This window comes from Camellia sinensis, chromosome 10 (assembly GCF_055761805.1).
Source record: "Camellia sinensis isolate YWXY chromosome 10, ASM5576180v1, whole genome shotgun sequence".
Classification (NCBI taxonomy): domain Eukaryota; kingdom Viridiplantae; phylum Streptophyta; class Magnoliopsida; order Ericales; family Theaceae; genus Camellia; species Camellia sinensis.
Genome location: NC_138970.1, coordinates 180,930,059 through 181,002,147, shown reverse-complemented (window position 1 = coordinate 181,002,147; position 72,089 = coordinate 180,930,059). Strand labels below are relative to the sequence as shown.

The 72,089-nt window shown below is 39.9% G+C and overlaps 3 protein-coding genes across 3 annotated transcripts; all 3 read right to left on the bottom strand.

Annotated features, from left to right (window-relative positions):
• Window positions 1-23,508: 23,508 nt before the first annotated feature.
• On the bottom strand, window positions 23,509-27,815 carry LOC114321239 (uncharacterized). Its single transcript, XM_028268422.2, has 4 exons — window positions 26,937-27,815; window positions 25,179-25,419; window positions 24,695-24,812; window positions 23,509-24,012 (listed from the first exon to the last, which is right to left on the bottom strand). Exons 1-4 carry the CDS (start codon window positions 27,491-27,493, stop codon window positions 23,921-23,923), a joined length of 1,008 nt encoding a protein of 335 aa, XP_028124223.2. The 5' UTR covers window positions 27,494-27,815; the 3' UTR covers window positions 23,509-23,920.
• Window positions 27,816-30,887: 3,072 nt separating this feature from the next.
• Window positions 30,888-31,995, bottom strand: LOC145801462 (uncharacterized). Its single transcript, XM_082893059.1, has 2 exons — window positions 31,195-31,995; window positions 30,888-30,942 (listed from the first exon to the last, which is right to left on the bottom strand). Exons 1-2 carry the CDS (start codon window positions 31,749-31,751, stop codon window positions 30,903-30,905), a joined length of 597 nt encoding a protein of 198 aa, XP_082749185.1. The 5' UTR covers window positions 31,752-31,995; the 3' UTR covers window positions 30,888-30,902.
• Window positions 31,996-54,690: 22,695 nt separating this feature from the next.
• Window positions 54,691-57,497, bottom strand: LOC114321231 (heavy metal-associated isoprenylated plant protein 8). Its single transcript, XM_028268415.2, has 4 exons — window positions 57,108-57,497; window positions 56,818-56,993; window positions 56,621-56,714; window positions 54,691-55,162 (listed from the first exon to the last, which is right to left on the bottom strand). Exons 1-4 carry the CDS (start codon window positions 57,160-57,162, stop codon window positions 54,864-54,866), a joined length of 624 nt encoding a protein of 207 aa, XP_028124216.1. The 5' UTR covers window positions 57,163-57,497; the 3' UTR covers window positions 54,691-54,863.
• Between the last annotated feature and the right edge of the window lie 14,592 nt (window positions 57,498-72,089).

Genomic DNA, 72,089 nt, shown 5'->3' with positions numbered 1-72,089 from the left:
AGTGCCGGCGAGTGCATGCATCGCGATGCGAGAAAGAAATGTGCGTGACAACGCATGCTCAAGCACAGAGGTATGGCAATATCAAGAAATGTGCATAATAATGCAAGTATGCTCATGAGAATGCAAGTTATGTGCATGATAGTGCAAAACGAGCATAAATCAAGGTGCCCGTTTGTTACGAAACAACGAGCAAGGAAATGCGTGTTTCGGCGAAGGCGACTCGATCACGGTCTCTGATTCACTTCCTGGAAAGGCTACAACACATTCAAAAAGGATACATCTTGATTTCGATGAATAATGATGAGACACATGTCAGAACTTGAAGCTGAAGTTTCGGCGGAGCAATTTCGCGACCGAAAGTGCACTTCTCTTGAACTTTTTCAGGTCCTGGGAACTCCAATCTTCCTCAAAATTTGCAGAGAGCTAGGTGAGCATGTGGGAGATACGGCCGGCCAGTTATTTTCCCAAGGGGAGGCCGCCGGCCACTTTTTCAAAAAGAGAATAGCCGGCCGGCTATAAAAGGTGGCCGGCCGGCCACCTGCCCAAATCCGCGGGTAATTTGGTCTTTTCACCTTCTTCTATATATATTCTCTCACCCAAACACTTTGAGCTCATAACATCAGCCACGAAATCTTCTCCTCTTGCTTCCCAAGCCATTTTCCCCCTCAGATCCGGGCTCTATACGCGTTTTCCAACGCCCCACGCAAGTTGTATTCGCGAAAACATTCAGTTTCAAGCACTTTGAACTGATTAAATTTTGATTTCGGGGCTTCTTTTCTCATTTTCGCCACTTGAGGTGAGTTTATCTCAATGTTTGGAAGATTTTCTCAGGAGTTGACTTTTGTTGCCTTTTTCATTTCCCGAGAGTTGACTTTTGTTGACTTTTTCCAATTTTGGCTCATTTTTGCCCCTTTTGCAGATTTTCCGAAATGACGGGTAATTTTCCTCATGGTGGAGGCTCTCCAGGTGCCGGGGATGATCTTGATGTCATGACTTTGCCTCCGAGGGTTCGACCCTTTATTCCCGAGAGGTATGCCCCGCCGGCACATGTTCTTCCCCGGGCCACTTTTCGTCACTTCACTGGGTTTGACGAGCGAGCACCCAGGGATCTCCTCCTGCGGGAGCCTGAGCTTCACCTCTCCTATGAGGCACGAGAGGTATTTACTTTATTTTCTGCATTTTTCGTGCATTTTGTGCTTTTGCCATGCTTGAACACACAGTTTAGCCTATGACATAGTACTTTGTTTGCATCCTGAACATGTGGCTTAAACACTTGAATTTCTGAACACTCGGCTCATTAATTGATTGTGAACGCACGACACACATTAGTTAAGAAGTGAACACACGGCTCAAACACTGATTTGTCGAACACACAGCCCGAATTTGAAGGTGAACACACAGCACACACTGACTAAGAGTAGAACACGCAGCCCAAACTCTGATTTTCTGAACACGCAGCCCAAATTGAAGGTGAACACACAGCCCACATTGATGGTGAACACACAGCCCACACTGATTGAGAGTAGAACACACAGCCCAAACTTTGATTTTCTGAACACGCAGCCTAAGTTGAAGGTGAACACACAGCCCACACTGATTGAGAGTAGAACACGCAGCCCAAACTCTGATTTTCTGAACACACAGCCCAAGTTGAAGGTGAACACACAGCCCACACTGATTGAGAGTAGAACACGCAGTCCAAACTCTGATTTTCTGAACACGCAGCCCAAGTTGAAGGTGAACACACAGCCCACACTGATTGAGAGTAGAACACGCAGCCCAAACTCTGATTTTCTGAACACGCAGCCCAAGTTGAAAGTGAACACACAGCCCACACTGATTGAGAGTAGAACACACAGTCCAAACTCTGATTTTCTGAACACGCAGCCTAAGTTGATGGTGAACGCACAGCCCACACTGATTGAGAGTAGAACACACAGCCCAAACTCTGATTTTCTGAACACGCAGCCCAAGTTGAAGGTGAACACACAGCCCGCACTGATTGAGAGTAGAACACACAGCCCAAACTCTGATTTTCTGAACACACAGCCCAAGTTGAAGGTGAACACACAGCCCACACTGATTGAGAGTAGAACACACAGCCCAAACTCTGATTTTCTGAACACACAGCCCATTTACTTGCACACAGCTTATTCATTTCATTGGCACACAACTCATTCATTTCATTGGCACACAGCTCATTCATTTCATTGACACACAGCTCATTCATTTCATTGGCACACAGCTCATTCATTTTATTGGCACACAACTCATTCATTTCATTGGCACACAGCTCATTCATTTTTATACTGATACATGCATTCATTCTGAATACAGGTTAGTTCTCGCAATGTGCGGGGATATGGATCCACCGCTGCGAGAGATTGATATACAGAGCTCCCGGAGGCTGTCCGGGATTTAGTAGACCTGGCGAGGTTCGGGGCCTTCTGCATGGGATTATCGCGTTGTCCTGCCAGGAGGACACTGATGGCAGCCTTGGTGGAGAGATGGTGGGACACCACCAACTCCTTTCATTTTTCCGCCACTGGGGATTTGACTATGACCCCGCTGGATTTCGCTGTATTGACCGGCCTGGACATAGGAGGTTGGTCCATTCCTTATGACGAGGATATGGGCGAATGGGAGGCCGCTTGGATACATTTACTGGGGGCCCGCCCGCCTGTTGACAGGGCTTCCGGGAGAGTCCGATACACTTGGTTCTCTTCCCATTTTCGGCGGGTGGAGATGGAGCCCGGGACTCCTGAGGAGACAGAGCAATATGCCCGCGGTTTCCTTATGTTCCTCTTCGGGACTACTCTGTTCGCCGATAGAGGGAACACGGTTGGGCTGTATCTGTTGAGCGCTCTAGTTGACCTATCACAGGTCAGTCGGTACGACTGGAGTGGCGCAGGCCTGGCTACCCTTCACTGCTACATGAGCGCCACCTCCCACGGGCAGGGAGACTTACTTGGCGGTTATTGGAGGGCTTGGGAGGTACTTTCTGTCTTCTTGATTTACATTTCTGCTCCTCATTACTTGCACATTGCACACAACGCACTTTACAGTCTGTATTTTGCCTTCAGCACTTTGTATTTACATTCTGCACTACTTTTCTCAGTTATGGGTTTACGTATATTTCTCGACGTTAGCCCCGGAGTTGGAGGTGGCAGGGCCCCTCATGACCCCATACTCACTGGTGTTCGAGGGCCAGCACCGGCCGAGACCCCGAGAGACTCTCCTTCATCTGCGGCAGTATTTTGACACTGTGCGCCCATCGGATGTACTTCAGAACTCTCAGTCCCTTTCATTTTCATCTTTGATTTGCCACGCATATTCTCGATTTCTGATTGGTTTACGCACTTGTTATCCGCAGATCACATGGCAGCCCTGGGCACCCTTGGGTGATGGTCTCCGATTTCAGTATGCCGGAGGATCGGGCACCTCCCAGTACAGGATACTGCTCGAAGGACCGGTTGGTAGAGCATGGTTTCTGGGGGAACGCTTTTTACGTCAGGTATGGGGGTACCTTTCTCAGGACCCTCCCGCAGCGCCCCCAGTCAGTATGCGGACTGCTGATAGGTTATCTTCCCAGGATGTAGTCAGTGCTATGCTGGATACTGATGCTTTGCTATATCTCGAGGAGGGGGACTACGCCACTTACCGTCATACATACCTGATGCCTCCATTGACGGGAGTTCGCACCCCGATGATGAGGTCTGCTGGTATGCCATCCTCGAGCCAAGCCCGGGCTCGGGCTGCAGACGCCCCTTCCACTAGTAGGGCTAGCACATCTAGAGGTGGGGGTAGACTGGTTCCCCCGATTCCTCCGACTCTTCCTCATCCTGGGTGGCCGGATATGCCGACTGAGCTGATGGGGTGGCAGTTTGGGGCTACCTCTCTGACTCCGATCCCGATTGAGCCTCCGATGCCCGGCCATCGATATGTCATTGATCCCGACTCACCGTTGGTATGTTCTACTGCTTTTCATCCATCATTCAAATGCTTTAGACACTCCCTTGTTCGTTGATGATTTGAGCTTGTATTTGCAGCCACCCAGAGAGTACATGGAGGAGGTGGTCGGATTGCTAGCCTCACTCGAGGGCATGGTCTTGCGGAGGGAGGCACAGTTGTCTATCATGGGCTTTCAGGTACCCTTCAGTTTTCTGGCATTTATCATACTTCTGATGACATGCTGATTTCTACTGCATTGATAGGCTATTTGTGTAGAGCACATCTGACACACACCCCACTTGTACACTGTGTTTTCACGCACCCACTTTGTGTAGTTTTTGCTTGCATCTGCATCTGATGTACATATTTGGACTGATGCATTTAATTTGAACTCTTTGCTCTCAGATGCCTCCGGTATATGCTCAGCCGCGGGCCGGGCCACCTGGGCCTTCTTGGGGAGCTGGGCCATCTGGGCCTTTTTAGGGAGCTGGGCCATCCAGGCCTTCTCACGGAGCTGGGCCATCCAGGCCTTTCCGAGGAGCTCGAGGAGGGTCCTCTCGCAGACGCAGGGCACATGTTGTAGAGGCGGAGCCTGAGGAGGAGGAGGAGGAGGAGGTTACCGACCGTCAGTTAGAGACATCTACTGAGGAGGGGGACTCCGGTCTTGGTTCCGGGAGCGGAGGCGAGGCTGAGGGGGATCCTGAGGACGACAGCTCCGACCCGGATGATGATGACGGTGCAGAGGTTGTCCCGCAGAAGAGGATGAGGAGGGCCTCTCATTCCTGCTCCCGAGGGCATTGATGCTGCTGTTTCTTGCTTTATTTTCCTTTTTGCTAGTAGTTTGTAGCACTTTGCATATTGTTAGGCAGTTTTATTTTTTTGTAAAACTTATGCCTTTGTTTGTTGTAAAACATGATGAAATGAAACAGCTTTTGAAAAGGTGTTTGTATTTTAAACTTTTAGCATCGTATCGCATCATTTTATTTTGCACAAAAATGAAATTGAATGGGAACGTGCATTGTGTAATCACCAAGTCAGGTAGTGAACCGACGCAACAAACTAAGCAACTCAACTTACTAAGATATAACAGAACCCTAGCAAGTTTACGACTCGATAAACAAAATGCAATAATGTTGACAATTCGATAAACAAGACTTAAACAAAAAGCTTAAACAAAGAGTAACAACTTAAAAACAAGAAATACGACAGCTCGACAAACAACTCGATAAGCAAAACGACAACTCGATAAACAAAACAACAACTCGATAAACAAGACTTAACAAAGCGAAGTGTGCTTCGGACGATCTGGGCACCGGAACGCATCCAAGACAGAGGGAAATAGAGGCTTTTGACACATCCGTTGCACGAAAATGCTTGAAACTTTCCCTCGGAGGGTAAAACAGGGCCAAAGGCATACCCTGAGCATGGCCGGCCACTTTTATTGTAGATAGGGGGGCCACCGGCCAATTTTTTGTATTGGAAAGGAGAAATGTGGCCGGCCAGCTAGAAAAGGTGGCCGGCCGGCCACTTATCCCTGCAGCTGTCCAATTTTCGACACGTGTCCTCCTGAATAATGTTTTTCCCTCTATAAAAGCCTCAACTTCGGGAACATTCATTTCATCACTGCTTTGCAACAAGAAAATGGAGGCGTTTCTTACAGAAAATCTCACATCTTGGATCTCTTCTCTAGATGGCTCGGAAAAGCTAAACTTCCGGGGTTTTGGCTTGAATGCACTATTCACGCTGAGCCGTACTCAGCTACATCTCCCTTTTCTCCATGCCGCGGCGAGGTTTTGGAACCCGGTGACGCACGTCTTTAGCTTCGGCGGTCAAGAGGTATGTCCAACTTTTGAAGATTTTCAGGTTTTGATGGAGTCTGAATGTCATGAAGAGATCTTGCCCCAGCTCCGCTTTGGCCATGCCCAGGCTTTAGGGCGGATGTGTGGACTCACCGCGCATGATGCTCAATCTCTGATCTGTAGCGGGGAACTGGATATCCTTGGCTTGATCCATCGCTTTTCTGACGCCGGTGACCGCAGCAACCATTATTGGCAAGGTTTTCGGCAACACGCCCTTTGCTTGTGCTTGCTGTCTCACTTTCTGCTTTCCTCGAGCTTCGGCGGAGCTAGCATTCGTCTGATTGAAGTTGCCTAAGGCTTGAGAGAAGTAAAGAGCTGCATCGCCATGACCTTGGCCGAGACGCTGATGGGCTTGGATTCTGTCTATCGCCGGGAGACGACTAGATTTGCTGGGAGTCCACTGCTGCTGCAGGTAATGTTTCCCACCCAACCTCACATATGTATTTGCTCACATCACTCGGCCCTCAGGCTCGGTTTTTCTCACAAAACCCTTGTCTTACTTTTCTCTCATCGTACACCTCTCTATTCTTTATTTTCTCATTTTTCATCCCTCCCCAGGTATGGTTAATGGACAAATTGCAGGTTGTGGACTCTTGCCCAGCCTACTCAGCTCGAGGCTATTTCTTTCGACAGCGCCTAGTCGATGCCCTTGACGAAGAGTAGTGGTTTGACTGGATGTGCAACTTGTCCGCAGATCGTATTGCTTGGCGTTGTCCTTGGCTCAATCTCCCGGCAATGAGCTATAGCATGTCCCGGCTGATCGGGATCCAGTTGATTGGTCTAACCCACTGTGTATTCTACTTTCCGTTCCGGTTCCTGCGCCAGTTCGGTCATGATCAGATCTGCCCACCAGAGGGGATTGAGTACCCAGCTGCTTTCCCGGTCCGAGGTGCACAGCTTGCCCGATATGCCACAGCATGGAGGACTAGAGAGCTCCTGGCTCCTACTCCTACTTTTAGTTGCACTTTGTCTAACGAGTGCTTGGACTGGCTTAACGAGGAGGCACAGGTTGGGCCTAGCTTGGCGTCAGATGCTTCGACCAGCTCTGGGAGGGGGCACAGGGATACTTGACTTGACTATGCCCCGAATTTATTGCTTTATTAGTACTTTCAAGTTTTCTTTATGAATGTAATAAAAAGCAACTTCGATTGTATGCAAGAGCAGGAGAACTCTGTTTTGAAATCAATGAAATTGAGGGTTGTGGTACTGAAAATTTTCCGCTTTGGTCCAAAAATGGTCTTAGTTGTAAAGAGATTAATTTGAACAAAGTCAACTTTTATTAAAACTTTTCAAAACCATTTTCGATGTGGATCAGAACTGGACAAGCCTAAGATCTGTCACTGAGATGCACAACCCCAGATCCCTGCAACTGGAAAGTTGCCCCTAGTTTGAAGAGTACCGCGACACTACATGGCAACGGGAAGTTGCCCCTAGTCTGGATAGCTTTTGCACCGTCGCGGCAACGGAAAGTTGCCCCTAGTCTGAATAGCACTGTACCGGAGATCGCGATAAATGCTGATGGACAAAGATGACCGAGGTGATCAAACTGGACAAAGTTGATCGGGGAAGAGTTTATGGCTGAACTTCAAGGTGAAGTTGCCTACGTATCCCAAAGATGGGAATCAAGCCTTACGTAGTTCAGGCTTAGGTTCACTCGAGTATTTTTACTCTCCTTTTACGCTCTAACTTTTGCCAAGGCCGCCCTTTGCGGGTTTTCAACCTTGCGAGCTCAGTTTTTATATTTTCCAATTTTTTTGTGCTCTAACTTTTGCCTAGGTCGCCCTTTCGGATTTTCGGTCTAGCGAGCCTCTCAAGGGTAATATTTCTTCAACTTGTCCATATTGATCGGTTGTGAAAACTCTAGGCCATCTAGATCCATCAGAACCACAGCTCCACCTGACCAGATAGCTTTGATGATGTAAGGACCAGTCCAATTGGGTTTGAACTTGCCCCTTGGGTCGTGGATGGGAGCTCGGTTGTCCTTGAGCACCAAATCTCCTTCCTTTAGATTCCTGGACTTAACCTTCTTGTTGAAAGCCCGGGCAATTCTGCATTGATAGCCTTGAATGTGGTACAGTGCTTTCAGTCTTCTTTCGTCAAAAAGCATGAGTTCCTCAAATCTGCTCTGCTGCCAATCTGCCTCGGCTATTTGACACTTAGCCAATACTCGTAATGACGGAACCTCAATCTCGATGGGTAGAACGGCCTCCATCCCATAAACTAATGAATACGGAGTCACTCAGGTAGAAGTTCTGATTGAAGTCCTGTAGCCCCATAGAGAAAACGGCAGCTTATCTGGCCAATCCCGATAGGTTTCCACCATCTTCTGCAGTATATGTTTGATATTCTTGTTGGCGGCTTCAACCGCTCCGTTGGTTTGCGGCCGGTATGTAGATGACTTATGGAAAGCCACGTTGTATTTCTCCAACAAGTCTATCACTTCCTTCTTGAAGTGGGAACCATTATTTGAAATTATCTCGTTTGGGACCCCATAGCGACAAATGATGTTGTTTCTGATAAACTTTGCAACGTGTGACGCCTTCAACACCGCATACGATTGGGCCTCGACCCACTTCGTGAAATAATCTATCGCAACCAGGATGAACTCATGCCCATTTGACCCCTTCGGAGTGACAGCCCCGATCACATCGATTCCCCAAACTGAAAATGGCCATGGCGAAGTCATGTTGTACAGCTTCGACAGCGGGATGTTCATGTGGTTTGCATGAATCTGACACTTGTGGCATCGCCGAACAAAACTAATACAATCCTCCTCCATGGTGGACCAGTAATAACCCTGTCTGAGGATCTTCCGTGCTAGCATTACTCCGTTCATATGCGCATCGCATTCTCCTCCATGGATGGCCTCCATCAGGCGCTTCGATTCCTCGGCTTCAACACACAGTTTATGCATTCCCAGATGACCTCTCTTATACAGTTTACCCCCACAGATGATGAACTGGACGGCCATTCTTCTGATTGCCCTTTTATCCTTGGCATTTACCCCTGGCGGGTACGCTTCCTTTTCCAAGAAATTCCAAATGTCATAATACCAGGGGTTCTCGTCCTGAACTTCATCTATAGCAGCAATCGACTCATAGGCTGGTGCAAATTTTTGGTCAATGACGACTAGACGCATCCGGATTCCAAATGGGATGTCTATCATGGAAGATAGAGTTGCTACAGAATCTGCGAACCTGTTGTTCTCTCTTGGAAGATGAGCAAAGTTTAGCTTTTCAAACCGAGGAATTAACAAGTCCAAGGTCTGGTGGTACATCATCATCTTTTCTTCTTTGACTTTCCAGTCTCCGTTTGCTTGAGATACAACGAGGTTTGAATCCCCGATGACGTCCAAACGTCTTACCCCTAGTTCCAAGGTCGCTTCTAGGCCGGCAATGCACGCCTCATATTCTGCTTCATTGTTCGAGACTTTGAACCGGAGTTTGAAGGCTAAAGGGATACGGGAATTGTCGGGTGCTATCAGCAACACTTCTATCCCATACCCGTATTGATTTGACGCTCTGTCAAAGTACATCGTCCAATATTCGTCGTCGATGTGCAAAATGGCTTCATCTGGGAATAGGTACTCAACCGCTTCATCCCCCTCAACCGGATGGTCGGCAAGGAACTCCGCTACTGCTTTTCCTTTGACTGACTTGCGTGTCACATACTTCAGATCAAATTCGGAGAGCAATAGCAGCCAGCGAGCTAGCCTACCCGTAAGTGCTGGTTTCTCGAAAAGGTATTTGATGGGATCCAGTCGCGAAACCAACATTACGGAGTGAGCTAACAAGTAGTGCCGCAGCTTCCTGGTAGCCCATACCAAAGCTAAGCAAGCCTTCTCGAGCGGAGTGTAGCGGGTCTCGTAGTCCAACATCTTCTTGCTCAGATAGTAGATGGCCCTTTCCACTTTATCCTCCGATTCTTGTGCGAGCATGCAGCCCATCGTAGTCTCAGTCACCGAAAGGTACAAAATCAACGGTTTCCCCGGCTCTAGCGGCGACAACACGGACGGGTTCTGTAGATATTCTTTGATCTGTTCAAAAGCAGCTTGGCATCGGCCGTCCCATTGGAACTTCTTGCCTTTCTTCAGGAGACCAAAAAGTGGTTCATAAGTCAAGGTTAATTTTGAGATAAACCGTCTTATGAATTGCACTTTACCTAGAAAGCCTCGCACCTCCTTTTCAGTCCTTGGTGGTGGCATTTCTAAGATGGCCTTGATCTTTGAAGGGTTGACCTCGATGCCCCTTTGTGTAATCAGAAACCCAAGCATTTTTCCCGCTGTAACACCGAAAGTACATTTCTGAGGATTTAGCCGCAACCGGAATTCCCTGATCCTTTGAAAGAACTTTTGCAAGGCGGTGTAGTGGCCCTCTCTTTCCTTGGACTTGACAATCATGTCGTCCACATACACCTCAACCTCTTTGTGGATCATGTCGTGTAATATCGTGGTTGCGACCCGTTGATAAGTAGCTCCGGCATTCTTCAACCCGAACGGCATTACCCTGTAGCAGTAAGTCCCCCACGGGGTAGTGAATGGAGTCTTTTCTTTGTCTTCTGGTGCCATTACTATCTGATTGTATCCTGAGAAGTCATCCATGAATGAGAGTAAAGCATGCTCTGCTGTGAAGTCCACCAACTCATCAATATGCGGTAAGGGAAAGTCGTCCTTCGGACTAGCTCTGTTCAAATTCCTGAAATCCACTCATACCCGGATCTTGCCATCCTTCTTCGGCACTGGAACGATATTGGCCAACCAAGTCGGGTATTCGGATACCAGCAGGAAGCCTGCGTCGATTTGCTTGGTGACCTCTTCTTTGATCTTGAGAGCCCAGTCGGGGCGGATCCTTTTGAGTTTTTGCTTAACAGGTCGGGCTTCGGGGTCAAGGGGGATCCGGTGCTGTACAATCTCAGGATCGATCCCAGGCATGTCTTCGTAGGACCACGCGAAAACATCTTTGAAATCTTTTAATAAAGCGACTAAGCGCTCGCGTTCCTCCGAAGACAGCGTGGACCCGATCTGGACCAGCCGCGGGTCCTCCTCAGTACCAATGTTCACGGTAATGATTTCATCTGTTAAGGGTTTGACAAATCTCTCTTGCTCCTGCTCAATTAGACGTTGCAAAACCGGAGGAATTTCGTCCTCGTCGTTTTCATCAAAATTTTAAAAGTCTGAATTTATGCAATAAATTAAGGGCACAGAAAAGTACTCAGAAACCACAGTCACTTGATTCTCATTAAGCTCATCCAAATCGTTCGAATTCTCGGTTACAACAGACTCAAATGAGAAAGAAAAAGACGACCTGGACATAACTGTGGTATCCGGGTTATCATCCCCAGGATTACCAGACTCAGACTCAGTCGAGCTGGAACCTGATTCCGACTCACAGGACTCGGTGGAATCAGATTCCGGCTCACTACCTGACCCGATGTTGCTGGACAAAAATCCCTCCTCGTACTGCCAAGTGAGAGAGGGTGCGATAGATGCATCTAAGATAGTCGCTGGAAAGCCCGCAGCTGTTTCATCTCCAATCATGGAAACCGAGGAGTTATCCCCCAAGCACTTTTGGCCGATCGAAGGATCTGAAAGTAGATACGCCAGCGCTACCCCTATCTCAAGTTCGGTGCTCTCAGAATCCACTGCTTTACACTGCTCAACCTTAGTTGGTGGGTCTGTCTGCGCTTCGGCAATGTCATCCCCAGGTAGTTGCAAGTCGAAGAAGATCTCGAAACCAGGCACGCGCTTCCTCTCCGCGTTCAGCCATGGTTCTGGAAAGCCGCAAAATGGAAAGTCTTCCCCCTCCCGGACGAAGCATCCGTTTAGGGTACCCCAAATGGGCCTATGCATTAACTCGAAAGGCTTCCCAGCCTTCTTTGCTCTGGCTCTTCCGGCCATCTCTTTCCCTTTCCTCACCCAGTCCTCTTTGGTGGGCAGATAACCCAATCCAAAGGTGTGAGGGTTGTGTGGCACTTCGGCCAATGCTGCGACGCCTTTCCGGCCGCTTCTTCCCAATCCCATTCCGGGGATGTGTTGGAGCTTGTTCATGAGGTAGACGGATTGAGCACTGACGTACACCCCCTCATTCACAGCCATAGCATTCTGTACCACTCGAGCCTCAGCCAAAGTGAATCCTGATAAAAACACATCCTCCGTGCCGTGCTCGATCTCCAAGACAGGTGTGGACACTTCCGGCGGCGGATGGATTGATGAATTCCCAAAAACAATCGCTACCCTCTTCCCGTGAGGGTACTTCAGCATCTGATGTAGAGTGGAAGAGACTGCCTTGACCTGGTGCAACCACGGTCGCCCCAAAAGTAGGTTAAAGGTTGCGGGAACGTCCAAGACATGCAATTCAATGTTGTGTTGTCCTGGACCAACCTTGGTTTGAATTCTGACAGTCCCCATCACTTCCCTGCTGGTATTATCGTATGCTCTGATTACTTGAGTAGTCGGGACGAAGTCCGCGGGCTTCAGCCCGATTGCATACGCTGTTCTGGTCGGGCAGACATTAATAGCAGACCCGGTATCAATAAGTACCACCGGTATCCACTTATCTCTACATTCCACGGAAATATAGAGAGGTTTGTTATGATTTGTGCCCTCAGGCGGTAGTTCCTTGTCTGAAAAGGTTAATGCCGGGGAACCTCCTCCCGGAAAAACCAGCCCGACCAGCTGTTCAGGCGTAGTATCTATGGAGAGTTTGGACTTGTCCATAGCAGATAGGACAGCTTGCCTATGTACCCGCGATGCCATAAGCAGTCCCCAGATGGAGTTGTCTGCTTGTATCTTCTTTAACTGTTTCAGCATAGCTTCCTCTTCAATCTGCTTCTCCTTCTGCTTCTCCGCCTCTCTATCCTTCTCGGATGCCTCGGGTTGGTCTAGGTGCGGGGGCTTGAAGTACCACCCGCTTATCGTCTTGTGATCCACCTCATCGAGGTACCAAGTGTCATCCGGTTGATTACTTCCCCAATCTTCATCCGTGTGGGCAAGACATAAGTCATCGTCTTCCCACCACATTCCGCTAGCGTTCAAAAGGCACCCGTCCGGTTCGGGTATGTTCGTGCTCACAGCACTTTCAATCTGTATGCCCACAGCATTCTCCGTTCTTGTGCCCGCAGCACTTTCGATTCCTTCTTGGATCTTAGCTTTCCCGGTTCTCTCAGAACCTTGTTGTTTTATCTGCACCGGTGCAGCTTGTTGTTCAGTCTTTCTTACATCCACAATGCTTCCGTCCAGAGCGAAATTCTTCGTACCGGCGCTCTCCGGCAATATAACTTGACTTCCGGCCCTTCCGGCCACAGCTGATTCTCTCGCCCCTGCCAGGCCCTGTTCTGGTTGGGATTCTCCCACTACATCTGGTTGATCATCGAGCCATCCAGTGGCCTCTGCCGATTCCTCATAGTCGAACCAGTTGATTGCCGCGTCTCCTGATTCTTGATCATCGAAAAATTACAGGTTGGCAAAGTCCTCATCTACAGCTGTCAGATCATCTGCCCCTAGCCCAGATCCAGCCCCCCCGATCATGCACAGCTCTCCTGTCTCTGGCAATTCTATACCCAGCCCAATCTGGCTTGTTGATAGGATGTACTTGCTTGGATCATAGGCTCCCCTGGCAAAACCCTGTTCAATCCCAGACTCGACAATCTCATTCTCTCCTGAAGTCTGCCCTTCCCCACCTTCGATGGCCGCCACCGTCGGCTCTGGTTGGGTTGTGGAGATGTCCAACATGCACAAGGAGTCAGTGCAGTCGGGGAGGAACACCTCCGGTTTGGGTAGGTGGGTGGGAGTAATATAGATGCTAGGATCGTAAGACACGACCCCAGTCTGGATAAAGTTGACTCTTTTGGGAGGTGGATTTTGGTTGTGTGTAGGGAGGGGGTTGGTTGTGACGTTGGGTTTTTCTGGCGGCAAAATCACATTTTTGTCAACGAAGTCTTGAATCTCATGACGCAGCCTATAACATTGGTCGGTATCATAGCCATGCTGCTGGTGATATGCGCATTACTTGGTCGGGTTGTGAGAGGGAGGGAATGGATTCGGCAATGGCCTCGGTTCTAAGGGCTTGAGATGTCCCTTTCTGATCAAGACCCCCAGAGCCTTAGACAAAGGCATGTATAATGGGGTAAAGGTTCTTTGGCCTCTGGGGGGTATTTGGAGGTTTGAGCATTGCTTCCGGATGCACCGGAGAAGGGTGTGGCAGCCATGGGCCTTGGAAAGGGAGGGGGAATGGTGGCGACCATACTGACTTCCGAGGCTCTTGTGTTTGCAGCGCCGCTCGGGCCTGCATTGTTGTTATGGTTGAAAGTCCTCCTCGGTTGCTCCCTATCCTGGTCAAACAGACCTTGCCTCATTGCATCTTCGATTTGTACCCCCATCTCGTGTAAATCTGAGAAAGTGGGAAAGGGGATTACAATCATTCTCTGCATCAACTTTGGTTGGAGATTGCGCACAATCATCCGGATTTGGTCCTTATCCGTGGGTCTCAAAGTCATCATTGACGCCTTTGCCCTCCACCGGGTTACAAAGTCTGAGAAAGCTTCCTTGGGTTCTTGCCTTGTCGTTTCGAGATCACGAGTTGTGATCTCGATCTGAGTGTTGTACGAGTATTGCGCGACGAAGGCCTCAGCCATTTCATCCCAACTCTTCTTCACTTCATCCTCTAACTTCGCGTACCAGTGGGCGGCCACCCCCGACAGGGTTCGGCCGAACAGTGAAAGCTTCTGCGGTCGGGTTAGGCCCATTGGCCGCAGGATGTCTGAGAATAGCCGAAGATGGACCATGGGGTCTCTAGATTCGTCGAAACGGTCAATTTACGGCATCTTGAACCTATCGGGCAATGTCACGGCCACATCGGTATATCCATCTTCGATATCCGGAATAGCCCTTACCCCTTGGGATTTCTTGAAGAGCTTCTCAAGCTTGCTCAATTTCAGAGCTGTATGATCAATCTCGAACTCGAAAGGAGAGTCCGGGTGATTAGGTGTATGGGTCTTGGACAATTGTGGCAGAAGCGGGGGCGGAGCTGGCCCCGTTGGGAGATTTGTGTCCTCTTGTAGGTTCTGGATATTTGGCACAGTGTTCTGGGTGTTAAGTAGAGCGTTCTGAACAGTGGGTGCCTGCTCGGGTAATGGAGCCCCTGGTGGAGGAGGGACTTGGTGTGAAGCAGATGCCGTATTCTGCTGTTGCAGTCTAGTGATTAATTCTGCCTACTGGGCCATGATCTCGGCCTGTTGTTTGGCAAACTCATCCCGGCGAATGGCGTCCTGTTGCATGGCTCTCATGGTTTCTTGCATCTGACGCATCATTTCCTCAACTCCTGTCGGTGTTGCCATACTGCCTTGGTTCGTCCAAACTATTGGCAAGTCTATTTCTATAGCAGTAATTGGGATCCCAATCTGACTGTCCACTGACGGGGTAGTCCTCTGCTCGGATGCACTGTGCTTCCTCGGTCTCTGCTTGATAACCGGGGGTAGAGAATGGAACACTGGCTGTCCGTCAATTAGATCCTTGGATCGATTGAGTCGACGACCTCGTGTCCAAAGTGCTTGGGGAATGTCTGCTGGGTTGGAAGCAATTGTGCTGGAACTGCCCTAGCAAAAGATAAATAAAGCGAAAAGGAAATAAATAAACAGATAAATGGACAGCATAACAGCTTAAAATAAATGCATGACACACGGCCGGGCATAACAACACACAGTTGACAAGCTGAATACACACTGTCCTCCAACACTGATTATTATCCCCAAATCACTGTCCTTAAATCTGAATCTGATACCCGCAGATAACTGATTCTCAAATACTAACTGATGCCCGCAGGCCTGATACCCACAATACTGAATTGACGCCCGCAGGCCTGATGCCCAAACCCTGTAAACTGATACATGCATTCGTATGGAGACGCACCCCAAAAGCACATAACAAGTAAGCGAGAGCCAAAACACCCCTATGTTGGGGTAGGGTTTCCCTGTCCTATTTTGTCAGGAACTAGGGTTTCACTACGCACACAGTGGTTTCAAACAACCTATAAACGGGTAAGCAACCTGTCCTAGTTTGGAATGGTCACTATGGATCCGAATATGCACTAGGTCGAATGGTCAAAAAGGGTGCCCCGGTAAAACCAGGGTTTGTGTTCCCATACTGGCAGAGCCCACAACCGGTCAGCCTTATGGTCATGCCTTGACAAGACAAGCCTCCGACAAACCGTTCAGGAATAGCAGATGGCAAACACGGTGTCCTAGGCGCACCAATGTAAATGCAATGCAAAGAAACACACAAGTGTAATCAAAACAAGATATCATGAGTTCGAGTCAAGTCCTCTAAATCCCCAGCGGAGTCGCCAGAAACTGTAGACGTCCCCGAACGCCCCGGGAGGGATGAGCTCCCGTTCTGTTCATTTGGGGTTACTACAGCTCAGGACTCTCAAATTTGTCACGGTTCTAAATCTGAACCAAAGAGTCCAAATCCGGCAAATCGTTTTGAGAAACAGATTTTTGAAAAGAAGTGCCAAACATGGACTGCTTTGCCAGATACAGAGTCGCCACCTAAATGTTTTTTTAATGGGAAATTTAGAAAACCCTGACTGGGTGCCAAAGGCCACGTGTCCGTCATCACCAAAGTTGCCTTGGCTCGGGAACTTGGGTACGATTGGGGAAGGTCACTTCGTGAGCACCCCCGCTCGCCCGATCAAAGATTGGCCTCTACTAACCATGATATCTATTTTTGAAAACTTTATGTATCCTTATTCCGGTTATTAGCCTAGGTTACTATGTGATGCACACAGCGTATAAATATAGACTGGGTCGCCCGAATTGGAACAAAACATTTCATGCTTGTTTATTTGAAAGATGGTTTGCTACTCGTAAGTAGGCTTAAAATGCAGATTTTGCCACCAGCAGGTGGGCTTAGAAAAGATGGTTTTGCCACTATCTAGTGGGCTTAAAACAAACAGTTGATGATTTATTCCAATCCAAGTAACCCAACCTTCACCCACAGGCATTCAGGCAGTTATGTCACATAAGCATATAGCCTTATGGTAAGCATGTTATTCATGGCAGTCACTCACACGCATGCAAGGATGCTAAAGCATAAAACTCACCGAGTACTCCAAGCCAAAACAAAAACTCATTAGAAATCATGCATGAATCCTAAGTATACAGAAATGCCTAATGCAATACATGCAAGAATGCAAACTATAGCAGGCTCGGCTATTGTAAACATGGCATATGGAATGCTACAGCTAACATGTATTCAACTTGGAATTGAAATACAAATGCAGTTAGTATGATGCGCCGAGCCCGGTGCATGCAAAACAGATAAATGATGCAAACATGCTGTCATACTGTATGCTAATTGAAATATGCCCTAATCTAACCATCATAAGCAGGTAAATAAAAGGGAAGAAAGACGTGGGGTTGGAAGACATACATCACACTCACGTACACTTATTACAATTATGCCCTCGCGCAGAGGGTCCGAATAAATAATACAGTCCCAAATGAAAGAATAGTACAGTCCAAATATTACAGTCCAAATAATGTACAAATTCCTAATTAATTTACAAATTAACTAAGAAAGCTGTAAACTGGCATGCAAGCCAGGGGCTGCCTTGACTCTGATGAATGATGCATGTCCGGGTTGCCTTTGCGCTGAAATCCATGACGATGCCCCGATTAGGCTCTGTTTGCACTTGTTCTTGAAATGCATGCCAAGCCTCGGAAGACCGCTGATTCTTGATTTGTTGCAACAGAGAGCAAGAAAGGGGCATAGCAATGTATTTTCACAGATATATGCATGCCTCGATCCTCGTACCACCAATCACACATATCGATGCATGATGGCCGAGGGATCGAATTATGCAATTCAATATAGAATGAATGCACATATAAACACAACTAAAGCCTAACTCCATCATGGACAATCCAGAGCGTCGGTGACTGGGGAATTGAGACACGTTCCGTCACTCGGAGTACGGAACGCACCTCGTTTCCCGTGCCCAGGCTAACTCCTATCCCGAACACGATGCAACATGCATGACATGCATGAAATGCAACTAAGATACAATCCTAACATACACAATGTTATGGAATGGCATACACGCTGCACGAGGTAATACACAACCGAGCATACACAATGCTATGGATGAAATGGCATACGCAATGCAATAATGGGCTTACACCAACATGAGAGAGCCTCAGCCACACTCACATAGGAGGCCATCAGATGAAATCAAGACAACTCGAAATGCGTGCATGCGTGCACGCAAACCGAGGACCGACCCTCAGGCACCGAAATGCCACTCTAATGAGACATGGCAAAGACATGGAATATGGCATACTATGATGCAAAAATCAGAGGTAAAATGAGATGCAAAATAGCCCCGAAACCCGGTAAAATGAAACCCGATGCATGGAACGAGCCCCGAAACATGGATTTTGGCGCATCAAATGGCCTATAGCTATGCAATGCATGCACAATTTGAACATGAGATGAAAAGACGGAAGCAAGGCAGCCCCTAGATAAGAATTTTTACAGTTCAAAGCATGGCCAAACAGCAAACGCAAATAGGGCAAAAATAGCATGCAAAAATGGCCCTAAATGTGAGATAATGAAACAACTCACAGCTGCTGACCCCAAACAGATTAGGGCCCTTCAACAAAGTTGAAGAAGGGCCCAAAATATGATCTTTTACAGTTTATGGCAAACCACAAAAACCAGCACAGGTATAGCTAAACTCTCATGCAAGAAATGGGCCAAAAGGTGACCAAAGAAGCAAGTGGTGGTTGCTGGCCTTAAACACAAAGGGGCCCTTCAACAATGTTGAAGAGGGGCCAAAAATAAAGCATTTTACAGTTGATGGCCGGACCCAAAACAGTATGAAAATATGTCCAAAATGATATGCAAAAATGAGGCCAAAAAAGGAGATATAACACAAAGTATATAAAATATGCCTCAAATCATAAAAGACCCTTAATGAAGCATGAAGAATGGGCCAAAATAAGACTGTTTTCAGTTCTAAAAAGAGCCTAAAAACAGAAGCATAATGGGCTAATAAATCATGCAAAAATGGGGACCAAAGAGGGATATAATGACAAGTGGCACATGGAGGTCCCAAACAGTGATGAGCCCTTCTTCAATGTTGAAGAAGGACTCAAAATAAGTCTATATACAGTTTACATCATACTCCAAAACAGATCACACATAGGCTAAAAATACTATGCAAGATAACGGTATATAAGAAGGATAATGAAGCAAGTGCAAGATAGAGACCTCAAATGCCAAAACTCCCTTAATGAAACATGAAATGGAGCTCAAATAAAGGGTACTTTCAGTTTTGGTCGGAGCTCAAAACAACAAGAAAAATAGCTAAAAAAAAGTTGCAAAATTAAGCTCAAAAAGAGGGAATTGGTACTTACCCTTGGAGACAAGTCTTTAGCAACTCTTGGCTTGAGTTTGCAGCACCCCTAAGCTCTGGAGAACACCCTCAAACTGCTGGAGTGGAGGATGGAAGGGTAGGGCTTGGTGGTGTAGTGTAAAATGGTGTAGGGTTTGAAGAATGGAAGCTTGGAGATGGAGAGGGAGAGAGATATAATGCAAAAGGGCTTGAAGGGAAATTTTCTAACCCTTTTTGACAGAGCTGGACAGCCAAGTATATGGACCAAAGAGGGGGAGAAATTGAGGGAAAAAGTGGGGGGAAAACAAGCCAAGTTTCCCCCCAAAAGTTGTCCCCCCGGATACAGGTTTTTGGGGGGAAAAAAGTGTACAGCTGTAATGTACACATTGCAAGGATCATGGCCGGCTAGTTTTTGGAGCTTCAGGTGGCCGGCCAGCCACCCCCCTTGGCCGGCCGGCCAAGGGTCAAAAGGGCCAAGAAGATTTAATGGCCGGCCACCACAAATTGCTGTCCTCCCAGGTGCCCTCAACACAACTCTGTGGTTCAAAATTGTCAACTGTAAAACAGAAGAGAGAATAGGCCATTTTTAGGAAGGGTTCAAAAGGGTCAGGTGGAATTACTGGCCGGCCACCAACTTTTGGTGTCCTCCCATGTGTGTACATCACAAATATGTGGTTAAAAGTTCAAGGAAATGGCCCAAGGGTGTTCAACATTGGCTCGGAAGTGAGAAAAACGGGCGTCGGAGGGCGCCGGAGGATATATAACTAGTTGCTGAAACAATTGCTGGCCTCCCACCTTTCTACGGCCTTCCTGGTGATGAAACAGAGGTACCTGCCAAAAATGAACGAAAATCGATGCAAAACGAATGTTCGGGGGCCAGAACACGCAGTTCGAGGCCCCGAAAATTGCCTGTTAAGCACCGAAAGTGGCACTCGACCACGAAGTGGGTCTCTCAGACCTCAGTGTCCCTCAAAAGGGAGCAAATAAGAAGTACGCCAAAAATCGAAGCAATAGGAGGTGGTTAAGCGGTCCCGAACCGAGGCACACGGCCCGACAGCTCCGAAAATCGGGAACCGGGCTCCGAAATGGGAAAAATGGCCTACAGCCACAAAATGTAGCCCACGGCCACTGAGAGATGGTCTACGGGACCTCTCTCTCCCCTCAGGAAAAGAAATAGAGAAAACCGAGTCTGGTTCGCAAACCGAGGCAAGGCATAGAAGAGGGTTCGGAAATCTGGAGGCAGGGCTCACGACCAAGACTCTGAAACTTCTGAACGAGCACATTATGCAATATCACCATGCGCTCAACTGGTGACGTCTGAGTCTCAAGGTCGGTCAAAAATGGGGTGGCTACAACCATGCTCTTTATTTTAGCTATTTATCCAAATACTATTAATTTTATAGAATGTCACGTCAATAACATAGGTGGAGGGAAATGATCATAATGATTGAATACATTTTGCCTAGCGTTGAAGGCTAGCTACATGTAGCTAGTGAATATGAGTTGAGCCAAAATGCCTGATCATATGCCTAGTGCATTGGAATTGAAAAAAGTGAATCACACTAGACATTTTAACTAACAAGTATTATATGCCTAGTGCATTGGAGATGCTCTTAGTTTGGGATTACACTGATTAGAGTATTACGTTTAGGAAAAATACATAAAAAAAAATAAATTGTGTGTTACATTAGAGCGTTACGTTTGGAAAAAGTACACTAAAGAGTTTTTTTAAGTGTTATGCTATTACGTTTGGAAAAATATATTTTTTAATATGTTATATTGAAGTGTTACATCAGAGTGTTAGGTTTTTGTTCGTAATGTGAGATTTATTTTAGAATGAGTGAAAATCCACAACTTCTATAGTATAAATTGTCCAAATGTGTAATTTTATATTTTGAGAAACTTACTTTTATATAATTTTCACTTTAATGAAATCGTTGAGTTCATAAAATAAAATAAAATAAATTTTTTTAAAAAAAAGTTAAACAATTCATAAGATCATATTTTAAAATTTATTAATGTTTCACCCTTAAATTAATTGATTGTAGAAAAAGCATACTCCATGGATATTCCATTAGACCTAAACTATTTTCTTTTTTAAATAAAAATATATAAATTGAAATTAATTTTTGTTTGAATCAAGAATTTGAATTGAGATTTGCCAAAATATAATGAATAAAAACAAATTTAAATTAATTTGTATGTCTGTCACTTTTTCTTATTTTTTATTTTCTTTCCGCAAATTCTTCTCAATTCAAAAAAAGTCCTAAAAATAGCAAAAAAATAAGGAATTTTTGTCCAATCCAATCTATACTAATCAAAAAGCATAAACTAAAAGTGTAATTCTTTCAACTTCTTGATAATCAATTTTTTTAACTTATTAAATCATTTATGTTTTTACCAAATAATTATAAATAACAATTATATCAAACAAATTAACATAACAACAATGCTAGAGGGCCACAATTTTTATGGTCACAATGGGTCAAAACTGCCAAAACGATGTCGTTTTTGGTGCAAAACATACCAAAACGACGTCGTTTTGACAGTTTTGAGCCATTGTGACCACAAAAATTGTGACCCTCAAACAATTTCCTTAACATAAATTCTCAAAATAAAACAACCCAAACAGCACACCAAAATTCGGTGTCATAATGGCAAAGGCATTTGCTTTTATAAGAGTAAAAACAGTTACAGTGGCCCTCTTTGGTGAAATTTTTTTTAAGATAAAGGTTGATAATCAAAAAATAAAAATTAAAAGTACTCTTACTATAACTTTTAAATAATCATTTTTTTTAAAATTTATTTAAACTATTTTGACCTAATAAATTATAAATAAAATCTGTACCATACAATCTAGCACACCTAAAAACTGTAACGAACTGTCACAGTATAAGAGTTAACTCTTGTGAGCTTCTCTTTAAATTATTTGTTTTCCTTTTTCAAACAAAAAAATTTCAAACAAAAAATATAATAAAATAAGAGCATTGCTGTTCAAAATTAAAAATTTAATTTAATTTTCAAACTCAATAATATGATAATCAATTAAAATATTAAAAGTAATACTCTCATATCTTCTTTAATCATTAATGAATTATATCACTTACTTTGGCACCGTTCGGGAAGATGGTTTGGGAGTTTTTTTTTGACTATTTCAGTCATAAAAGACAAAATAGACTATTTTAGTCATAATAAATAAAACATTATATCGAATTTATAATTATTACACTATTTTCTCATAAAAAAAAGTCAAAAAAGTCAAAAAGTCCTTCCCAAACTAAGCTTTTTAACCCGGACTAAAATAGTCAAAAAATTCAAAAAGCTAAAAAGCTAATCCACTTTCCAAACGAAGCCAAAATAGATCTAAAAAATAGACTTATATATCATTTATCGTAAAATAAAATCAGAAAATGACTTGCAACAAATTCACATGTTGGGCCTCAAACGATATTTATAAGCCCCGCCCATAAAATGCATTGGGCCACAAAATCCTATCCAAACCCGCCCAAAGGCCTTGTAGGTCAAATTAAGCCCTAAAATAATTAGTTCGGATCAGGCGAGCCTGACGGGCCATCCTATTTGAATCCAAAATATGTATAGAGTACCATCAATTATTTTTTATATCATTTTTTTGGTAAAAATTAAAAGACCCAGTAGTTAAATTAACAATAAAATATTATAGGAGTTGCTCTTGTTTTGTCATTTAAATAGTACATTATTTGAGAACTACTCTTTCTTGTTAGTACCTAATGCTTATGTACTTATAACTTTAATTTTTACTTTTCCACGAGAATTCTGGTAGATAATTTATAATGTAAATTTTTTTTCTATATCAAAAAATTTTATAATACTTATGTAAAAGTTTAATTTTTTTTGTATTTATAATGTTTATGTACTTATAAATTTAATTTTTTTTTTCTGTATTTGAGAATTATTTTCTATATTGAAATTTTTTTGAAATAATTTAATTTTTTTAATTTGTTTAATATTTATTATTTGGATTTACCTTGAGAATAATTTGAAAAAAATAATAGAATGCAATCAGAATAAAATAAAATTTTAAATAATTAAACATGATGTATTTAAGTCCCCCACCGGCTGCTAAGTCGGAGTTTTGATTGCCTTCACAGATTTTTTTGCTTTTTCACTGAAACCTGAAAATGACTTCACAGATAGACTTGTCTTCTAAAATACAAAGAAGCTCAAAAAGGTAAAGTTTTGCACAAGTCATAACTACAAATAACTACAAAACTTGAGGCACATTGAGTCATAAATAACAAGACTTCATTTAAATGAGACATGCCAAAGACAAAAAAGATCACTTCTATCATTGAATAGAAAAAATCCAGAATCAGATTACAACAAAGACACCTATTCCAGCTTGAACAAAATGGTACTCAAAAAAAAAAAAAAAAAAATTCCCTCAAGAAAAACTCATCTTCAACAACATCGTCATTAGCCAATGAAACTACTACTGCAAATACGCTGCTACAGGGTTGCTCAAGGGCAGGCACAAAAACCCGCAAGTTAGAGCGGAAACTAACCAAATCTTTCTAAATAGTGCTGACAAAAAAAAAAAAAAAAATTGAATCCAACACAATGAAAATTCTCGTTGTGTCAAGAACAGGAGAACAAGATTGCATGCTAAAAATTTGGAGAAAAAATTGGATAACTACTTTGATTCAATCTCTAACCCACAAAACTTCCAGACTAACAATCTCAAAGTACCAATGCAACCTTCTCTTGGGAAACGACTGATGAAGGATGAGCAATAAGGGGCTCGTAATGGTCGCCTCCAGCACCACACCAACCTGTAATTAAGAATATATTTTAACAAAAAAAATTGAGAATGGGCGACGGTATGAAGCTATTAAACTACCATTGAAAAAGAATGATCTACACTATCTTCTATACTATCATATAATGCACACAACTTGTTATGAACTTTCACACTTTTTTCCATTCCCAAACTACCCTATATAAACTGCCACTATATAAACTGCCTCAATCGATAGGAGATTAATTATAACTATGAAAATAATTACATCAAACTAGACAATTGTATATCTCTACAAGTCCAACAACCAACCCAAACAAACCACCTGGCCCCTCTAACACAACAATCACCACAAAGAATACAAGTCCAACAACCAACCCAAAGGAACACCCAGACCAACCCAACAATCAAGCCCAACCAATCACTAATACAACCCTCGTAATGAGGGAGAAATAAAAGGTATCAAATTCCTCTTTATCGAATTTGAACTCACAACCTCACACCACAAAACGGTGCTACACCATGACCACTAGGCCAAAAGCCCTGGTTAACTACCTCAGATTTTGATTTTTAATTTCAAAGTTTGGTAACTTTTCTGTTTTTTTTTTTTTATTATTATTATTATTATTTCTTTTTCTGCATTTAACTGGTCAATCATCTACATTGAACTAGTATCAGAAAAAGGGTAATATAATATGACAGAGAAGTTCCATCACCTGTTCCTTTCATGAAGAGAAAGAAGGGAGGTTCACAAATTTGACTCCTTGGCCGATGTGGGAGGAAGAAAACACAATTTTCTTCATCAACCATGGCATCTGATCCATGTGCTTGCACCTGTAGATAATTGATCCAAAATTAAGGGAGTTTAAAATTAAATTCTAAGAGACTGGGTAGTTAACCAAAAGAGAAAACATTGAAAATGACATTTATACCAAACTGACTATTAGGCCCTGTTTATTATAGTTTTCAAAATTTTCAATGAGCTTTCAGAAACAAAAACAATGAAAAGTTTGAAAACACCCATCGTTTTCATATTGTTTTTATTATTTTGCAAAAAAAGTTTTGAAAAATCCAAAGATAAAAAGAGAATTCACCAAGAAAAATAGAAAAAAATATTTTTTATCCTTTACGCCAAAAAGGGAAACTACACAACAAACCAATACCAAAAATGAAATCCTTTAATCTAAATCTTCTTCTTACCACATATATCTCTCTTTTGAATTCACTTGCAAGACACTCTATTGCTATATCGTCTCCAAATGCAGCAGCATGACCTTCTCTATTCTCATCTATAGTTAATAAACCTTCCTCAGTGTATTGCAAAGTGATGATATCATATTCATCATCAGGTGAACCAGAGATTGACATGTACTTGGCCCAACTCAGGCCGTCATCCACTGCAATACATCTCTCCTTGTAAATGGACTCAGCAGCGAACTCTCTTCAATCAGAAAAAGTAAAATCAAAAACAAACTAACCAAGATAAAATACTAAACACAAAAGCAATATGCAAGATTCATTCTAAATAGAACTCAACTCATATCAATCAACAAAATCCAATAAGAGTTTTATGAAGTTCTTTATTACTAATTTCTTTAAATAGAAATATGAACAAATCCACATACACTATGTACTTTGTGAATTTTACACTATAGATAGGTCCCCCCGAAAAACAAAAACAAAATTATTTCATAAGATGCATTGAAAACCCATCACAAAATACATTATGCAAATTAACAAGAAAGTAATTTTATACCAGATAATCTGCAAATTTAGGCCCCGTTTGTTTGGAGAGTTAGAGGGGAGATTGCGATTGGTAGTGAGATAGGACTCATTAATATTGTGTTTGTTTTGAGAGATAGAGAGGGGATTGATAGTGAGCTCTGGATTAGGATGGACCTCCCCAAGGGGATTCGGATGGCCCTCCAGGACTTGGTATTAGAAAAATAGTCCGGCAGACTAGAAATTTTTTATTTTTATTTATTTTTTACATGTTAGGCATTTTTTTTTTAACATTAATGTTTAATTTTTTGTATTTTTTGTTAAGTAAAAATCATTATTTTATTTGTTTTATTTTTTTTTTGAAATTTTTTTTATTTTTTAAAATTTTTTTATATGTTGGGCATTTTTTTAAAAACAAACATTTAATGTTTTTTTATTTGTTTTATTATTTTACATTTATTTTATATAAAAATAATTTAACAATCCCAACACTAACAATTATCATCAAAATAAACACAATTTTACTTAATTCTCTCACTATCAATCTCCTCACTAACAATCCCCTCACTATTAATCCCCTCACTATCAGCCCCGTCCATTCTACCTTTGAAAACAAACGGAGCCTTATTTGTGCAACAATAGAAATTTTGGCTAGAAAATGGAGGCAAGAAAAGAATTTTTGAATTTTCAAGCCTAACAATAATGGTATAGGAGTTTTTGCGCGAATCCTTAATACATATATATATATATATATGCCCCTTTTGGAAGTGGGTTATGATTACTCTCACAAAAAAGTAACTTATAAGCAATTTTTAACAAAAAAAAAAAAAACAAACAAACAAACAGATTATAAACATCTTCTCAAAATAGTCCATAGGTATATATAAATTAAATGCAAATAGTTTCTTCTAATTTCCCTATATTTTCGCATCAACCAATCAGACCAAAACAGGAAGAAAGGGGGGGGGGGGGGGGGGGGGGGGGGGGAATCAAACAATTTTTGGTTAGAAAATGGAGGCAAGAAAACAATTTTTTTATTTATTTTTCAAGCTTAATATGTATAAATGCAAACAGTTTCTTCTAATTTTCCTACATTTTCGCATCAACCAAACAGACCAAAACAGATAAAAAAAAAAAAAAAAAAAAACACATACACACACACACATTCAAACAATCTAAAGCCTAAAATCTTCATTTGATTAAACAGATCTGTATGTATGGATTCAAGAAGTTTACCTTTGCATCCCAAGATTAACGAGCTCATCGATAGCTGAATCCAAGCCCTCCCGATCTTCCTTCTTAGCCAATAATTTGACCTCCTGAACAACATGAATACCCCAACCAGACTTGAGATCCGGAGAATACATATGCTTAATCGCATCATCAATCGCACTTGTCTCCTCAACGCTCACAACAGATCCAAGATCTTCCAAAAACCTTCTCGCCGTCCGCCGCCGCAGCTCTCTCGGATCGATCTTCGCCGCCGTCGATCCCATCGCCTTCTGCGACGCCGTGAAGAGACAGTTCCCGTCGGCCTCCACGTCGCCCCCGTGACTCAACCGGAACACAACCGACGAGGACTCATCCCCTGGGTGCTTCCACAGGACTCCCTTAGCGTGGAGCCTCCGTAGATGGCTCTTTTGCTGGTCTTCTAAGCCGGACACGTTTTCCCATGTGGTGGTCGTCGATGTCTGGTCAGCAAGATCTACGGCTTCGATTGAATCTAGAGATGGAGCTGAGATTGGGTCCCTCCACAGTGATGAGGTCATCGAATCACATATAAGCTTTCCCATTTTTCAAATTTTTTTTATTTTTTGGGAAATTTGTGATCTTGAGTTCTCTTCTCTTCTTCAATGGAGGATTCGCAGGAGAGAGAGAGAGAGATGTTAGGGTTAACGTATAGATCGACGAGAAGGGAGAGTATGGACACGTGGCAAGAGCTGCTGGGTATTTATTGGGTATTGATTCTGGGGAGTGATTCTAAGGTGTTGCGGTGGAGCATGGTTGTGGTGAAGCTGAGACGGTAGGGGGTGTGACAGCTGGTGAGAAATGATTGGGTATTGATTGTAACGAGCTGGGTTGTTTTCGAGGACATGTTTTCACGTTTGGCGGGACGGGCTAGGATCCCCTGTCTCCATTTCTATTTCAATTTTTTTTCCCTCTTCTTTAAAATTTTATTAATTAAAAATAATATTATAAACCCACCCCATATGGTTTTCACAGTACACAAACTAATCTCCATCTTATCGGAGTAATACATTAATTTATTTTTCTATCTTTTTTAAGTTTTATTATTTCTCTATTTTTTTATATATATATTTTTATAAAAATTTAAAAAATATGTTTATTTATATCATTCCAAACATCTCTTAATGCCTGACCAATTATGACCATCAAATAAATAAATAAAAATGTCAATTAATGATCAATTTTAGTATGGAGGGATGTGTAATAGAAATGCATACAAAAATAAAATACGGAACAACATAAAAATATATTAAAATTTTAACATATCTCACCATGCTATTATATATTTTTATATAATTTTTACACATTTTCTAACATCAACAATAATTTAAGAGCTGCTTTTAACATTTTTAGTTTAATATTACTTTTAATCATTTTTAATAATATGATAACAAATAACGGTTTGGGAGTTTATCTATTAGATGAGATATACTCTCATGAGCATGATGTTAATGTTTCTTTTTTACCTCTACAAAAGTGCTACTCTTACGCTGTGTTTGGTTAGAGGATTTGAGAAGAGAAATGGAAAGGAAAATGGAAATGAAAGGAAAAGGAGAAAGAATTAATAGAATTTCAAATCCCAACTATGTTTGGTTGTGTTGGTTATAAAATAGAATTGATGTCCTAAAAGGTCTCCTATTTCTTTATTTATTTCTCACCCCCTTTCTTTTCCCATATATTTTTTATTATAACCAAACATAAATAGGATTACATTTCTCATTCCTTTTCCAAATCTCACCCCAAAAACCCCAACCAAACACAGCATTAGGGTTGATTTGGAAAGTAGGTTAGTTTTTTGACTTTTTAATTTTTTTAATTATTTTAGTTTTGACTAAAAAGTTTGGTTTGAGAATGGTTTTTTGACTTTTTTAACTTTTTTTTGTAAGAGAAGAGTGTAATGATTATGAATTGGATGTGATGTTTTATTTGTTGTGACTAAAATAACCTATTTTGTCTTTTATGACTAAAATAGCCAAAAAAAAACCCCACAACCTATCTTCCCAAACGGAGCCTTATTATATTCCGGTCCTATTGATTATTATTTTTTAAATATGAAATCAAGTAACTTCAAAATGTAAGTTATGAGAATTGTTATTCATAAATTAATTGTCTCTCGTATAATTTTAGTTTATTTTGTAGAACTTTAGAAATATGATTTCACATCTTGGTTTGAATGTTGTGCTTATTTAATAAAAAATATTTTCAAGTTTTTTTAAAAAAAATTTATGACTTTTGGATAGATTTTTGAATTATGTGCTTGGTTACAAATTTTAAGTTTATGAATTAAACAATTTTTCTAATTTCAAAAATTCAAAACTCTTTTCAAAACTCATAACCAAACAAATTTTCTCTATTCAAATCATAATTTCAAAATTTATAAACTCAAAATATAACTCTATTCTCATATCATAATTTTAAAATTTTACCAAACGCTACCTTAAATTTTCTTTAAAGTTTTAAATGTACAAAATATTCCAAATACAATAAAATTTACCATCAATATGTGATTTATTGTGGTGCTCCTTGTAAGGCATGAGAATAGGAAGCTGTAACAGTAATGGTACAATGCAAATTGACTACTCTCCCAAACTATGTAAAAATTATGAGTATTTGTTGGCTACATATTTTGTATAAGTCAATTACAATTCAACGCGTGGTAGATTGAGGGTAAAACGGGAAGACAACTCAAATCTTCGATCGTGATCATACGTGTGGTAGTTAATATTGGTTTGCATAAGATCTGCGTACGGGTCCATTTGGGAAGAAGATTTCTAGCTAAAATAACCACAAAAGACAAAATAGGCTATTTTAACCACAACAAACAAAATATTACGTCCAACCTATAATCATTACACTATTCTCTCACAAAAAAAGTCAAAAAAGCCAAAAAGTCATTCCCAAACCAAGCTTTTTAGCCCAGGCTAAAATAGCCAAAAAAGCCAACCCACTTCCCAAACCAACCCGCAAAGTGATGTGATTTCAACGGTTACTCACATTTGAATTCAAAATTAAAAGGGAAGCCTAACTGCAAGTGATGGCATAGTGGAGCTAATTATAAGGCAACATGATCAGCAATCATGGAGGAGCAATTCGACGGTTGAAAGTGCAATTCAATGGTCATCCTTGAGAAGTATAAATAGCAGAGAAGGCCCCAGAAAAAACTCCAGACTCAGATCCAAAAAAACAAGTTTTATTCTACTTCATTTTCTTTCCCGTTTTTACATTTCCTGTTCTTTACATTTTTGTACTTTAATTCATGCACTGCACTTCGTTCATAGGAGTAGTTTCAAGTAGATTGTTACTGTAAACCTCTACAATGCTAAATTGGATCATTGTAAGTTTTCATTTTAATGAAATGCTTCAATTGCTCTTCATTTGATTGTCATCTGCTTAATTCTCCTAAATCAAGCCACCAGTAAAAGTCCTCTTCATTGAGGTTGAAAGAACTAAAACACAATCGTCTGATAATTGGTTGGCAATTAATTTTCTGTAAGGATTGATAATCCTTGCTGGTAAGCTCATAATTATAATAATCGCCTTCGAAAGCCAAAAAGCCAACATATATTTTTGGCACGCCTGGTGGGACTAATTGAAATGGCTAGACGTAGGAGACAATGAGAAAATGAACGCTTGGAATAATGCGTGGAAGGAGAGATAGAAATACCTAATCCAGATGATAATGTGATAACACATCCTGTAGAAACACCAATTTTATCAGAACCTATGATCGAACAGACCAGTACTTCGGAACAAGTACTACATGTTCATAATATTGGACGAGGCCAAGGAATTGGACCATCCACTGTTCCATTTACTCAGCCAATGAATCCGTGGGGAGGCCTAGTAGATGCCATGGGACAACAGTTAATGAACACAATGGAGAGATGGGCAACATCCTTTTTGGATCGAATGAATACCCATTAACCAACAAATACAAGACATATGGAGAAAGTTTCAAGTGTCCCTCAGCAAAGATTGGCTAGAGATAAACAGCCTGTGCAAACAGTTTTTGGTTAGAAAATGGAGGCAAGAAAACAATTTTTTTATTTATTTTTCAAGCTTAATATGTATAAATGCAAACAGTTTCTTCTAATTTTCCTACATTTTCGCATCAACCAAACAGACCAAAACAGATAAAAAAAAAAAAAAAAAAAAAACACATACACACACACACATTCAAACAATCTAAAGCCTAAAATCTTCATTTGATTAAACAGATCTGTATGTATGGATTCAAGAAGTTTACCTTTGCATCCCAAGATTAACGAGCTCATCGATAGCTGAATCCAAGCCCTCCCGATCTTCCTTCTTAGCCAATAATTTGACCTCCTGAACAACATGAATACCCCAACCAGACTTGAGATCCGGAGAATACATATGCTTAATCGCATCATCAATCGCACTTGTCTCCTCAACGCTCACAACAGATCCAAGATCTTCCAAAAACCTTCTCGCCGTCCGCCGCCGCAGCTCTCTCGGATCGATCTTCGCCGCCGTCGATCCCATCGCCTTCTGCGACGCCGTGAAGAGACAGTTCCCGTCGGCCTCCACGTCGCCCCCGTGACTCAACCGGAACACAACCGACGAGGACTCATCCCCTGGGTGCTTCCACAGGACTCCCTTAGCGTGGAGCCTCCGTAGATGGCTCTTTTGCTGGTCTTCTAAGCCGGACACGTTTTCCCATGTGGTGGTCGTCGATGTCTGGTCAGCAAGATCTACGGCTTCGATTGAATCTAGAGATGGAGCTGAGATTGGGTCCCTCCACAGTGATGAGGTCATCGAATCACATATAAGCTTTCCCATTTTTCAAATTTTTTTTATTTTTTGGGAAATTTGTGATCTTGAGTTCTCTTCTCTTCTTCAATGGAGGATTCGCAGGAGAGAGAGAGAGAGATGTTAGGGTTAACGTATAGATCGACGAGAAGGGAGAGTATGGACACGTGGCAAGAGCTGCTGGGTATTTATTGGGTATTGATTCTGGGGAGTGATTCTAAGGTGTTGCGGTGGAGCATGGTTGTGGTGAAGCTGAGACGGTAGGGGGTGTGACAGCTGGTGAGAAATGATTGGGTATTGATTGTAACGAGCTGGGTTGTTTTCGAGGACATGTTTTCACGTTTGGCGGGACGGGCTAGGATCCCCTGTCTCCATTTCTATTTCAATTTTTTTTCCCTCTTCTTTAAAATTTTATTAATTAAAAATAATATTATAAACCCACCCCATATGGTTTTCACAGTACACAAACTAATCTCCATCTTATCGGAGTAATACATTAATTTATTTTTCTATCTTTTTTAAGTTTTATTATTTCTCTATTTTTTTATATATATATTTTTATAAAAATTTAAAAAATATGTTTATTTATATCATTCCAAACATCTCTTAATGCCTGACCAATTATGACCATCAAATAAATAAATAAAAATGTCAATTAATGATCAATTTTAGTATGGAGGGATGTGTAATAGAAATGCATACAAAAATAAAATACGGAACAACATAAAAATATATTAAAATTTTAACATATCTCACCATGCTATTATATATTTTTATATAATTTTTACACATTTTCTAACATCAACAATAATTTAAGAGCTGCTTTTAACATTTTTAGTTTAATATTACTTTTAATCATTTTTAATAATATGATAACAAATAACGGTTTGGGAGTTTATCTATTAGATGAGATATACTCTCATGAGCATGATGTTAATGTTTCTTTTTTACCTCTACAAAAGTGCTACTCTTACGCTGTGTTTGGTTAGAGGATTTGAGAAGAGAAATGGAAAGGAAAATGGAAATGAAAGGAAAAGGAGAAAGAATTAATAGAATTTCAAATCCCAACTATGTTTGGTTGTGTTGGTTATAAAATAGAATTGATGTCCTAAAAGGTCTCCTATTTCTTTATTTATTTCTCACCCCCTTTCTTTTCCCATATATTTTTTATTATAACCAAACATAAATAGGATTACATTTCTCATTCCTTTTCCAAATCTCACCCCAAAAACCCCAACCAAACACAGCATTAGGGTTGATTTGGAAAGTAGGTTAGTTTTTTGACTTTTTAATTTTTTTAATTATTTTAGTTTTGACTAAAAAGTTTGGTTTGAGAATGGTTTTTTGACTTTTTTAACTTTTTTTTGTAAGAGAAGAGTGTAATGATTATGAATTGGATGTGATGTTTTATTTGTTGTGACTAAAATAACCTATTTTGTCTTTTATGACTAAAATAGCCAAAAAAAAACCCCACAACCTATCTTCCCAAACGGAGCCTTATTATATTCCGGTCCTATTGATTATTATTTTTTAAATATGAAATCAAGTAACTTCAAAATGTAAGTTATGAGAATTGTTATTCATAAATTAATTGTCTCTCGTATAATTTTAGTTTATTTTGTAGAACTTTAGAAATATGATTTCACATCTTGGTTTGAATGTTGTGCTTATTTAATAAAAAATATTTTCAAGTTTTTTTAAAAAAAATTTATGACTTTTGGATAGATTTTTGAATTATGTGCTTGGTTACAAATTTTAAGTTTATGAATTAAACAATTTTTCTAATTTCAAAAATTCAAAACTCTTTTCAAAACTCATAACCAAACAAATTTTCTCTATTCAAATCATAATTTCAAAATTTATAAACTCAAAATATAACTCTATTCTCATATCATAATTTTAAAATTTTACCAAACGCTACCTTAAATTTTCTTTAAAGTTTTAAATGTACAAAATATTCCAAATACAATAAAATTTACCATCAATATGTGATTTATTGTGGTGCTCCTTGTAAGGCATGAGAATAGGAAGCTGTAACAGTAATGGTACAATGCAAATTGACTACTCTCCCAAACTATGTAAAAATTATGAGTATTTGTTGGCTACATATTTTGTATAAGTCAATTACAATTCAACGCGTGGTAGATTGAGGGTAAAACGGGAAGACAACTCAAATCTTCGATCGTGATCATACGTGTGGTAGTTAATATTGGTTTGCATAAGATCTGCGTACGGGTCCATTTGGGAAGAAGATTTCTAGCTAAAATAACCACAAAAGACAAAATAGGCTATTTTAACCACAACAAACAAAATATTACGTCCAACCTATAATCATTACACTATTCTCTCACAAAAAAAGTCAAAAAAGCCAAAAAGTCATTCCCAAACCAAGCTTTTTAGCCCAGGCTAAAATAGCCAAAAAAGCCAACCCACTTCCCAAACCAACCCGCAAAGTGATGTGATTTCAACGGTTACTCACATTTGAATTCAAAATTAAAAGGGAAGCCTAACTGCAAGTGATGGCATAGTGGAGCTAATTATAAGGCAACATGATCAGCAATCATGGAGGAGCAATTCGACGGTTGAAAGTGCAATTCAATGGTCATCCTTGAGAAGTATAAATAGCAGAGAAGGCCCCAGAAAAAACTCCAGACTCAGATCCAAAAAAACAAGTTTTATTCTACTTCATTTTCTTTCCCGTTTTTACATTTCCTGTTCTTTACATTTTTGTACTTTAATTCATGCACTGCACTTCGTTCATAGGAGTAGTTTCAAGTAGATTGTTACTGTAAACCTCTACAATGCTAAATTGGATCATTGTAAGTTTTCATTTTAATGAAATGCTTCAATTGCTCTTCATTTGATTGTCATCTGCTTAATTCTCCTAAATCAAGCCACCAGTAAAAGTCCTCTTCATTGAGGTTGAAAGAACTAAAACACAATCGTCTGATAATTGGTTGGCAATTAATTTTCTGTAAGGATTGATAATCCTTGCTGGTAAGCTCATAATTATAATAATCGCCTTCGAAAGCCAAAAAGCCAACATATATTTTTGGCACGCCTGGTGGGACTAATTGAAATGGCTAGACGTAGGAGACAATGAGAAAATGAACGCTTGGAATAATGCGTGGAAGGAGAGATAGAAATACCTAATCCAGATGATAATGTGATAACACATCCTGTAGAAACACCAATTTTATCAGAACCTATGATCGAACAGACCAGTACTTCGGAACAAGTACTACATGTTCATAATATTGGACGAGGCCAAGGAATTGGACCATCCACTGTTCCATTTACTCAGCCAATGAATCCGTGGGGAGGCCTAGTAGATGCCATGGGACAACAGTTAATGAACACAATGGAGAGATGGGCAACATCCTTTTTGGATCGAATGAATACCCATTAACCAACAAATACAAGACATATGGAGAAAGTTTCAAGTGTCCCTCAGCAAAGATTGGCTAGAGATAAACAGCCTGTGCAAATTAATGGACATTCTAATGGTCAAACTAGTAGTCAAAACCATGAAAAACCATCACCTCAATCTTGGTATGAACCTATTTCGAGGCCTATAGCAGGTCAAAATGCCTCAGCATTTAACAGTGAAGCCATACAAATTGGTGGATCTAGCCCAAGACAAGAAAATGGCATAAGAATGGTTCCAAATCCCATGTTCGAAGCCATACCTGGCACAAGGGGGTTCACTAATCCCTTATTCGAATTTATACCCGCGGGGATTGGAAGGTTTTCCTACAAATGGAAGAGACACAACACCTATTCTAGCACCTTTCGCAGGACAGGCTCAAAGGGGTTACCCACACCCCCAACAGAAACTGGCACCATAGGGACAACCAGTCCTAAACATACCACCTTATGGGCCAAGAGGACCACAAGCACAAGGTTGTCCACCAAATCCTGTGTTTGTTCCTCCAGTAGTGGTTCAACAGGCACAAAATATGGTCCTTAGGGACCAAATTGCTGATATTGTTAGAGAAATGTGTGGACTAATGACTCGGGGGGTTCAAACTCCTGTGTACAGGAAACCATATCCAGAATGGGTGGATAGGGTACATGAATATCCAAGAGGATTCAGGATACCAGACTTTGCCCTTTTTTATGGGAATGGAAACCAGTCAACAGTGGAGCATGTTGCTAGGTTTGCTACTCAATGTGGTGAATTTACCAATAATGATTACATGAAGTTAAGATTTGTTACGCCCCACTTTTTATTACTCGAAGTATTACCAATTTCATTTACTTAATTCCATTTCAGAGATAACATGCGGAAATAAACTCGTGTATTCAACTCGTAGAAGTGGATAACATTGCTCTTATTCATATACAAGTAAGTACAACATGAGTAAAATAAATAAATTGCCCTTGCACTTACATCATTAACGAATCAAGAAGAAAGGTGCAACCCTTTTACACATATGGCATTCCGCCAATACAAGAGAGGCCCCGTGGCCAACAAATAAGAAGATCCAAATATTGCAGCACATTCAGCTCAACACTTGAAAAAAATTTAACAACGTGGGATGAACATATAGTCCAGTAGGGATCTCAACATGGCCCTTAACAATAACAACTTACAGATAGCTATGATCATGAATGCCCAATCTCATACTAGAATAGTAATGTTACAGTTTATACAAAATATACATAAGTATGAACTTTCTCGAAAACAGCCATTTCATTCAACGCTATAAGCGATCCATCATTCCTTTTTCTTTCATTAACTCTAATCCTTCACAACATTAACAATTACTTAGGAAATAATCTCACTAAGCCCATTACTCTCTTCCATTTTCCAAATGGCAAATTGACATTTTGGTTCGTTCCCAATACAATCATAACGATACATGCATACTTTTATAAAAAGGGAGATAACAACTTACTAACATGTATACAATCAACCAATGAAGTAACTTGGCTCTCCGAGACTGTAACCAACCAAATTCATGATTTCCTCAGATACAATGGAACAACAACAACAAAACTTTGCTCTACTAGTTATGTGCGTAGTAAGCCAAAGATACACCTCTCACAACAACATACCAGTTTACCAGGCGCTAGCTGGAAGGGTGTGGTACCTTAGATTCTCAGCGCAGTCAGTTCTCCAAGCGCTAGCTGGAAGGTCACGGTATCTCTGATTTTTAGCGCAAGGTATAACACCACCAACCAAAATACAACAGGGCATAACTAACATGTATAACACATATACATAAACCATCAAGATACAAGCAATGTGTTAAAGTATATGAACACATAAATAATTTCCCCCGAGCAAGTATACATATACAATGTATCTCAGCACTTCCTCACATACAATGTTCAATCAACAATGGTATAATGCATACACGACAATTCAACACAACCATGTCATCCTCCACCGATGACCAAGGAAAAAAACCTCTAGATGCAAGTATTTAGTATGTCTATTAAAGACTCAATTACTATGAGACCATAAACCCAATAACAACACTAACACGGTAGTTAAAGATACAACCCCCATGTGTGTGTATTTAACACTCAAGAAACAACAATCCAATTTTCATACTTATGTCGGAGAACTTTTCTCATTTCACAAAACAAATTCCATTTCCTTTTGTTTTAACAAAACCAACTCCATCCCTTTTGTTTCCACAAAACCAATTCCGGTGATAATAAAGCCATAACTCACATTAGCCCACTACATTCATTTCAAAACCATTCCAAAGCCAAAGTTAACCCCTTAGGCATTAACACCTTCACCCAACTCACATTAACAATAGAGATTTACAACATAGGTTAACTACCCTCCATTTTAATTTACCAAATCAAAATATAATTTGGGGCTTTTTCTTCTTTCAACTATAACATGCTAATTTACACTCCAATTAGTCCAAAACAGCCATCAATGATAAAATAACCATTTTCAAACAACCAACCCTAGGTTCCTTCTCATGATTTCAAACAAATCCAACGTGGATATGATTTTCATGCAATACAAAACTACCACATGTCTATCTATAGACGAAGTATTGAAAAAGAACAAGAAAATCCTTACCTCAAATGTAGAACCCAAGGAGAAGAAGAGCAAAACTCGGAAGTGCTCCAAATCCTAAATTTCTTAGATCAAAATGAAGCCCTCGACGATCAACACACTTCTTACAAAGGCCCAAGGTGAGGAAAACACTCCTACTAGATCAAACCCTAGAGAGAAGTTAGGTTTTAGAGTGAGGAGCTCTCAAAAATCGGTTTTGGGAAAGTAAGAGAGAGAAAATAAAAGTGAAAAGTGATTCAAAAAGTGATTTCACGGACTGATATAAAACATGTCTGCTCAAGCGTACAACACCCCGCTCGAGCGTCAGATGCAGGTTCATGCTCGAGCATCCAAAGATCTGTTCGAGGGCCGGATGCACCCTCCCAAAATTTTCTGCAGACGACCAAAATGCTGAGAGAAGAAAATTCACGCTCGAGCGTCCAAACTGCCGCTCGAGCGTCAAAGAGCCGCTCGACCGGAGAGACCAAAACCTGGGCAAAATTTTAAGTTTTAAAACACAACCAACTTATTCCCAACTTGCCCAACACAGCCCAAAACTCTAAAACAAAGAGTAAGGGATAGAAATGAGGATAAGACAACAACAAATCTACGGGACCGAGTCCGGATTACAGTTAAACAACAACAGGGAATACCAGAATCGCTAAGATTGTTAAGATAGTTCCCAAATTCTCTTATAGGGGCAGCCTTCGTATGGTATATTAACCTTACGCCTGGCTCCATTCAGACTTGGCAACAAATAGAAAAGGCATTTCATGCCCAATTCTTCCAAAAGGAGCCAAAAGTGTCCATAGCAGATTTGGCAAGGTTAAGCCAAAGGCCTGATGAAAAGGCTGCTCAATTTATTGTCAGATTTAAAAGAGCACGAAACAAATATAGGGTCATCCTACCAGAGCCAGAATTCGTGAGATTGGCTCAAAATAGCTTAGAGTTTAGGCTTCGAAAGAAGTTTGACTCAACTGAGTTTAGAGACTTGGTTGAACTAACTTATAAGGTGTCTAGGTATGAAGCATTACTAGAGGAAGAACAAGATCGAAATAATGCATCATACAAGACATATTATAGAGATCCTAATTATGAGATTAATGCAACAGAGATTGTGAGGAAATAACCTGTGATCTGTGAGGCATTAATTCATAAGGACACAACAATTGACCAGCAGTTTAAAAAGAAAGACATTCATAGGAAATACTCTTTTGATTTAACAAAGGCAGATGACATTTTTGATCGTTTGCTTGCTGTAAATTTCCTGAAGTTACCAAAAGGAGTCAAAATTCCGTCTTAGAGGAACTTAAAGGAAAAGTGTACTGTAAATGGCATAATTCTTGGTCTCACTCAACTAAAAACTGCATTGTTTTTCGAGACAGGATCCAAGAGCAGATTCGAAAGGGGAATATAAAATTCCCAACTAAAACAGAAAAGGCCATGGGAATTGACACTAATCCGTTCCCAGAAATCAGAGAAGTGGCAGCCAATGTTGTTGTGCCAAACCTCCAGAACTTGTCCTTTAAAAAATTAGAAAAAGTCAATGTGCAGATGCATGTTGCCAGCCAGACAACTGTCAAGAAAGACACTGAAAATCTACCAGTTATTGGTAAAAGTTTCTCAGACCAGAGGGAACACTTTGATGAAGAAGCACTGGATGACGATTCTTTGGAGGCAGCTGTTATGCAAAGAATGTGTCCCAGATGCAGGCTGAGCTACAAGTGGTTGAAAGGGCTTCCGATTAATGGGAAGCAATATTACAAGGATGTGCAGAGGCGTCCTAAACCAACCGGTGCTTACAACAAAAGGCCATATCCAACTAGTAGTAGACAGCAGCCATTAATGGTTGAGCCAACGGCCGCTAGAATGTATTCTAAAGGCAAGAGGCCTTTGTATGAGTCCAGATCACCTAATCATTATAGAATGGAGAGCGGTTATCATGAAAGGAGACCAGAGAAGGGTTCAGTTTATGGGGTCAAAGCCAGAGATTGGCCTCCTAGACCAGCCTCACGCAGGACAGAAAGTGGCCACCTTCATCGAAGGCCTGAGTTAGGCCCAAAGCAAGGAGTCAGGGCCACGTAGTGGCCTTCACAGCCAGCTTCGAAGATGGCTTCGAAGGAGGAGGAAAACAGTTCAACAGCTGGATCAGTAAGTTCGTGGGTACCTGGAGTTCCAGATTGGTTTGTCATGCAGAACAAACCTAGGGAGATGTCTACCCAAAGAAATGTTGTTGGAAACCAAGACAAGATGGTCAAACCTCCTTTGGTGGCTCCAAACAATTGGGTATTGCTTAAGCATCCGAAAACAAAAGAACCAAACATGGTCCCAGTGATTTCTAGGTCCCAAAGAAGGAAGATCCAACGAAGGTACACACAGTACCAGAAGGACCTGAAAGAAAGTGGAGAGTGTTTTTCATTGGTCTAACCAAAAAGCCAAGCAGAAAGGGAAGAAAATTCAAAGCTAAATCATGATCCAAAATCAACTCTTCAAGACAAAAGCAGTTGCAGCAGAGAACAATTGGCCAAAGTTTACTCTGAACTAAAAGCCAAAGAAAGGACCAATTTGACAAGATTGGAAAAGGCCCTGATGGAGAGTGACAGTGAAATAGAGGAAGAAGTCGGCCTAGGCCAAAGAAAAGAAATGGTGGAGGAAGAAATGTTTGAAGCCTTCATGGCTAAACAAATTTTTTTGGTTGAAAAACTAGTAGAGACAGTCCATTCGAAAATAGCTATTGGTACTGAAGTGTCAGAATGCAGCATGGAAGATATTTCTGAAGTAGTTGAACAAGTCAGCCAGGAAATGGAGCAGGTACAGCCAGTCATCCAATTTAGCTCATTCCCTCCGGTATCGGTGAATATGGTGTTCATTTTACCACAGGAGTTTCAAGCTGAAGATGACAACCAAGGTCAGGAGATTGACCCAATCTCGATTTCCAGTGAAGACTCGCTAGTGAGTATGATACAAGACGAATCTGAATCGGCCACACTAATGGAAACTGAAGAGGAAAGTGAGGAAGAGGTCAGTATTAACCTCTCATACCCTTTTGAATACCCTACAATGTCCATGACTCAGCATGTCAAGCCTTTGTATGTCAAGGCTTTCTTTGATGGAGTACAGATGAATCGGGTACTGGTGGATAATGGGGCAGCAGTAAACTTGCTTCCAAAATCTTCGTTAAAGAAACTAGGAAAGAAGAACCCCAGACTAATCCCAACTAGCACAACCATTGCTGTCTTTGTTGGAGATAAATAGATGGCCTAAGGTATTTTACCCATCAACCTGAGTGTGGGAACCAGGGACTGCATGACAACATTCTTCGTTATCGATAGCAATGCTAAGTATAATGTTTTACGTGGAAGAGATTGGATTTACACTAACAAATGTGTGCCTTCCTCTTTACATTAGAAAATCATGATGACTTTGTGCAATGGAGAGACAAAGGAAATCAATGCAGATCCTCAACCCTTCATAGCCTGTGTAGATTTTGCTGAGACTAAATTGTATACTGAAGGAGTAGCACCGCTCAGTATACTGAGAAAACCTGATGGATCAGCCGAAGTGACGGCTGAAGAGGAATTAGCACACCTGAAGCATTTAGTCCAGAAAAGTGCTGATGAAGAGTTTGTCGTTAAAGATGACAATGATGCCTGGCTGTAGGCAAAGAGATGGAACTCAGGTGGCCAAATCTCTGGCTTTAATTAAGTTTTCATCAATGGATATACAATCCAGAAAGTGCAAAAGCAAGAGAAAGAAGCCATGATAGTTGGCTGTAAGAAGGAACTGCAACAGGTTAGATTTTTGGTTTTAGATAAATATTGTGCTTTGGACATTGAAACAAAAATCCAAGAGATACAGGAGGAAGAAGCCTTGTGGACAGACTCTGTCTATGAGGAGGAGGATGGAGATGTTGAATCGAAGAAGCTGGGAACAAAACAAAGCAAGGAGATTGCTTCGAAGTCAGAAGGGATCGAAGAAAGAGCATCAGTAAGTTCTCAGATACAAGACCCCTTGGATGAGGTAAATTTAGGGGAAGGTTCTATACAACAGCCCACCTATATAAGTGCTTGGTTAAATACTCTTGATAGGGACCAGTTGTTGGTTGTTTTTAAGAAGTATAAAGATTATTTTGTGTGGTCTTATAATAAACTACCAGGATTGGATAGGTCATTAGTGGAACATAGGCTCCCTATGAGACCTAATTTCAAGCCACACAAGCAAAAACCAAGGAGAATGAGTCCAGAAGTGATTCAGAAAGTTAAGGAAGAAATTCTTAGACTCCTAAAGGCAGGCTTTATTAGGACAGCCAGATATGTTGAATGGCTATCTAATATTGTACCTGTAGTTAAGAAGAATGATAAAATGAGGGTATGCATCGATTTCAGAAACTTGAATCTAGCAACTCCAAAAAATGAGTATCCTATGCCTATAGTAGATTTGTTGGTAGATAGTTCAGCAGGACATCAAATTTTATCAATGATGGATGGGCACTCTGGTTATAACCAAATTTGCATTGCAGAGGAGGATGTCCACAAGACAGCATTCAGATGTCCTGGGAATATTGGCACCTTCGAATGGGTTAAAATGCCATTTGGCCTAAAGAATACTGGGCCTACATATCATAGGGCTATGAACACTATCTTTCATGACCTCATTAGAGGGTATTTAGAGTGTTATATTGATGACATTGTAGTAAAATCCCAATCCATGGAGGAGCATCTGTTTCACTTAGAAGCAGCTTTTGAAAGAGTGAAAAAGTTTAAGTTGAAACTCAATTATCTTAAATGTGCTTTTGGTGTATCATCTAGAAACTTCTTGGGTTATGTAGTACACAAGAAAAGAATACAGATTGACCAGAATAAAGCTAAAGCTATCATTGAAACCAGGCCTCTATCAAGTAAGAAAGAATTACAAAAGTTCCTTGGACATGTTAATTTTCTTCGAAGACTCATTTCTAATATTGCAGGGAAAACTAAAGTATTTTCTTCCTTGTTAAGGCTAAAAATGAAGAGGAGTTTGTGTGGACAGCAGGGTATCAAACTGCTTTCGAAGGAATCAAAGCCTACTTGGCCAACCCTCCAGTGCTGATGCCACCAAAGGGTGATAAGCCCTTGAAGTTGTACATAGCTGCAGCAGAAGATTCATTGGGAGTTTTCTTATCCCAAGATAATGAAGAAGGCAAAGAACAAGCTGTTTATTACCTTAGTAGGTTTCTAAATTCTTGTGAATGTAAATATTCAGTTGTAGAAAAGCTGTGCCTTACATTGTATTTTGCTGCAATGAAATTACGATATTATCTTTTGCCTATAACTGTCTTGGTAATTGCAACCACAGATCTGGTTAAGTATATGTTATCTAGATCCATGTTGAGGGGAAGAATTGACAAATGGATACTAGCTTTGTCAGAATTTTATCTAGAATATGTTCTCCAAAAGGCAGTAAAAGGACAAGTTTTAGCTAATTTTTTGGCAGACCATCCATGTCAAACAGAAAGCCAAGAGATAATGGAACTTGGTATGGCTAGTGTTGAACCATGGCAAATGTCGTTCGATGGATCAAAAGCCAATGGTTTAACTGGAATTGGTATAGTAATCAAGTCACCACAAGGAGTAGAAACCACGCATGGTTTCAGAGTGGATGAAATTACTTGTTCCAATAATCAAGCTGAATATGAAGCCTTAATAATGGGACTGGAAATACTTATTGGATTACAAGCTCATGCAGTTGACATATTTGGAGATTCTCAATTGGTAGTTAACCAGGTGAAAGGGATTTTCAAATGTCAAAGTATAAGCATGTTGCTATACTATGTTGTTGCATTACATCTGCTTTCTCAATTTCAGATAGCAAATGTAACTTATGTCCCAAGATTCTTGAATAATAAAGCTAATGATGTAGCTCAGGAAGTTTCGAATTTCAAGAGAAGGGATAATACTGGAAGAGATATAAGCCAGACAACATATTAGAAAGTAATACTACCCTTGATTAAAAGGAATGTGGTCCTGAAAGTCAATCATAATGACTTACAAGAGCATGATTAGAGGTATTTAATAATGCAGTATCTGACTGGCCCAACTTCGAAAGCTAGTAGAAAAACTAAATTGCAATCTATGCAATACATAGTGTATGAGAATGCTCTCTACAAAAGAGGGGGAGATGGGTTATTGTTGGAATGTTTAGGTCCAAAGGAAGCATTGGCAGCTATGGCTGAAGTTCATGAAGGCATCTGTGGTGCTCATCAGCCTGGTGTGAAGATGAGATGGTTGCTTCGAAGGCATTCCTACTATTGGCCAGCTATCCTTAAAGACTGCATAGAGTATGCAAGAGGTTACCAGGCATGCCAAAAGCATAACGTAATAAGGCACGCGCCCATAATTGACCTGCATGCAGTTGTGAAGCCTTGGCCATTTAGAGGATGGGCTATGGACATGATGGGAAAAATACACCCACCCTCTTCGAAGCATCATTGTTTTATCTTAGTGGCCACTGATTACTTCACTAAGTGGACTGAAGCTAAGCCATACAAAGCTGTAGACTAAATTGAAGTTATGGGATTCATTAAGGATTTAATCCATAGATTTGGCATCCTACAAACTATAACTGTTGATAATGGAACTGTATTTAATGGGAAAATGGTGAAGTCTTTTGTGGCAGAATTTGGAATTAGCCTTGTTAATTCCACCCCCTATTATGCACAAGCCAATGGTCAAGCTGAATCATCTAATAAGTCTTTAAAAAAGGGAATACAAAAAGTTGTGGAAGACAATCCAAGGGATTGGCATAACTTGTTGTTGGATGTTTTGTGGCCTTATAGAACTTCTCCAAGGTTAAGCACATGAGTCACTCCTGATGCCTTAGTATATGGGCATGATGCAGTGTTACCTGTGGAAATTAATGTTGAGTCTTTGAAGGTAAGATGCCAAGACCAGTTAGATCTTGAGCATTACCATCAGAGTATGTGCTTGGAGTTAGAAAGTATAGATGAAGCTAGAATTCTGACATTAAATAGCATTCTTTTCCAAAAGAAGAAAGCAGCCAAAAACTATGATAAGAAAGTCAAACACATTGGCTTTGATGAAGGTGATTTGGTATGGAAAACAATATTCTCGATAGGGAGTAAGAGCCATAAGTTTGGTAAATGGTCACCTAATTGGGAAGGACCATATCAAGTTCATAGAGTCCTGTCTTTTGGAGCATACCATTTGAGAAATTTGAATGGATATGTACATCTCAAAAAGATTAATGGCAGATACTTGAAGCCTTATTTTCCAACCATATGGGAAACACAAGGAATCGAATAAGTGTTAAGTAAAAGAACATAAGAATATTCAAATGATGAATAAGAATTTGCTTTTCATAAAGAGTTGAATACATTCTTTTCATAAAGAGTTGAATACATTCTGCCATAAATTGGCCCAAAAATCAGTACAATGTCTCAGTTGTTCTTTTACAATGGATGTTCTATTCTTCAATGATGAGAACAACTAGATGGTTGTGATTATTTCCTGCTTTCGGTCGGCCAGTCCTTGATTGGTAACCTGCAACTTGGTGTCAGTTCGGATTAAGGCCTGGTTAACTGCGGATAGCTCCTCCTCAAGTTGAGCTTTCTTCTCCAGTAGTTGAGTTCGAAAGTGGGAGACAGAGGAATGTTGTTCCTTTAGCTCTGATATTTCAGTATGTATTTTGGAAACAAAGCTCCGATCTCTAACCAATTTCTCCTCTACAGCCTTGGCAGCATGGCAAATGTTGATGTAAAAGTCAATAGTGGTTGCTGCCTGAAATAAATGACTTAAGACAGTCATGCCGGATTGCTCAATGATTTTGCAGCACTGAAGGAAGCCATTTCTTATTATAGGCCTCTGTAAGGCCTCAAAAGGGATCTTTGAAAAGGATGTCAACAGCTCTAAACAACTGTCCAAGGTTATCAGAGACGGAGAAGTCTTACTACTGATGGAAGAGCTCTCAAAAATTGCTAGCAAGGAATCAGCCAGAACTAATGGCTCAATCTCATCATTAGCTATTGGAGAGGTGGAAGGTATGTCCAAGAGACTAGCTAGTCTAGTTTCAAAGATGTTTACCTTATCCGTGGACATAAAGGGTGCAGAAAGAGCTTTGGTGGAAGGCACAAAGGACTGCATAGGGATAGGAGAAATGAGTGGAGCATCTTCAGCAGTTTCTATAGTTCTAGCCACCAGTAGGTCAAGGGAAGAGGGGCTGGAACTAGGCAGAGATAATAGACTATGAGTTGGAGAGCTGCCAGCACCCTCTATAGGGGAATCAACTATCATCAGAGATGGAGCAGCAGCTGGAAGTTCCTTAGGAGGAGGAGGAAAAGCAAGGCTCGAAAGAGAATTAAATTGAGATCAATCAAAAGTCAAATGAAGGAGATATGGAATTAAGCCAAAAGAGAAAGGAGCAGGAATACTTGGCCTCAATGAGGGTATAGAGAATGTAGGCCTAGGAAGTGGGAGTATTATCTGAATAGACTTCACATGTTGCAATCGATCAACTTCAACCGAAACTGAGGGAGTCTTTATTGGAAGAATAGGCTCAGTAGTTGTTGCTGCAAAGAAAAAGTATAAAGTAATGTCAAGTCTCAATACCAAGAATTTGACAAGAAAAGAATGGAGGCATGAAAGAAATTACTTGTTTCAGAAGTGATAGCAATCATGGGAGAGCGACGAATGGAATAGTGCTCAGCAATGTGTTGCCTTCTTGCAATTTCCCTTTGGATTGCATCAGTAGCAGCAACTTCATCTCTTAATAGTTCCTGCTGCCGCCTCTTCTCAGCTCTTTGAAAAATAATTATTTCTCTGGAATGTTCCTCCTCTACTGCTTTGGCAGCCGCCTCATGAGTAGGGTCTTTAACCAAATCAAAATGAGAGACAGTCATCTTCTTTCTCTTTCTTCTCGGTAATGGTATGTCCTGCTCCTTCTCAATCTCTCTCTCTTCAATCTGGAATTCAGGCTCTTCAGGAGTAAGTTCATTTTCCACTGCCTTGGCAGCTGTCTCATAAGTAGGGTCTTCGACCAAATCAGAATGAGAGACAGCCACATTTTTTCTCTTTGTTTTTTGTAATGGTATTTCTTGTTCTTTCTCAATCTTTCTCTCTTCAGTCCGAGATTCAGATTCTTCAGGAGTGAGTATTAGCTTCCTTTTCTTTTTCTGCTGTTGCTTGTCTTTGAGAGCAGCTAGAGTTTCAGCTCTTTTAGGAGATCCTTCTTGTGGATACCCTGCACCAAGAGGTATGAGTGTAAAGGAAACAAACAAAAGAGTCTAAAAGAAAAGGAACCTGAAAATACTTACCCTTTTTCGAAGCAGCTTTGGTAACTCTAGTTGGAGTGAGTGAGGCTACAAGAACAGTTTGGGCAGCTATAGAAAGGGAGGGAATGTTCTCAACTGTTGCTGGTTTAGCCTTAGAAGGTACTCCTAGCCCTATCAGCAAATCATGAGGGTGTACTGATAGGCGCACTTCTATATTGGTTGTCCACTAGTTTTGAAATCTTTTCAAAGCCAAGCCAGAGGGAAGAAAGAGGACAAATTTGAACTCACTCAATTCTTTCAACAGTTTAAATGTTGCCGCCTCTAGTTTTGATTTGGGTATTCTCAGGTCTTTGGCCGTAAGATGGACATTCGAGAGGCTGCAAAGTGGAATGGGAATCCCCTGAGTAAACCAAAATTGTCTGGCAAACTGAGAAGGGCAGTATACCTCAGATATACACTTATAAGCTCGAGGGTTTAGAGTACCAATGAACAGCTCCCTCGGTAACAAAATAGAAGTCCACACATCTTTGTGTGGTGTGGTGGAACACTCTTTATCAGCCAAAAATGTTTGCAGCCAAGTAGCTCCTTTGTTGGCATCAAAGGGGCAAAAGAAGGAGGCAGATGGAGAAATAGGAAGCTGATGAAAAAAGTTGAGGTTAGGCAAAGGAGGCAGGATAAAGAACAATTCTAGCATATTTCTCCCCATAAGTGCTAGGATCCTGAACAAGGAATTTCAAGCATTTGGGATGCAAATCAGTGAAGTAAGCAAAGAGCTAGAGTTGGAGCACCCAAAGGGGACCTCCTTGGTTGATGTCAAGAGGTTTCTCACAAAATTGGGAGCAAGCTCTATAAATATGGCCAAAGAGATATGGGGCCAAGGCTATGCGTTTCTTCAAGACAAGGGCCTTCGCAAGTGGGGCGAATTTATGCATAATCCATTGAGATGATGTACAAAAGAGAAATTTGCACAACCAATATAAAATAAAAGGAAAAAAGTTCTCTATCTCTCACAGGGCCTACCCTTTTGTTTTCAGCCTTTACAAAGTCGCTATAGGAGGAATTTAAGGGTGGAAGGGAAAACTTAACAGAAAGGTCCGGGTAGCTGGGTGTAAAAGGAGTACCAAGAGGTGAAAGCCCTAGGAAATGGCAGATATCAAGAACGGTGGGGGCCATCATGCCATACTGAAACTGAAAAAAATTAAAAGCCATGTTCCAAAAGCAAAGCGCAGTAGGAATCAAAAAAGGGTCTTGAGGAATGATAAACCTAGAAAGACGAAGGGCGTCAAGAATACAGAGCTCTTGTAGGTCATCTTCTCTTGTAGGAACAATTCTGTCATACCATTCTTCCCACTCAGCTCTCAATGTCGGCCAGCAACGGTGAGGACGGGTCATTCTCCAATTCCCCCAGTCAAGCCCCCATTCATAGAGAAGAAAGTGGTCCTCCAAGCGAGGGTATAAAGCTTGAAGTTGAGCAGGAGCTTCTCAAAAGATGGGACCTAGGACATATTCTTGTTTATCGCTTTGGTGAGGAACAAAGAGGCATCCGTCTATGGAACTTGACCCATCAGCTGTAAGCTTGGTGATCTCTTCCTCAATACATCTCTTCAAAGCCATTGTTGGGCTTGCACGATCGCCAGTTGGTACTTTCAGAGAAGAAGAATCCATTGATGGCAAGTAGCAAGGGAGAGAGGGTTAATAGAGGGGAAGGGTTTGTGTGTTGAGCAAACGAGTGAATTCAGAATACGAAATAAAAGGGTTCTAAAAACCTTTGTATCTAAGAAATATATCGTGTAATTCGTAGAGAAGTACTAAAAGTACAGATACGAAGAGTTTCCTTCAATATTGATACTTTTGGAGGGAAAAACACACCCCAAATGTTACTGTCAGCTTCGAAATAAAATATTTGGCTTCGAAGCCAGTTTTTAGTGCCAGAGTGAAATGACAAACGGCTTCGAATGTTGAAAGCCTGCTTCGAAGCACATTCCACACCTAAGGATGTAAAAATGTTCAAGTATTTGTTTACTTCGAAGGGGTTTAAAGACCCGTTTTAGGTTTCTTTGTCAGAGTAGTATCTTTCGAAACAAACCTTGAGATCCCTTAAGGATGAGAATTGTTGTTCTAAGTATCAAAACCAAGAGTTGGTTTGATAGTATGAAGAATAGATTGTTTCTCAGATTAAAACAATGCAGCCCTTGAGAGGATCTTCCATATTTTTGAAAGTATGAACTGTTGTTCGAAGCAAAAAGGGTCAATTTAAAACTGATTGATCGTGCTAACCATATGACCATATATTGGACATGACTAAAACAAGCTTTAAAGGGCATAGTTGTTAAAATTCGAAGCACTGATCCTAAATAGAAATCAGCAAAAGTTGTCAACCGTATTCCATAAATTAGAAAATTCATGTTGGTTTTATAGTGTTTGATTGAACCCAAATTCGAAGGATGAGATTGGTTAGTTCGAAGAACTAAATTTGCTTATGAAGGCAAACAGAGATAAATTCGAACCATACCAAACAAAGAGAAAAGACTTATATGTATTAAAACAAAAGCAATTACATTAAAAGTTCCTCTTTAGGTACAAATTCCAGTTCATAAAATAAATAACGAGATCATGGAATTTAGTCCAGCTATGGTTAATAAATTTTTGTTCTTTTTTTATTCTATCCTCTATTTGTTCCAAGCTTGGTTGCTGGAGTTGATGCACTCTCATTTGATAAAAAAGCTCTTCAGCTTTTATTTTGAACGCTATCTCTTTTAGTCCTTGTCATCCCAGTACGCAGAGTCTTTATTCTTGAAATCGTTGTATTCCTTGACGAGGTTCTCTGCTTCGTACTGAGTATGAACTCGGAGGGATGAAATCTGGTCCAAAGATTGGGTAGTGGCCAAAGAAGTCCGGTGCCAATGGAGAAGCAATGCGAGTTGGTCCAAAAACATGTGGAGTTCTGCTTGAGCGATGGGGTTGAGGATATGACCCCGAGTCAGAATATCACAAGTCCATCAAAGGTTCTTGAGAGGAACATCGTCCTCAAGAACATTGAAAAGCAAGTGAAAAAAGGCCGCAAGCAGAAGTTGGCCTTGCTTTTGTTGAGCTGGAGTAGGAGGAGGTGAAGGCTTGTAAGGAGATAAAACTTTCTCCGCAGAGAGGGCAAGATTCAATCTCTCTATCCAGGAAAGTTTTTGCGGAGGAGGAGGTATAGAGACTTCCATTTCGAAGGAAGGAGGGAACCGAGGGACATTAACACAATCAAGCCAGTCAGAAGGATGAAGCTTCGCTATCTTGGCTAAAAATGATGGGTTATACCCCTGTGCTTCTTCTGGGCGAAGAGTAGCTCGTACTATCTTTGTAGGCATGGATGATGTGTACCATGCTACAAGTAGATTGTTCTCTAAACTACGGCAACGATCGATGGGAACGTAAGGATAGACCACTGAGCTTTGCGCATAGGAAGGGAACTCTAAAGGATCAGTGAACTCGACAAAGTGGTGATTAACTCGCTCCCTCAATTCACACGCCTCAGGCTCCGACCAGCTTCTCCAACCAGAAGCTCTAGAAGAAGAAGAAGCCACGACCTCGTCCCATGTAGAAGATTGTGAATTAGAAGAAGAGCTTTACATGTCCATATGTGCAAATTTCTGAATCAAGGGATTATGGACAGTATGTTCATAATCCAAAGGTTGATAATTTGCGAAAGCTTCTATGACTTGAATATAGGAAGGTGGGTAAAGGTGGCTAATCAATTCATGAAGATTCTTTCGAGGACGAACGGTTTATTCAAACAACTCTTCATATGCTTGATCGAGATAAGAAAATGTCTGTTTCTCCATTGAATTGGACTTTTCGAATATTGAGATAGTGGGCATGTTTAAGGGATCAAAGGGGAGTTAATGCAAATGCTCATCAATGAATGACGGTTGTGTTTCTAAAAATATAAAGCCCATGCACATTCTAAAACGTGGATGAAAGACCTCGATTCACTAATATCACCAAGTATTGGGTATATTAGTGCGGGGGCTAATGTTGGCTACATATTTTGTATAAGCCAATTACAATTCAACGCGTGGCAGATTGAGGGTAAAACGGAAAGACAACTCAAATCTTCGATCGTGATCATACACGTGACAGTTAATATTGGTTTGCATAAGATCTGCGTAGTACTGAATCAACAAAAAAATGCAAAGTGATGTGGCTTCAACGGTTACTCACACTTGAATTCAAAATTAGGAGGGAAGCCTAACTGTAAGTGATGGCATAGTGGAGCTAATTATAAGGCAACATGATCAGCAATCATGGAGGAGCAATTCGACGGTTGAAAGTGCAGTTCAATGGTCATCCTTGAGAAGTATAAATAGATGAGAAGGCCCCAGAAAAAATCCCAGACTCAGATCCAAAAAAATCAGTTTTATTCTACTTCATTTTCATTCCAGTTTTTACATTTCATGTTCTGTACATTTCTGTACTTTAATTCCTGCACTGCACTTCGTTCATAAGAGTAGTTTCAAGTAGATTATTGCTGTAAACCTCTACGAGGCTGAATTGGATCATTGTAAGTTTTCATTTTAATAAAATGCTTTAATTGCTCTTCATTTGATTGTCATCTGCTTAATTCTCCTAAATCAAGCCACTAGTAAAAGTCCTCTTCATTGAGGCTGAAAGAACTAAAACACAATCGTCTGATAACTGGTTGGCAATTAATTTTTTGTAAAGACTGATTGATCCTTGCTGGCACACTCATAATTACAATAATCACCTTCGAAAGCCAAAAAGCCAACAACATTATATGATTCATATATTAAATTAATCATTGTTATTATCGCTTACAATCTTTTCAATTATCAACACAAATTTGTTGGTCTCATTTTGTTCACCAATTACATTCGAATTCAAATACTATGTGACCATATCCTTTGGTATAGAATAATTTTTCCAATTCATTGCAAAGTACCGGACTTAATTTTTTTCCTCTAAAACACATATGTAAATGAAGAAAAAATTTACCTTTATATCAAACTCTTTTTTTTTTTTTTTTTTTATTGTGACATTTAATTTAAAATTTAATTCACTCAAAATTAGGTGTTTGGCTCTCTTCTAAAATTATTTTCTATGATTGGTTTGAGGAAAACATATGAACATGTTTTGATAAAATTAATGAGATTGAAAATGGAGAGAAAGAGTATTAATTAATTATAATTGAAAGTGAAAAAAAAAAAAAAAAGTGTGTTGCGGATAATTGTGATCACAAAATCTTGGACGATTAGATCAATGGATTTCAAAAACGTGCTTAACCCAACTGCAGCCGCAATAGGCCAATTTAAAGGCCCTTTTAGATGGCCGGCCATTTCGTATGCAATTCTTGATTTCAACTTGGAATGTGGTATAAGATTCATGGGCCCCATCAACTCTATGTATGGTCCCAAATACTTTCCTTAACTCCCCCATTGATGTTATTTTTGCATTTAAAAATAAATAAATAAATAAAATTAAGATCACAAATCAATTAGAACATAAGTCCAAAGTCTATGCAGATCTTTCATATGAGATAAATCTCATTTTTTGTGAGTCCAAAGTAAGACGATTGTCAAGTTTTGTGATTGATTTTTGTATAAATAAAAAATATATTTTTTTTATTTAGATAAACTAAGGGAAAAACTTGATTAAATAGGGTAGAATTTGGACCCACTCAACTCCAACAAATCCAATTTATTTTGAAATTTTTTAATACTATATATTGTAATGTTAAATTTAGTCAAGTATTGAACTAAAATTTGTTGGTTTGAAGCAAATTTCTAAAGGAACAAGATAGGGGTTCTAATAATTCGAACAATATAATCAATCTAAATTTTATTTTTAATATATATTATATAATAAATATAAATTTTATACATTATTGATTTTTTTTTCATTATTCAAATTAAATCATATTGCAATATAATATATATATATATATATATATATTTTATTATCTAATAAACACAACTCAAATTAATTTTATTATTATGTTTGCATACAAATGCAAATTAATTTTAGTATTACGTTCTCTACAAATGTATAATTTCATTAGAATTGGCGCAATACTTTTGATAATTTATTTATTTTTTTTATACGTGATAGACATACGCAATATCCAAACCCCCCCCCCCCCCCGGCGGCGGGGGTGGAAGAAATAATACAATATGGGAAGTTGAGACTTGAAAACTTGACTATAGTTTTTCAAGGTAGAGAGACTATTTACATACATTTAAACTCAACTTGTTGAACTTCACGTGAAAAGCATTCAGTGATAAAGCCAAAAAAAAAAATTACAAATAGAACTTGTAGGACAAATGACAGTCAAAATTTTAAAGTATTGTTGCCAATTGTAAATGTTCAATCTCATTTAAGCTTAAAAACATTCACGATTCAAATATGTACAAGCTTGTATAGACAAACAAAAACTCCAAAATTGAATCAAAGTGACACAATTCAAAATAAGAAACAAAAAAAAAATATATATATATATATAATGATAATTTTCAATTCTAGAACTTTAGGCCTCGTTTGAGAAGTGATCGGCTTAGTTAAAAAGTCAAAAAGTTATTAAAAAAAGCTAAAAAATCAATAATCTGTACCAAAAAATCAAAAGATTCTGTTTTTTCTCTACTTTTTTGCACAGCTTTTCGTAAAAAGTCAAAAAGTCATCCCAAACATACTAATTTTTTTTACATCATATTTTAATCAAAAAATCAAAAAATTACTAAAAAAACCTGTTCCCAAACGAGGCCTAGCCTCATATTCAGTAGGCAGGGGCAGAGACAGTGTATGTCCAAAGAGGGCACGTGTCCCTCCTCAAGTTTTGATAGTTATATTGGTACCCCTATATATATATATATATATATTATATCATATATATATATATATATATTATATCATATATATCTTATATAAAATTATAATAATATCCTTTTTCTCAAATTAAAATGCTCCCTCTATTATAATTTTTTTTTTAATTACAATGAAGTTACTAAAATAAGTCATTCTATTATATATCTCCAAAAGGGGCGTACCATATATTAGTTATTACTTTATGGTATTGATATTATAAATTTTCATAGCCAAATTATTTTTATTCATAACTAAAATAACATATATAAATTAGAAAAATGCTTCCTACCCCCACTGGGGGTCGACCCCCAGTGAGGTGTCACTCCGAGATTGGCCCAAAAAAAAAACTGTTTTTTTTTTTTTTTTTTTTTTTTGAGTTTTCAGCCAGTGGGGGCGAGCCACGTCACTGGGGGCGCGACCCCCACTGGGGGTATGCAGCGGGACTGTATAAATTATAACCAAACAACACATCTTCAATTATGACAAAAAGAAAAAAAAAATTACAATAAGTCATAATATCAGAATGAGTCATTACGAATCATTACTTGATGTATAATCAAATACCTCTTCAATCATTACCAAAATAACAATACCATAAGAAGTTGTAACTAAGTTATAGTCAACACTATAACGTGTCATAACTAAATACCACAAAGATCATAACTGCGACATATGATAGACATTTTTTTTTTGCAGTGTGTTTTATAAAATTTCTCTACTAAAATATATTATTTCTATCTTAACGTATCTTTTTTTTTAATTTTTCAATCCACCTAAAATAGTTCCTCCACAATATTTATATAAAGTTTAACCTCAAATCCTTCAATTTAAATTCACATCTGTCCAAATAAACTCTTAATATTTACGTTTAGTAATATCTCATTGTTGTTTATTATGAAAAAAAAAAACTTATATTATAATTAATTTGTACTCTCTCTTCACTGAATTTCTGCCTCCACCCCTGTCAGTAAGCCAATTTTTTTTCTATCTACATGACTGAACAAGCATTTGGATTCTCATCGCTGAAGAGCTGGGGAGCATACACTAACCCGGGAGGATAAATCTGATAGTAATCCTTCAGATCGATTTTCTCCCCATCTTTTTCTTTTTGCTCTTTTTTACCACCCTTGTTTTCATCATCTTTCTTCTTCTCAGACAGTGTTTGCTTCATAATCACAGCATGTTTGCCTGCCCTTTTGTTGATGTACTCGACCAGCTTATTCGGTTCAAACATTCCCTTCACAGTCACTTGGGAGTTATTCATATCTGTATCCACAGTCATCACACCTGACGTGCACAAAATTAACAAATCCAAATCATTTTTCTCACTTTTCTTAAGATATACCTCAGTAACCCATGGTATACAAAAATAAGCAGAACAGATCATTAACTTAAAATAATTAAAAATAAATAAATAAATAACACACGCACACAATAAATTAGAGTAGATGGGGCATTTGGAGGTGGACAGAAAAAGAGTTATGCTACAATACAAAATCTTCCTTTTAGTGTGTAGTGTATATGCATGTTATAATCTAAATTGGTATTGGTTCTGACTATAATTGTGCTATTTGATTACAGGTCAATGCAGTGGAGGGCCAACAATTGTCGAATCAAAATTGATTATGATCCATTATAATATTTTAGTTATATTACAAAGTGGTGTGAGTTACAAACTCAATTATAGTGATTTTGGTTACAATTAAAGTGATATTTGGTTATGACTTAAAATGTCATTAGTTTAACTCACACCACTGTGATGTGCAGACTATTTAAGTAATTTTTTTAGCTTTTTAAAAAAGATATGTAAAAAAATAAAGAGAATGATTTGATAACTTATAGTGAATTTTTGATTTTTTGACTAAAATACTAAGGCCTCGTTTGGCAAGAGGCTATTTTAGCCAATTAGCCAAAAAATTACTAAATTAGCCAAAAAGTCAACAACTCATACAAAAAAGTCAAAGATTCTCTTTTCTCTCTACTTTTTGCACATCTTTTCGTAATTAGTCAAAAAGTCATCTCAAACATACAAGTTTTTTTTACCTACCTTTTTAGCCAAAAAGCCAAAAAGTTACTAAATTAGCCTGTTCCCAAACGAGGGCTTAGTCCCCAAATGAAGCATGATGTGATTATAATCAATGATTGAAAATAGTGGTGCATAGTATGCATCTTTTTACAATGTGTACAGTAAAAAATTTCACAAACAAAATTAAAAATGATAATAATAATAAAAAGAAATAAAAGAAGTTGAAATGGAATGGAAATGATGGTCCAAATCAATACTAGTTATATACTAGGTAATATTTGGTTAGGGACCAATATAATGGTGGAATGAATCAACAAATTTTGAAATCAAAACTGATTGCAACTCATTGTAGTATTTGGTTAACTTATATCCCAATAGAATGTGGATTATAAATTCCATTATGGTGACTGACTCTGATTACAACTAAAATGAATATTCAGTTATATTATAGAACAGTGTTACTTAGGATCAAATGTGACTATATGATCAATGATTGAAAATAGACGTCTAATCATATATATATATATATATATATTCTTTCTAAGGGAGAAGTAAATTAGCAATCAAATTCTAACCATACATTAACATAGAATAAAAACAGCTAGTGAATAGGATGAGATCACACAGATTTGGGTAATTGAAGTTGAAATAGAATTGAAATTGAAGTGACATCAACAACACATAGAACAAATAAAATCAATGTTAAGCCGAAAATATACCCTGCATCTTGTGAATGCGGTACTTGATATCCTCTGAACAACCTTCACAGTGCATGTAAATCTTCAACACGACTTCAACTACCTTTGGCTGCACCTGCATTATCAATCAAACTCTCAAAAATTTTATTTCAGAACCAAGAACAGATATATATATATATATATATATACAAATTTATGTAATGAAATTCGAATTAAACCTCTTGTTTCTTCGCTTCCTTGTTTTCTTCTTTCTTCTCTTTGAGAATGGGGGAGATGAGTTTGACATGTTTGTTGGATTTCTTTCGAAGCCTCTCCAGAATCTTCTTCGGATCCGCCTTTTTCCCCTTCACTGTCACTGTGTGATTCTTCATATTAGTCTCGATTTGTTCAACACCTGAACATCGTCAACAACCAACACAACACAAATCTCTTAACAAATTGATCGAGAGAGAGAGAGAGAGAGAGAGAGAGAGAGAGAGAGAAATTGAAAATTGATGGGAAAAAGTACCGTCGAAGCCTCTCAAGTACTTGACGATCTTATCAGCACATCCCTGGCAATGCATGTAGACTCCCAACACAATCACTCCCTTTGGATTCGGATTGTTTTCTTTGTTCTCTTCGTTAGTGTTCTTGGCGTTGATTTCTTCATTATTGTTTTGTTCTGGTTGATTCTCTGCTTGTTCTTGTGTTGGCCCCTGATTGTTCTCGTTCTTTTTCTGCACAAAATGAAAACAGCGCTCAAAATCAAATCATTCCAAGTTTCTCAGAAACAGAGTGAGTGAAACACGAGCTCCGTATGGTTTCCGAGAAACCCAAGGAAAGTGAAGAGAAAATGATTTCCATTATTGAATGAATTTTCGCTCAACAACCCCCCCAAAAACGAATGTCTGGTATAGAATAGGTGAGTCAAACTTTTCTCAATACCAGTAACAGGAAAATTTGCTTTGGTTTATTTTCATACTTTATTGTTTTTTTCTTGGGAACCAAGCAGAAAACACTGACACTCATACCTTGGCCATTGTAGCAAATGTTTGTAACAGAGACAACAATCACTGGAGCTACACTGATACTACTTGTAATGGCTAGTGATTGTGATTATATACTCACCAGAATACTAACCGCCTCTCTCTCCTCTTTCTCTCTCTATATGTATAGATGTATATGTATGTATCTGTTATGTGTCTGCACTACTCACATGGTCTTGTCTCAGCCGTTGATCATAATATTTGTCTGGATCATCAGCAAGAAATGTGACGATTGGGAATGGCATCATGAAGGTGGACCGTTTGATTGGAATGAGAGAGAAGATAGGAAGCTAATTTTAATGGCATTGGACAAGTGAGGATTGGCATTAATGTCATGCTTACCATATACACTATTGAAACCGTAGACAGCTCATTTCATTCATTCGCATGTTTTTAGTTACTTAATTTGGTCCATGATCTGGTGTGTGTGGGTGTTGTTCGGATATGTAAGACCCATTATTCATCTTATTTTGATAATTTCAATTGTTTGTTTTATCAAAATTTTTAAATATATCATTTATATAAAAAAATTAGTTGATTTAATAATTGTAATAACTTATTCAATTTTAAAAAAATGTTTTTTTTTTATGACAAATGTGATAAATTGAATATGTTATAATTATTAGATCGATTTAATTTTTGGTATAGATATACCCTATATAAAAAGAACAATTCAAATTTTCAAAACCAAACTCATGATAAACCTCAAAATCTAAACATCTTCCCATCCAGGTCGTCTATTGCAGGGATATATATGTTGAAGAGCCGAAGATATCAAATCATGAATGGCAAATCAACGGTAGAGATGTAATATTGAGGATTTGTGAATACTTGAACATTGTGATTCAGTGAAGCACTTGGAAATGGAAATTTGATTTGTGGAATGGAATCACATGGGGAGTTAATGGTGTTACCAAACATAGAGATGTGTGGGGGGTTATGGTTATGGTGTTGCCAAACAGAGAGATATCCTGATTCTCTTTCACTGATAATCCTGAATTGTTGGACAGATGTCCAAATTTGAACTGCAATTGAGTGACTATAAATATAGTGATTTATTTTTAAGGGAAATTTTTTAATGATAGTTCACTGTGGTTTTAATCTCGATTGTTGTATAAAAAGTATATATAAAAATATGTAACAAAGTATATCAAATTTTTAATTATTTTGTTTTTTTATTTTATTTTATTTAAAGCTATCATTAACATGTCTATTACTAAATCCGATAACAATGTGTATTTGGTTTGAATTTTTTAGATTAAATTTTTTATTTTTTGTATTTTTTTTGTTTTTAGTGAATATTTTTTAAATTTTAATTATTTTTTTTACTTTTTAGATGCACCTTACTTAGATGTATCTAAAAAGTAAAAAAATTGTGAAAAAATATTTTAAAAATTAATAAATACATAAAAATATATATATTGAATTCTCGTATTTTTTTTTAATATTTTTGGTATTTAGTGAATTTTTAAAAGATTTTTTTTCACAAAAATTATACTTTTTATGTGTATTTATGTTAGGTGTGTCTAAAAATTAAAAAAATTACGTAAAATATTAAAAAAATTAGTTAAAAAAAACACGAAAAACAAGAAAGTGGAATTTTCTGAAAAGTATTTTTGAAAAACAAAAACAAGTTTTTAAAAAATTTTCAAACAATATATGTTATCATGGATATTATTACTATGATTATTTATATTTTTTAAGAACAATATAATCTCTACTGTAACCTTAGTCATAGCACATCCTGTTTTGGCATTTAACGGGATCCATCTTGAGTCTAGGTTTATTATTCGAATCCTTTATCTTGTAACATACGTTGAATTGATTATTCATACAAAAAATATTTTCAATAATTATTAAAAAAATTAATTTATCTAAGATTTTAACATATGTTTTTTTTGTAATGAATACGAATGACAATGAAATTGAATTTCATATTGGGGTTGTATCTTTGTGCTCTAGGGCCTTGTTTGTTACAACTGATTGGGTTGGTTGAAATTAGCATACATAGGACGGTTAATCTTAGAATTATCCATCCTTTTAGATTGGCTTAAGATTATGAGAAAGAATTGACAAAATTCTATAAATTTTACAATTTAACTAATTAGGCCTCGTTTGGCAATCGAACTTTTTAGCTAAATTAGTCAAAAAGCCAACAATTCATACCAAAAAGTCAAAGATTCTCTTTTTCTCTCTACTTTTTGCACATCTTTTCGTAAAAAGTCAAAAAGTCATCCCAAACATACTAATTTTTTTTAGCTCATATTTTAGCTAAATAGCCAAAAAATTACTAAATTAGCCTATTTCCAAACGAGGCCTTAGTCTGAACTTTTCTTTAGGCCCTAATTTGTATTCCACCCTCCTCTTGAGATTCATTAATCTCTCATATGGATAATACTATGTACAGATGAACTATTAATTCAGACCTCAATTTGTCGATTTTCTTTGACAAATATCAACTTATACATTTTTATAAAATTATTAATTCAATTCCAAGATCAAGCTTGCCCAAACAAACATGTTCAATGTGTGGTGACTTCTAATGGTCATAAGCTTAGAGCATCTCCAAGAGGATTAGTTAAACAAGACTTGTTAGGCATTTTAGCCAATATAAATCTAATTTTGAGCTCCAACGAGCTAGCTATTGGGCTAGCTACTTTACCATCCTATTTTTTTGGTGGCTACAATTGAAAAGCCCCAGAGGCTCTCCAAATAATTATGTATGTATATATTTTAGATTTTTATATATTTATGTCTTGGATTTGGGATTTTTTATATATAGATATGTGTGTGTGTGTAGCAATTTTATATATTCTTTCAATTCTGTTTGATGAATTACGGAATAACTTGTTTTGTATTTTATATTTTTTTTCCTCCTCATTCTACATGTTTTGTATGTTTGTATGGACAAATTTATTATTATTGCATATTTATATTAGTAAAATATCAACAATTATTATTTTTTTATTTTAAAAATTAATTAAGTTAGTTTAAAGGGTGAATTACACTAATAATTTCTATAGTTTGAGGTTTGTGTCACTTTGGTCACTGACTTTTCAATTGTGACACATTTGACCCTGAATTTTGAATCTTGTTCCAAATAAGAACAATTGAAGATATCATTAGATTTTTCAAGGGCAAAATCGTCAATTTGATAAAATATAAACTAATTTGATAAAAATACATGTCAAACAAATATTTTAAAATTTTTAAAATTTTTTTCTACTCACTAAAAATAAAATTATGTAAAATTGATAAATCTTTTAGACATTTTTTTTTTACCAAATTATTTTTTATTATGTGTTTGGATGAGGATCATGTAAAATTAATTTTTAAAAATTAATCATGTAATTTTTATTAATTTTTATCAATTTTAGATAATTTTATCATTGGTGGATAAAAATAATTTTTAAAAAATTAAAAATATTTTTTTGACATTTATTTTTGTCAAATTAGTTTATATTTTATTAAATTGATGATTTTGCACATTGTCCATATTTAGAATAAGATTCAAAATTCAAGATCAAATGTGTCATAATTGAAAAGTCAGGACCAAAGTGACACGAGTTCCAAACTATAGGGACTGTTAGTGTAATTTGTCATAGTTTAAATGATTAGCTAAAATAAATAGCGTAATTGAAAAACACAATAACTAAAGTAATTGGGTAAAATAAAGAGTGTACTCTTTTTGTACTTTAACTAGTGAAAAGTAGAGAGTGTGGTTGGAGATTATTTTATAAGATTAAAAAATGCCTCCCTATTAGGAACAACCTAGGAAGATGATAGGTTATAGTCCTGAGTGCTGACCTCTAAATACCTTGTGAGCAATAGTAAAGGTCATGGAGCTTCACTCATTTGTGGGCCTACCTTATGAAAAATGGCTCTACAAAGAAACCAAGATCCTTATGAAAAATGGCTCTACCAAGATCCTGTTTCAATTGGGTAGTGACCTTCGAATCGGGAAACACTCTTCAGATGGTGTATTCAAATCCAACTCGGCCTACCTTCTTTCAAAAAATTTTGTTCCTTTCTCACCTTATCTTAATTGGAATTGGATCGAGACCATTCCTACTAACTATAGGATGGAGCAACCTTAGGACCAATGTCACGTGTCCCTCTAAACTTTTGATATTTATATTATTATTTTTTAAGGTTGTGAAAAGTGGTTGCGGGGTGTAAAAGTCGTACAGTGACGGTTGCGATAACTGTAACCGTGAATTTTTTTATTTTTCGCACAATTTAAAAAAAACTTACCGATACGCACATTTTTTTTCCATGATCATATTTATTGGATTTTAAAATAAATATTGATCAATTTTTATAAATTTTTAAGTTTGATCTAATATATTTCATATTTTTAAATCACTATAAACTAAGTTTTTTACATTTTATTTTAATAATTAATGACTTTATATTATACAAAAAAATCAATCACTAACTATTATATATAAAACAAATAATGACAAAAGTAAGAATAAATAAAAGCCTATATATATATTAATCAAGCCAAATAGATAATGACCACACTTATTATTATTATTATTATTATTATTATTATTATTATTATTATTATTATCAAACAATATATAGATACGCACACACAAACAGATAATGTGTAATTTAATAGTATATTATTATCACTTCTGATTTTTTTTTTTTTCCTTGTGTAACCTTGAGGTTGAAACTACTTGTCATGTCCTCAGAGACTGTACCAGAGATAGATCCAATTGGAATGCCATTCGCATACCCAATGAACACACTGCTTCTTTCAATCAGGACTTTCTGGATTAGTTACAAAGCCATTGCCAATCCAAATCTCTCCATTCTTGCATGTTGGTCCATTTGGAAAGCTAGGAATGCCACTTTCTTTGATTCACAGCCACAACCCTTCAATGCCTTTTCTGGCTATTGATTGGCAACACATAAATAATTTCAGTTAGGGAACCAAATCTGTGACTGTTCTAAATGTGGAGTGAAGACCACCTTTGGAAGGAGGTTTCAAGCTTACTACTGATGGTGCCACCAAAGGGAACCCGAGTATATTAAGCGGTGGAGGAATCATTTATGATTGTAAGTTCCTGATGAACCGGTTTAGAGTAACAACTCTTCATCATGTCTATCGAGAAACCAACAAATGTGTTGGTATTCTAGCTAATCGAGACAGTAATACTAGTAATGATTTGCACCATTTTTATTATTCACCTTTATTACTGCAAATTAGATGTTGGGGAATTCTCTTCCCAAAACCTTGTACTTGATTTCTTAGTTTTATTTTAGATTACCAAAAAAAAAGAAGAAAAACATCTTTATTATTTTACTTTAAAAGCTTGAATAATTATCACTTGCAAATGAATTATATTTAGAGTTAAATTTCGGAACTCATCAAATATATTTCAAAAACCTTGAACGATTCACCTGATCATGATAATTAATTTGATACAAATGAGGTAAAAAATAAGAAGTAATGATATATGGGAAAATGACATACGTAGTGTACTTAATTCTTTACATAATAATTTTCACACACTCACATGACTCATTCCAGCCTCGTGTGAAAAATTAGATACACCTGATGTTGCAAAAGTTCTCAAACAAATATAAGTGATAAAAAAAAAAAAATATGGATAAATAAGTGATAAAATCTTGTAATTCTATGGACATGGGTTTTTTAACTCCAAATTATATTTTCTATTTTTTTCGAAGCACTCATAATTATTATTGGATTGTATTGAAAATTTTAACTCTTGATCATTCTCATATGATTCATTTACTTTTGAGAGATAAATTTAAACTAGAGAACCCTAACCACTGTTATATTTAAAAGGAAAACTAACTGATCAATGATTTTTGAAAGGGTATTTCTTTGGACTTTTAATCAAGTGTACTTTTTTTCATTACTAGTTGGCCCCCAGCACTTCGTGCGTGGGGTCGCTTTACAATTTGAATATAAATATTTTTTAAATTATTTTTGGTTTATAAATTTGAGAAGTGATTTAAAAAGAAAAAAAAAATTGTAAAATATAAATGAAATACAGTTATATTTTATACACACTTCACCTATTTTTGTTTCTCTTTACAAATCTTTTTTCAAAATCGGAATGCACTTAAAGACGACAAAAAATCTTTATATATGGTATTTGTTTTTTTCAAGTAGAAGGTATATTTCATCAAATGAATGAAATTGTAATCACTTCAACATATGGGGGTATATTTCGTAATAATAGCGTTAGATTCACTATAAGTGTTTGCAGCCATCTTTGTAAATTTCTTATCGATAAGTGGATCAATTGTATAATGACATGTGACAAAGTTGGAGTGAGAGTTCTACATCAATTAAAGGGACAAGTGGCATTAGAGACGTTGATCACATGCATTGGATGGTTCAGATGATGGAGCAGTTATCAGGCTAAGTCATGGGCTTAGTGGTTAACTTGCAAGAATAGTCATGTGCAAAATGGAGTTTTCTCTTTGTTGATGGAAAGTCTAGAGTGTTGAGGGACACGTGACATCATAAAAGAAGAGCAGTTCGATAGGTGAAGGTGAATGTTTAATGAAGTTTGAACCTTTGGAAATAAGAGGGGCAGTTATAGAATTTTTCAAAATTCAGAATTTTTCAATCCTACATTGTTTGAATAATATAAGACCAAAGAGAAAAGTTCTGTTGGTGGAAGGTGGTTCTCATTAACCACTTGAAGATCACATACTTGAAGAGTTGCCAATTTGCTCTGTTGAAATAATGTATCTCACTTGGATTGAGTGTTATTGTAATTTGGCCAATTAAATGGCATATAATCATTAATACCAGTGATATCAATTTATCGATAGTAGTAGTTGGGCATATATGGTGTTTAATCACCAAAATTTTTTGGCCCTAGGCATATATTTTATATATGTTTGTTTGTTGAAAAGATAGTTGTCAATTTAATTTTAATTTTATAACTCTTCAAGAATTCGAGTGAGTCTCATGATTGCATTGAAAAGAAAGTTGTCACTCTTCCTTAGCAGCAGTTATCAATCTAGGTCCAGATGAGGGAGTAGTTATCAAGCTAAGTCATGGCTTACTGGGCAACTTGCAAGAAGAGTTATGTACGGAATGGAGGTTTCTCTCTATCGATGGGAAGTCTAGAGTGCTGAGGGACACGTGACATTATGAAAGAAGGTTAGTTCGACAAGTGAAAGTGAAGGCTTAATGAAATTTGAACCTTTGAAAATAAGAGGGGTAGTTACAGAATTTTTCAGAATTCAAAATTTTTCAGAATTTTCGAGCCATGCAAAACTATGGATTATGACATTCAACACCCATTCTGGGTTTGTGAATCACACCAGAATTATCATTAATTTCCTGTCGATCAAGGGTTATCATATTTTTTACTAACAATAAGGTTTACATTCTTTTTGCATCGGAGGGTGGCAATTTCACAAAGAAGAAATATTTTGTAGATTTTCCAAAAATATTTCTAACCCATTAATGTGTGAAACAACAAATCAGCCATTTGTTGCAACTCTCAGTCCAGAGAGTAATGCAAACAATTTGGTTAAAAAGTGTGATCTTAAGCCACTATGGTTGAAAATTATGAACAATCAAATTTTCATGAATTTGAAATCTTTGACATTGTTCAAGATGTAAAGTATGAGTTTTTAAGGCCACCTTATGCTGTGGCTTTTATTATTCAAAGTCCTTTTTGGATTTGTGGATCGCATCAAAGTTTGTTCTTTATGAATTGGCTAGCAAGAGAACAAAGTTCAGAAAGTTATAGAAATATTACCTGATAATGCTCTCCGTCCTGGGTGGATGGGTCGGGCTTGTCCAGGCTCTTCAAGTTTCGGTTTAGGGTGATGATTCCGTCAAATGACTTGCAAGCAAGTCCAAAGGGGAACGGGGCAGTCCCCCAGTGAACCCTCCGGCGTGAGAATTGGTAGAGGAAGAAGAAAATGTAGAGAGAGAGATGGAGAGATAAAAAGCTTAACCTTTCTCTTGTCTTTCTATTCTTGCTTATATCCTTTGGTAATCATTTCACTGTCCCTTGTGACGTGCCCCCTTCCGCCGAAAGCCTGTGCCGTAGCTTACCTTGTTCAGGGTGAGGGGGCTCTGTTCCGACGGGGAGGTGTTGTCGTAATAAATGCTGTGATGGGATGCATTAATGGTGATGTGTTGTGGTAATAACTCTGCAGATCTTTGTCTGCTGATGTGGACCGTGTTCCACCTGCCATGTGCCCAAATGCCATTGGCCCCCCATGTCTAGATGGCCTCCAGCTGTCCTGGGCTTTGCCAACCGGGTTATGCTATTGGTCCTAAGCGATGGGTTTGGGGTGGTTTGCTGTGGGCCTTATGCCTTGTGGGCCTATCCATGTCAGTAGTCCCCCATTTCCGAGTGCAGCTTTAGTCCAACGAAGGGAATAGTAATAAGGAAGGGAAGTTCGAACCGAGTGGAGAGGTCTACTGGAAGCCGTGCCGATCGCAAGGGTGACTGAACGGGAGAAGCTGACCGTGAGGGTGGCCGAGTGAGAGGGGTCGACCGTGAGGTGTGCCGAGTGGGAGGGGTCGACCGAGAGGCGTGCCGACCGCGAGGGTGGTCGAGCGGGAGGGGTTGACCGAGAGGCGTGCCGACCGCGAGGGTGGCCGAGCGGGAGGGGTCGACCGAGAGGCGTGTCGACTGCGAGGGTGGCCGAGCGGGAGGGGTCGACTAAGAGGCGTGCCAACCGCGAGGGTGGCCGAGCGGGAGGGGTCGACCGAGAGGCGTGCCGACCGCGAGGGTGGCCGAACGAGAGGGGTCGACCGAGAGGCGTGCCGACCAGGACGGCGCGGGGCTCAAAAAGAGAGGGGGTAGGGTGGGGCCATGTGATGATTTGAAATGGAAAGGACAGGGGAAGGGGAGGGGACAGTGCATCGTGGCCATACACGTGGTAATATCGTGGGGGAAGTGAAGCGTTGGAGCGGAAATGAAACGATAGGTCACGAGGGGGGTTTTGAAAAGGCGATTTTGGCGGTTGATTTGAAAGGTTTTGAAACGGGCAAAATTAATGTGGATCCATGGAATATGGGTAAACCGTGGGTGTTTGGTATAATGCGCTTCACCTACCTTTTTACAAAAACTCAAAATATCCAAGTGTTAATTCCTTCACTGCGTACGACACACCTGTGTAGCATTCTCTCAACTTCCTTGCTCCTGCATCAGAAGTGATTTGTAAGCAAACCCTAGAAATGGCACAAGAAGAAGTAGTCAATGTGAGGGTGGACCCGCTGGGGGATGATGATGCGGAGGAGCTAGCCGCGCGATACAGGACGGAGACACGGATGGTGGGGGCGGGGGTGGGAGAACCGGTGGGAGAATCGCAGGCGTCGGCCCTGATATTGGCTCCAAAGTCACTAAGCCAGGTAGAGCCAGATCAGTGGCACACTAAGGCGGACAAATCCACACTCACAGCGGTGGATTTGGAGGTTATCAGGGAACGATACCAGATCCCGGCGGAGGTAGAGTTATTGCTGCCAACATCAAGGGAAAGGCCGTCTACTGCTAGGCCAGGGGAGTTTTCCCTGTACGAGGAGGCGCTAAAAGGTGGGCTGAGGTTGCCATTGCCCCAAGTGGTGGTTAACGTGCTGAATCGCCTGGAGGTAGCGCCGGGGCAATTGATGCCCAATGCATGGAAGATTCTGCTGGCCTATGCGAGTGCGTGGCCTAAGGCGAGTGGGGGGGAGGCCATGACGGTAGACGAGTTCTTTTCGTGTTACAAGGCGGCGGGGCAGCAAGAAACTTGGGTCACCCTACAGGCGGTGATGGGTAGGGGATTGGTGGCGGGGCTGCCGACGTCGATCAAGGGGTGGCGGCCACGGTGGTTCTACGTGTCTGCTAATGGGGGGGTGGGGGTGCGCACCATCTGGAAGGTGCCAACTAGGTCGATGGAGTCGAGATTGGGGGCGATGGCGGAAGAGAGGGTAAAGAGAGTGAAGGAGTGGAAAGAGAGAGAGAAGGCCAAATGGGACGAGCTTGTTCAACCGTCTGCATTGTTTGAGGCGGGGCTGGGACTGCAGCCGAAGGGCGGAGACCTCGGCCGGGCAGAATTGGAGGTGAGGAGAAAAGCTCAAGAGGTAGAGGATCGGGCCGTTCTGGCCAAGGCCACGAAGTTGAAGGAAACGCAAAGGGACCGACCGCCTCAACCAATCGCGCGGGAGAGGATCCGACTGAGCCCAAGGCCGTTGGGGGAAAAAGACTTAAGCAGTTTTGAGCCGCGGCCGCCTCCTGTAGACCCTGTAAAATAACAGGCCAGAAAGGAGGAGGAGGCTCTGAAAAAGAAGAAGAAGAAGAGGAGTGCCCCAGAGGGAGCCGCAGATGAGTCTGGGGCCAAGAGGGCTAAGGTGGCCCCAACTGAGGTGGAGGTCCTGTGGCCAAGGGCGCCCCAGAGGTGGTGGAGATCATCCCAACGGTGGAGGTTGTGGAGATTGCTCCAACAGTGCAAGTGGAGGCTGGGCTGACTGAGGCGGTGCCGAGCGGAAGGGAACAGGTCCAGAAGGGGCCTGCCCCCCAAGAAGGAGGGGTTCGTCTGGCTACGGCGATCTATCATGCGCGCATGGTAGCTGCAAGGTTGGAGGGAGAAGAAGGCCCAGCCAGGGCGGGGGCAGACCGCCTGGTGAAGATTGTGGAGGAGACAGCTCTGCGCACGGCATCAGGATATAATGAGGCTGACCTGCTGAGGGGGTTATGCTCCGCCCAAATGGAGGTAACTACCTTGGCAGGGGCCCTCCTTAGGAAGGCAGGGGCTGCCAAGTTAAAGGCTGAAGAGGCCAAGGCCCAGTTGGCCAAATTGAAGAAGGACAGTGCCGACTGGAAGACTGCCCATGCTGATCTGCCAGCAGTCAAGTTGGAGCTGGAGGACACACGCCGTAAGGTCGTGTCGCTCGAGTTCCAACTGGCTGGTGAACAGAAAAAGTTAGAAGAGTCTGAAAGGGCCTGCGCCGTGGCGGTCGAGCGGTATGAAGAGGCCATGAGCAGCAATGAAGAGCTGGTCAGGCAAACGGATGAAGCAGATTCCAGAATTGGAGATCTGTTGAAGGAGTTGGGGGAGGAGCGCGCCAGAGCAGAGGAGGAGAAGGGAAGGCTTCTGAGGGAGTGGGAAACAGAGAAGGCGCAGACGGTGGCGGAGCTGGAGAGTCTGAAGAAGGGGGTGGAAGAGGAGAAGGCGACGGTGGCTGCTGAAAGGGGGGCCCTGCAAAGAGAGCTGGACGAGGAGAGGGCGAAGGTGGCGTCTGAGAGGGCGGCCTATCCTGATCTGTGCGTCGCAGCAGTGGAGCAATATAAAGGGTCCCCCGAATTTCAGATGGTGGTAGACGCCGCTGTCGCCAGGAGTCTGGCTGGGCAAGAGTCTGGGGGGTGGGCCCATCAAGGAAGACTGCTGGGGGTAGGACAGAGGCAGAGGTGATTGAAAGCTTCCAGCAGTCAGACTTCTACAAGCACGAAATGGCCGAGTTCTGGGACAGCCGTTGGAAGATGTTCAAGCGCAGAGCTGAAGAGCTGTTCCCACACTTGGACATTAGTAGTGTAACGATAGGTGAAGATGATGTGGCCCAGACCCCCCTGGACGAAGGCATTGAAGAAGAAGATCTGGCGTCTAGCGTGGAGGAGTGGCCAAGGAGAAGAAGAGCTGGGCGTGCTCTGTGTTGTGTGTTTTTTTTTTTTTTTTGTAATGAACTTGTGGACACATTGTAAAGGAATGAGCGAATGAATGAATGTATGAAGAATTTAATTGTAATGAATTTGTGTACAAAGGTTATTTTGTTTATGTTGCCAGTTGAATTTTGTTTATTTTGTTTATGTTGCCAAAATGAATGAAGTGTTGTTATAAAAACTGGTCATAAAGATTGGGTCAATAAAAATATCGTGTAAAGTTAAAGTTAAAAGTTCCTCCCTGCGGAGTGTGATTGGAGTTGTATGAAAATTGAAAGGATGATAGTGTTGGATTGAGAAAGTGGAGTAGGAAATTGTAGAACAGTTAATTGTAAACTGGGTGAGGTGGCAAATAATCTGATTAGTAGATGAAATACGTGAGAGCATGTTTGGAATTTAACTAGGTAAAAACGTGGTCCTGGAATTATGAAGAAGTTTCAAAATGTGACTAAGTGTTAAAAATGTGATTCTGCTTGGCTTTGAAGTGCTCAATCTGGCTGAGGCTTTTGAAGTGCTCGGTCTGGCTGAGGCTTTGAAGTGCTCAGGCTGGCTGAGGCTTTTGAAGTGCTCGGTCTGGCCGATGCTTTGAAGTGCTCAGGCTGGCTGAGGCTTTTGAAGTGCTAAGTTTGGCTGAGGCTTTGAAGTGCTCAGCCTGGCTGAGGCTTTTGAAGTGCTCGGTCTAGCCGAGGCTTTGAAGTGCTCAGGCTAGCTGAGGCTTTTGAAATGCTCAGTATGGCTGAGGTTTTTGAAGTGCTTGGTCTGGCCGAGGCTTTGAAGTGCTAAGTCTGGCTGAGGCTTTGAAGTGCTCAGCCTGGCTGAGGCTTTTGAAGTGCTCGGTCTGGCCGAGGCTTTGAAGTGCTCAGGCTGGCTGAGGCTTTTGAAGTGCTCGGTCTGGCCGAGGCATTGAAGTGCTCAGGCTGGCTGAGGCTTTTGAAGTGCTCAGTCTGGCTGAGGTTTTTGAAGTGCTCGGTCTGGCCGAGGCTTTGAAGTGCTCAGTCTGGCTGAGGCTTTTGAAGTGCTCGGTCTGGCCGAGGCTTTGAAGTGCTCAGGCTGACTGAGGCTTTTGAAGTGCTCAGTCTGGCTGAGGTTTTTGAAGTGCTCAGTCTGGCCGAGGCTTTGAAGTGCTCAGTTTGGCCGAGGCTTTTGAAGTGCTCGGTTTGGCCGAGGCTTTGAAGTGCTCAGGCTGGCTGAGGTTTTTGAAGTGCTCAGGCTGGCTGAGGCTTTTGAAATGCTGCAAGTGAAAAAGTTATGGGAGCGACATGGAGATAGTTGAATTATGAAAGCCGAGGTCACCAGTCAAAATTTGCATTATGGATAAAAGGGAAATACAACAATATTGACAATACAAAAGTATGAACTTATTGATAGTAATGCTTCAAATGTTCCGCATTCCAGGGATGGGGCAGGTCTCGGCCTTCCATGTCTTGAAGTCGGTAAGTGCCTGGTCGTGGTCGGGCTTTCACAGCGTAGGGCCCCTCCCATTTGGCTGCCAGTTTGCCCTCGGTTGGATTCTTTATGGCAAGAGTCACTTCTCGTAAGACAAGGTCCCCTACGGAGAACTCTCGTGGTCGAACTCGGCGGTTGTAGTGTGTTCTCATTTTCTGCTGGTACGAAGCCAATCTAACAGCAGTGGTCTCTCTGAGCTCTTCAACGAGGTCCAAGTCTGTTCGATGGAGTTCTTCGGCTGCGGCCAGATCCGGATGTAAAACCCTGGGAGTGGGCAAACCGACTTCTACCAGAATAACCGCCTCAGCGCCATATGTTAATCGAAAAGGGGTTTCACCAGTGGAAGTGCGAGCAGTGGTTCGGTAAGCCCAGAGTACGATTGGTAGTTCCTCAGCCCAAAGGCCTTTAGCAGCTTCGAGCTTAGTTTTGATGATTTTCAGAAGGGAACGGTTGGTGACCTCAACTTGGCCGTTTGCTTGGGGGTGACCGGGGGAAGAGAAGCATGGTCGAATCTGGAGATCTACACAAAATTTTCTGTACTTCGCATTATCGAATTGTTTGCCATTGTTAGAGATGATGGCTTGAGGGATGCCAAATCGGCAAATGATTGATTGCCAGATAAACCTGGTTGTGTTCCGCTCGGTGATTGTGGCAAGGGGTTCAGCCTCGACCTACTTGGTGAAGTAATCAATGACGACAATTGCGAACTTGGTCTGGCCTCGACCGGTGGGAAGTGGACCAACCAGGTCGACCCCCCACTTGGCAAACGGATAAGGGCTGCAGAGTGTGATTAACTCTGTAGGAGGAGCATGGGAGATGTTGGCAAAGCGTTGACATTTATCGCATTTGAGCACGAAGTCGATCGCATCCTGATTAAGAGTTGGCCAAAAATACCCAGTACAGAGTATCTTCTGGGTAAGGGACCTGCCACCTGAGTGATTACCACAAATTCCCTCATGGATCTCCTGCATTACATAAGTTGCTTGAGCTGGATTGAGGCACCGTAGATATGACCTGGAGAAACCGCGCTTGTACAATATACCGTCGACAATGACGTAATTGGACGCTCAGGATCGTACTTTGGCAGCCTGCTGCTGGTCATCTGGGAGTGCTCCTGTGGTCAAGAATAGGAGAATGTCGGATGCCCAAGGGATGGGTTCATTTTGGATGTATTGTATAGCTTGCCGATCGGGTGAAATGGCTGGGTGGTATAGATATTCAACGCGAACATCATGGCTGAGAGTAGGATGGTCAGCAGAGGCCAACTGAGCCATCTCATCTGCTTTGGAGTTTTCCGCCCGAGGAATGTGCCTGATGTGGAAGGTATTGAAGAGGCGAGCAAGGGGGAGTGCCAGGTCC

Bases quoted from the DNA above. Each gene is read 5' to 3' on its own strand.
- LOC114321239 (XM_028268422.2), bottom strand. From the start codon at position 27,493: ATGGGAAAGCTTATATGTGATTCGATGACCTCATCACTGTGGAGGGAC. The intron at 24,813-25,178 runs GTAAGAAGAAGA...AATTATCTACAG, and splicing joins TCAAAAGAGAGATATATGTG to GTGCAAGCACATGGATCAGA. The intron at 24,013-24,694 runs GTGATGGAACTT...TCTTAATTACAG, and splicing joins TCTCTTCATGAAAGGAACAG to GTTGGTGTGGTGCTGGAGGC.
- LOC145801462 (XM_082893059.1), bottom strand. From the start codon at position 31,751: ATGGGAAAGCTTATATGTGATTCGATGACCTCATCACTGTGGAGGGAC. The intron at 30,943-31,194 runs GTAAACTTCTTG...CTGTTTGCACAG, and splicing joins GTTAATCTTGGGATGCAAAG to GCTGTTTATCTCTAGCCAAT.
- LOC114321231 (XM_028268415.2), bottom strand. From the start codon at position 57,162: ATGCATTGCCAGGGATGTGCTGATAAGATCGTCAAGTACTTGAGAGGC. The intron at 56,994-57,107 runs GTACTTTTTCCC...GACGATGTTCAG, and splicing joins GTACTTGAGAGGCTTCGACG to GTGTTGAACAAATCGAGACT. The intron at 56,715-56,817 runs GTTTAATTCGAA...TTGATAATGCAG, and splicing joins AGGAAGCGAAGAAACAAGAG to GTGCAGCCAAAGGTAGTTGA.